The 72,089-nt window shown below is 38.9% G+C and overlaps 1 protein-coding gene and 1 pseudogene across 1 annotated transcript; both read right to left on the minus strand.

Moving 5' to 3' along the window:
* Nucleotides 1-2,074: 2,074 nt before the first annotated feature.
* On the minus strand, nucleotides 2,075-52,481 carry MMP20 (matrix metallopeptidase 20). Its single transcript, XM_060157917.1, has 10 exons — nucleotides 52,356-52,481; nucleotides 45,800-46,047; nucleotides 42,019-42,167; nucleotides 39,748-39,873; nucleotides 38,790-38,951; nucleotides 36,354-36,495; nucleotides 17,331-17,467; nucleotides 16,192-16,348; nucleotides 3,184-3,287; nucleotides 2,075-2,175 (listed from the first exon to the last, which is right to left on the minus strand). The coding sequence occupies exons 1-10, from the start codon at nucleotides 52,479-52,481 to the stop codon at nucleotides 2,075-2,077; spliced, it is 1,452 nt and encodes a 483-aa protein (XP_060013900.1).
* LOC132525367 (heterogeneous nuclear ribonucleoprotein K-like) lies at nucleotides 19,843-21,295 on the minus strand (annotated as a pseudogene).
* Nucleotides 52,482-72,089: the final 19,608 nt, after the last annotated feature.

Here is a 72,089-nt window from a genome sequence, read left to right on the forward strand (position 1 = left end):
AGCATTTATTATTTGTAGACATTTTAATGATGGCCATTCTGACCGGTGTGAGTGATACCTCATTGTGATTTTGATTTGCATTTCTCTAATAATTAACGAAGTTGAGCATTTTTCATGTTCCTTTTGGCCATCTGTATGTCTTCTTTGGAGAAATGTCTATTTATGTCTTCTGCCCATTTTTTTGATTGGGTTGTTTGTTTTTTGTTATTGAGATGTATGAGCTGTTTGTATATTTTGGAAATTAAGCCCTTGCCAGTCTCATCATTTGCAAATATTTTCTCCCAGTCTGTATGTTGTCTTTTTGTTTTGTTTATGGTTTCCTTTGGTGTGTAAAAGGTTATAAGTTTGATTAAATCCGATTTGTTTATTTTTGCTTTTACTTCTATTGCTTTGGGAAACTGACTTAAGAAAATGTTGCTATGATTTACGTCAGAGAATATTTTGCCTATGTTCTCTTCCACGAGTTTTACGGTGTCATGCCTTATATTTAAATCTTGAAGCCATTTTGAGTTTATTTTTGTGTAGGGTGTGAGGGAGTGTTCTAACTTCATTGATTTACATGTGGCTGTCCAGCTTTCCCAACACCACTTGCTGAGGAGACTGTCTTTTCTCCATTGTATATTTTTGCCTCCTTTGTCAAAGATTAATTGACTGTAGGCATGTGGGTTTATTTCTGGGCTCTCTTTTCTGTTCCATTGAACCATACATCTATTTTATGCCAATACCATGATTCCTGTAGTTTTGTAGTATTTTCTGAAGTTTGGGAGGGTTATGTCTCCAGCTTTGTTCTTTTTCCTCAGGATTGCTTTGGCAATTCTGTGTCTTATGGTTTCATATAAATTTTAGGATTATTTGTTCTAGTTCTGTGAAAAATGTCATGGGCAATTTGATAGGGATAGTGTTATATCTGTAGATTGCTTTGGGTAGTATGGCCATTTTAACAATATTAATTTTTCCAATCTAAGAACATGAGATATCTTTCTATTTCTTTGAATCATCTTTAATTTCCTTTATCAATGTTTTATAGTAGAACTACTAAAATGTAAGATTAAAAAAAATAAGAATGACAGACAGCAGTATTTTATCTGTACTAATGAGTAGGTAGGAAAAAAATGGTTTAGCTTGAAGTGAGAAAAACTAAAACAAAAGATAAACTTCCCTAAATGGAAAGCTGTTCAGAAGAGACCCACTTAGATGGGTTAAAGATAGTTTCATTGAGGGCATTTTATTTTCGGGAAGAAGGAAAAAGAGCGAATTATGAGTATTTTTTCTGGGTCTGCATACTCATGATACTATACCAAGGTTTGAGTTTTCTATAGGTACACAGAATTTGTTGCCAAAGTGTGATAGAAGCTAGTAAATGTTAACGAAAGAGAAATGAGGAACTATTCTTATACAACATTTTTATTGGCTTTTGTTAAAAGCCTTCCTGTTGCAAAGTGCCCACCTCTTACATAGTATGAATATCCATTTGAGTAGGTTTGCCCACTGTAACCTACTTCAAAGACCAGTGAGCACACATAGAGTCAAACAAACAAACAAACACAAAAACAATGAGAAACAAAACTTATACAGTATGTTGTCTGTGATATGTTTAAAATAAAGGCGGATACATTTATATTCATCATAACAAATGTTAAGGTCAAAAAAGCCACTGCTTGTAAAGAATTATTATAATTTGTATAGTAATGCTATTTCCTATTAAAAGAATTATAATACATGTCAGGGAGTCCACAAGTAGGCTTCTTCCTGGAAATAAAAACCAAACTTATCAATTTGCCTCAGTGTATTAGGTAAGAAAAAAATGACCGGTGTCTAACTGAAGCGTGCATTGTGTTGATTCTGATTTTGTGTAAAACTGACCATATAGGAATTTTCCATTTGGATTAAAATTCTGAATCCAAAACTAAGAAACAGTTCAGAAGCATAATTATTTTCAACAAATTCTAAATTTCCCTTAGAATTGAAGGCCATGGGAAGAATACGTAACCTGAGTTCTGATTTAGTCCTTAAGATCCGGTTACCAGCTGCTCTCGGTCATCTTCATTCCTTAGGAAAGACTAGACTTTTCTATTTAGCAACCAATCCAGGAACTAGATTTCAGCACACTAACCACATCTTCCTTCTCTGTATCATACTTGTACGCTTTGGGTCCTGAAAAGAAGTAAATGTAGCCTAAAAGAGACAAAGTTGAAATTATGATTACTGAAAATGACTTGCAAATTTATAAATGGGATTGTCTTGTAGTTGTAACTTTCTTGAGGTAGCACCAAATGGGGACTGAGAACGTGTCAGGTGGCAGTTAGCTAATCCTCTTCACAGCTCTCTCTGAGCCCTAGAACTTGACACCCCTAACATGTTGATCATCTCTCATCTCTCTTCTCATGACAGAGGTGGTTTTTGCTTCTACTCAGGCTGTTCCCCTCCAGGAATTCCAGCCCCCACTGTTTTCTTTCCCTAATCAAACCTCTAGCCATTCTTTAAAACCCAGCTGAAGTCCCACCATGAAATCTACAGCACCTGATGCCTGTTTTGATCTTTTCTTCCTCAGATCACCTCTTGCAATTATTGTGAAGACTACCACACAATTCAATACTAAATTATAGATTGTCTTGTTTTCTAGTAATTTCATCTGTGTTGGATAAAGGGTCATTTCCCAAAGAGAATAACCATTCCACAAGTGCAGAGACCATATCAGACTGTATTTGCATTTCTGAACAGTGTCCAGCTCTGTGCTAGGTACTCAAGAAGAATGTTTTGATCGATTCAAAAGATCCAATTAAACTTATTCAACCCAGTTCAATTCAATTCAACTTTCCCAGCTATGTGTTAAATTTCAGGAGTTGGATGATGGTGTGGGGAAAGCCCCTGGGAAGGTTGAGAGTATGTGCATTTTAAAGATGAAAAAGGTAATTTTGACTGGATGGCCTTTATGATGTAGCTGACTAATGCACTGAAGCTATACTTTTAAAACTTTCCATTTGTAAAGAGAGAACCATAATGACAGACTTTTTATTCTCTTTCTGGTGGTTAATCTTTTTAGCTAAATTTATAAGGGACTCAGGGACAAAAAAATAAGAACCAAGGACTCCCATTTGGAAATCCATCTTCTTCTATGTTACAGCAGAGACCAGATTTCTTGTTACAATTTCTACAAAGAAACTTTACAGTGGAAACACTCACCATTTAACTCCATAGCAGCATCTATTTGGCCATTAACTCCTGAAAATTCTTCTTCAGTATTCTTTGGATAGTCTTTTTCCATTTTCCTTTTTCGTTCATCATAGCTGGAAGAAATATTATTTCATAAATAATATAAACAAGAAGTATTTATCGATTGTAGAAGACACTGCGCTATCAGGCATATTTAGCCAGGGCTGATTTATGATTTACTTTAGATCTCTCTCTGTCTCTCTGTCTCTCTGTCTTTCACACACACACACACACACACACACACACACACACACACACACACACACACATTCTGCCATTTCTCTCCCAGTTTCCAGAGATTCTGGGAACACTAGTTTGGGAGTCATTTGCTGTAAACATTCTATTGTTAAAAAATTTGCCAGATATATTGTTTAGAAATAGTTATATTGTTTAGAATTATAGGATCATATTTCTATAATTAAAAAAATACTACCTTTCAATGGGAACTCTGCATATATTTTTAGTGCTTTATTTACTGTTGCAATTTCTGTCTCTCTTTTGTTCTCTATGTATGAATTTCTTGGCTTACCAAACAGTTAAAAGCCCTTCACAGAGGCTTTCATTAATGAGCTTCTTACTGTGTACCCATAGAGGAGGGATTGAACAAATAATGCACAGTGAATGAATAAATACATGTGTGAATGCTCAATAGATAAAGACAAGAAATGAGAAAATTGCCTTTTAAATTGTTTTAATTGAATTAAATTTTTTTGTTTCCTAGAAAGATTATACAACTGACCAAAGAGTAGATTAGGTTTTTTTTTCTGAATCCACAACTACCGTGCAATGATAACTCTGAAGATTGGTTAATACCTCTCTTTGTGATCTAAATTACCCCTTGTAGAAAAGACTGTGACTTGTATGGATCAGTATGACTTGTATGAGTTCAGCATGTAGGCAGGGCAGACTCTTTTCCCTTCAAGAAGTTTTCATTTAAAGTGTGAGAAAGTCCCTTCTTCATTAGCGTAGAGCTCCCAACGCGGACATTCCCAAGGTGGACACGCCATTGCTTTCCCACCCAAAGGTCAATTTCTCCTGTGTCTGGGCCACTGAGAGTTTTCTGCAGCAGCAGATCACATCCACCTTCTCCTGAAATGTGCCTTTCTTGTAACTATGACTGCACAGGCCAGGGGACAGATCTCTCATGATACTGAGCAGATCAAACGTTGGGAAAGAAGTATTCAGGCTGAAACTGACTAGTGGACTGAGGTGCTTTATGGGGTGTTGCAGATAGGAGTGGAAGCTAAATCCTAGAAGTATCAATAGGAGTCCAAACTCCCTTTCCAGGAGAGCTATTAGAATCTTCCAAGTAGGCCAAGGGGAAAACCAAGCTATATGAGTTACTGTAAGCACAAATAAACATGGAAGCCATTTACCATATTTTGTTGTCATCAGAAGTGCCAATAAAGAGTGGGGACAGGACACCTGTATGGTATTAGAAGCAGTGGTTGCAAGGTATCAGGACTGTAAAGAGGGAAAGACTGGAGAGAAAGAACAGCCAGGCATATTGCCTCTCCCATGGCTTAGACTTCTTTTGTTCTGAAATCTAGAGTCAGACACTGAAAGTACAGGTTGTTTACATATTAATCTTTGTTCACTAGGTTTTCTTCTCTCAATTCCCTGAGGCAGTTGTACTGGGAAAATGGATGCTTTGAGTGAAGGGAGTGAGGAAGATAATTCCAAAGCTTAAAATATTTGGGGAGAGGGATGCAAAAGGAAGAACAAAGAAGTGACCAAGAGACATTTGGTGTCTGTAGCTATAGAGGGAAATGTGGTGGAGGGATGCCAGAGAACATGACATTTTGAATTCTTTGCTTAATGTTGACCCCTAAGCTCAGGGAAAACGGTGAAAAGCCTTTCATGTCTTTATCCTCTTTTGTCTGCTCTGAATAGAGGATTAGCAGCTGAGCTATTATAATTAGAGCTATGCCTTACCTTTGTGTTCATTAAACATTTATGAGTGATTTTGAGAACTTAATCACCATTTATATTGTTTTATGGCAAAAGGTGTTCTCAGTTCCAAACAAGTGACTGACTAAAGAATATCTATAGGGAAACCTATTACAAATTGGGATCTGCTTGTATTATATTTAAATTGGATTGAGAAATCTGGAAAGTATGAAAGGAGAGAGTAAAGATCTTTTCTGAGACTAGAAATACTGTTTAAATAATATAGGAATAAGTTTTAAAGAGAAAATGATGACTATTAATCCAATAGAAAAATCTGAAAAAGAAATCTTTCTCTTTTTATCTGTCTGTTTAGTTTGCTAAGGTGGGTGATGGTGACATCTAAAATCTTATATTTTATATATATATATATATATATATATGTTCAGAGGATAATGGAGGTAATAATATTATATGTAAATAAAATTTCAAAAGAAATTTTAGAGACACAATGTCTGGCTGAGAATTTTAATTTTCAATTGCATTTATAAAAACGTAGGCAAAAATTTTGGCAAAACTATGAAATCATTTTTTTTTCCTCCATCCCTTCTACCACTTATGTATTTAATAGTCCCTCTCCCTTTCTGCCAACCCCCTCTCTGCCCTCTTGCCTCTTATCCTATAACTGCTTTCCAAAGAGTATTACTCTCAATAAAATCTATCTCAAAGTATCAGTCTGACACATAAGTCACCATTTTAAGATTAGCTGATAACATGTATATTTCATTTGGACCTTTTACGTAGTCACTGTGTAGATGGGCCTACATAATTAACATAGGGTTACCTACTTTTCATTTTACCAAGTAAGAACATTACCATCAACCCTCAAAATAAAAATTACCACCTATTTCCATTATCATTTCAGAAAGAAAAGAAACTTTAATACTAAAAAAGGCAGAAAGGACATAATCTCAGAATAAAAGATGGTTCTTGCCAATAATACTGACCCCGATCACACCCTCCTGTGTTTATTATATTGTGCTATTTTTATTTTTCTGTGGACTGCTGAAAACTTTGTGATGATCTAGCCCTTGGTTTTTGGACAGATATTTGAGGATTTCTGTTATAGAGCAAAGAGTGTATAGTCAGATGGTTCTGGGTTTGAGTTCTGACTCTGTTACCTGCTGGCTCTGATCAGGGGAAAGTGTTCTGAGCTCTGAACCCTGGTTTCCTTATCTGCAATACAGTAGTCATGAGGATGAGAGAAATCACACACACACAAACACACACACACACACACACACACACACACACACACACACTCACGTGCCTGGTACATGTTAACGTCAAGGTCTGGCCCAAGCTATAAGACTTTGTAGTTTATTTTGGCCCCAAGAACCAATAACTGACTGGCTAGTATGACATTTAGTGGATGTTGCGATTTGGTCTGGGATCCTAAGTCACCAAAGAGTTTAGTCTTTACCTAATTTTTTAAACACACTTCATTAAGATAACATGCAATAGTAGGCAAGGTTGAGAAGAGGAGAAAGGAGGGCTAGAGAATGTTGGAGGTAGTCCAGAGACCTCAGCAGAAAGGGGTTAGGAGGTCTACTAGTATGTTGAGGATTTGGCTGAGGGTAAAAGAAAATAAAATTATATGATAGGATGAGAATTATGGGCATGGGTATTTTAATTGACAGTAAATAAATAAATCAATGGTGAAGAGAATAAAAGGTGACTACGTATGGTTGATGGGACGGATCTCTGTATTTGGATTCAGAGGGCATAAAGTATATCCTCAGATGGACTGTTTTTAGCTGTGTGACCTTGATCTAATCACTTAATCTCTTAGATGCAATATTTTCAACTATGAAATCGAGATAGCAATACCTACTTCTCAAGACTGTTGAGAAGGCAGATGGGAAAATGAGAGAATATGAGAAAATACGCAGTGTGATTCCTAACACATAATAAACCATCAATATTTGAATACTAAGAAAATATTTATTGTAAATATACTAGAAACCTGCTAAAATCATTGCATATGTTTTCTCATTACTGACGTCTTTTTTGTGAAATCTAAATATCAACTAAAAATGATTCACCGGTAACTATGTTTATGTCCTTTAAGGGTATTTGTTTAATCATTTAATATTGATCAATGGGTATAGATATTAACTAAATCATTACTGACAGTGACACTTTACTAGTGATATTGCCATAGATATCTGATGTGGTTTTTCATATATATTATCTTACTCTCTACCTTTGTAATCTAAGAATTTGGGGACTATATTGGTAAAGTACTTGCATATTGTTTAACTGTATGCTCAGACCTTAGATTTGTTAGGAATTTCTGGTGTTTTCATTGTAATGATTTCTAACTTATGTCAGTGGCAAAACTTAACTCCATTCTGCCTTCTTTGAAGTACTGAATAGGGAGTTCAGTCTGCTAAAAGATGCTTAAAGAAAATGTGAGAAAGGATGGCAAAAAGAGGAATTTATTGATAAGTATTTATGGTATATGTTTCAGGAAGTTTCTTCAAGGAGACCTTTCTAGTGAAATCTAGTGGAATTTCTAGTGGAATCCCCTTTGAAGTTAATAATCCACTCCTAGCCAGGAATCACATGGGTTTCACGGAGGAAGGGACCTTTGTGATCTCACTAGAGAGGGCAGCCGGGAGAGTGGTCAGGAATGAAGAGAAGGGAGAAGAGTAAGAAGCTGCCATGTACCATCCTAGATAAGGGTCAGGAACCAGGTCCCCATGAGGAAAGTGATTGTGAGAAAATTCTGAAACAAAGAATTAATAACAATGTTGAAATGTATTGATGGTCTCAATTACTATCTTACTGTATGATGAAATGCAAATTTATATCTCCAGCCTGAATTCTCTGAATTCAAGACCTGTATTTCCAACTGCCTTCCAGACATATCCATTCATCGGTCTCACTAGCATTTCAAACTACATACGTACAAACTGGAATTCCTGTTTACTCTTTAATTTTGCTTTACTTCTTAATTTTATTCTTTCCCTATTGAATGGCCTTAGCTTCCTTGTAAAAAATCAACTGAGCATAAATATATGGGTTTATTTCTGGACTGTCAATTTTATTCCATTTACCTATATGTCTATTCTCATGTTAGTTTCACATTGTCATGATTACTTTTGCTTTCTAGTAAATTTTGAGATTGAGAAGTCTGAGCTCTCCAACTTTGTTCTTCTTTTTCAAAATATTTTGGCTATTCTGGGTCTTATGAGTTTCCATATAGATTTTAAGATCACTTTGTCAGTTTCCCTGCAGAAACCAGTGATATTCTGATAGCGATTGTATTGAGTCTGCAGATCAATTTTGGGAGAAACTGCCATCTTAAAAACATGAAGCCTGACCCATGAACATAAGATATCTTTCCACTTAGATCTCGTTTAATTTCTTCCAACAATGTTTTGTAGTTTTCATATTACAAGTTTTCTACTTGTTCTGTTAAAATTTATTTCTTAGTATGTTTTTCTTCTTGATGCTATTGTAAGTGGAATTGTTTTCTTAATTTTATTTTTGCATTGTTCATTGAAGTGTACAGAAATACAATAGATTTTTTCATTTTGAACACATACTCTGCAAACTTGATGAACTCATTTATTAGTTATAACAGTTTTTTTTTCTTTTGAGGATCCTTTAGGCTTTTCTATGTAAAAGATTATACGACATACAGATAAAGATAATTTTACTTTCTTTCCAATCTTTTCTATCATTAATTTTTTATAGCATTCATTCTTGCTTAATTGCCCCACTAGAACCTCCAGTAAAATGTTGAATAGAAGTGGTGAGAATGGAAATTTTTGTCTTGTTCCTGATATTAGGGGGAAAGCATCCAATCATTCACCACTGAGTATGATATCAGCTGTGGGTTTTCATAGATGCCTTGTATTAGACTGAAAAATTTCCTTCTATTCCTAGTTTGTTGAATGTTTTTATCATGCAGTGGTGTTTGATTTTGTCAAATGCTTTTTCTACATCTATTGAGATGATCATATGGTTTTTAATTTTTTTATTCTATTGGTATGGTGTATTATATTAATTGATTTTCAGATGTTAAACCAACCTTGCTTTCCTGGGAAAAAAAGTTTCCCCTTGGTAATTCTTTTTATATGTTTCTGGATTTGGTTTGCTAGTACTTTTGGAGGGTTTTTGCATCCACATTCACAATATATTGGTCTGAAGTTTTATTTTCTTGTGATGCCTTTGTTTGGTTTCCATAGAAGGGCAATGCTGGCCTCATACAATAAGTTGGGAAGTATTCCTTCCTTTTCTATTTTTTGGAGGAGTTTGTGAAAAATTGGCAATAATTCTTTAAATGTTTTGGTAGAATTCACCAGTGAAACATGTAGGCCTAGGTTTTTCTTTGTGGATAATTTTTTAAATTATGAATTAAATCTCTTCACTGGTTATAGGTGTATTCAAGCTGTCTATTTCTTCCTGACTCAGTTTCATCACTTTGTATATTTCTAGGAATTTGTCTGTTTCATCCAAATTTTCTAATTGATTGGCACATAATTGTTCATTCCTTTATAACCCATTTTATTTCTGTAAGGTTTGTAGTAATGTTCCCTCTTTCATTTCTGATTTTAGTAATTTTGGTTTTTTTTTTACTAGGTCAATTTAGTGAGCAGTTTGTCAATTTTCTTGACCTTTTCAAAGAACCAAATTTAGTTTTGCTGATTTTCTCAAATTGTTTATATATTCTCTACTTCATTCATTTTCACTGTAATCTTTATTATTTCCTTTTTTCCTCCTTATTTTAGGATTAATTTGCTGTTTTTTCCAGTGTCTTAAGTGGGAAGTTAGGTCATTGATTTGAGTTTTTTCTTCTTTTTAAACATGGGTATTTACAGCTAGAAATTTCCCTTTGAGCACTGCTTTAACTTCATCAATAAGTTCTCATATGTTGTATTTTAATTTTCATTCACCTTTACGTATTTTCTAATTTCTCTTGTGATTTCTTCTTGTCCCATTTGTTGTTGAAGAGCATGAAGTATAATTTCCACTTATTTGTAAATTTTCCAGTTTTCCTTCTGGTATTGATTTCTAGCTTTATTCCAATGTGATCAGAGAAGGTATTTTGTATGATTTTAATGGTTTTAAATTTACTGAGGCTTGTGTTTTGGTCTAACATGTCATCTGTACCGGACAATGTTCTACATGCACCTGAGCAGTATGTGTAGTCTTCTTTTGTTGAGTGAAGTGTTCCATAGATATGTTAGGTCTAGTTGGTTTATAATGCTGTTCATGTCTTCCTTTCCTAATTGCTCTTGTTGTCCAGTCGTTCTGTCCGTTACTGAAAGTGAAGTATTGAAGTCTCCAACTATGATTATTTCAGTTGTGGTTTTCTCCCTGCATTTTTGTCAGTATTTTTGCTTCATCCATTTTGGGGCCCTGCTGTTAGGTTGTCTTATATTCCTGGTAGAGTAACCCTTCTATCACTATAAATTATCTCTCTCTATTCCTAGTAATACTTTTAATTTTAAAAGTATTATTTTAATATGTTTTGTTGCCTGGTATTAGCATAGCCACCCTGGCTATCTTATGGTCATTGTTTGCATGATGTATATTTTTTCCATCCTTTTACTTTCAGTCTATTTATATCTTTGAGTACACAGTGACATCTTGTTTTTTTATCCAGTCTGACAACCTTTACAATTTGATTAGATTGTTTAATCTATTCACATTTAATATTATTGATATAATTAGATTTATATCTGCCATTTTGCTTTTATTTTCTACAGGTCTCATATCTTTTTTAGTTCCTTTTTTCTTCCTTAATGCTTTCTTTTGCTTTAGTGAAGAATTTCCAGTGTACCATTTAAATTTCTTTTATGAGGTTTTTACTTCATTTAATAAAGTTATTTCCTTAGTGGTTGCTATAGAGCATACCATATATATTTTTTAACTTAACATAATCTGCTTCAAAGGTTATATATAAATGTATATTTTATTTCTATATGTTATAAGCCCAGCCATACAATTTTATATATATATATATATATATATATATATATATATACACACACACACACAGCTTTATACAGTTAATTTTAATTAATTTAAAAATCAGTTAAGAGAACAAATACACATTTATACTATCTTTTATAATTACATAATTACACTTACTGGTACTCTTTTTTTATGTGGATTCAAAATTTCAAATAACTGTCTGGGGTTACTTGCTGAAGCCTGAAGAATTTTCTTTAGTACTTCTTGTAAGGAAGATGCTAACGACAAATTCTCTGTTTTTGTTTATCTGGGAATGTCTTTATTTTGCCTTCATTTTTGAAAGATAGCTTTGTGCAATATAGCATTCTTGGTTGAGAGTTTTTTCTTTAAGCACTCTGAAGATGCTTCCCACTACTTTCTGGCCTAACTGGTTTGACTGACTTCCAGTCTTGTCCCCCTCTAATCCAGTCACACTGCTGCCAGAGTGATATTTTAATAACACAAATCTTAATGGGTTACTTCCTTGTTTAAGACATTTAGAGATATCCCTCTTTTCTATAAATTAACACTGATCTCCCTAGAAAGGCATAGGCCCTCCATGATCTCCATCCTTGGACCAAATCTCTCATTCTAGCCCACGTTCTAATCATACTGAACTGCTTGAGGTTTTCCTCCTATACACAGGCTTTTTTATGCATCAGTGCTTTTGCTTCAACTGCTCTCTCTGCCTGGAAGCGCCCTTCCCCTCCTGTTTGGGAAACTCCTACTCAACTCTCAAGATGAAGCTCAGTCACTGCTTCCTCTAAGAACTCTTTCTTGACAATTTTGCTAGAATTGGCCATTTCCTCTTTGTTTTGCCCCACTAATCCTTGTGCAGTCTTTTACGAGGCCACCTGGATTGCTCTTAATTACTTATCTATACATTTACCCTCAACTGTAAGACTTGTTGAGGGCATTAATAACACCCAATATGAACTGAGTACTTACTATAGGACAGGCATTTCACATTTTCTCATTCATTTCCACAACTCGATGAAGTAGTTACTATTTCTGCCTCCATCTGCCTCCATAAACTAAAACAGAAAGGTAATCCAGGTTGCCAGATGACTGCTGTTAGAGTTGACATTAGCACTCTCTTACTCTTGTCTACACTCTTATAAACAGCAAACTTTGTGCCTTCTCATGTGTCAAGGTCCTAGTACAGATCCTGACATGTAATCATGCCCAGTATATGTATGTTGAATGTGGTAGTTTGGCAATACATTAAAAAAAAAAAGATTAAAAAACCAAGATTTTGAACTCCACCCATCTTTTAAATTTTTATTACTTATTATTTATTTCTCTATGGTGACTAACTATAAAATCCTTAAATAAACAGATCCAGTTCCAGTATTCTTGGGGTATCTAGGAAGGAAAGAATTTAGAAGACTGTATCCTATTTTGCATCAATCATGCCTCCATATATGTAGAAAGAGTGATTTGGGAGTGGAAAAGGGCTGGAACCTGTAGATTTGTAAGTCACTTTACACAAAATTTAGAAAACACTGACCATGTCAAAGAATGATGGAGTTGATAGCGCCTCCCCGTCCCCCCGCCCCCCCCACCCCCACCCCACCCAGTTCTCAGGAACTACTTGGTGTAATCACTGCTCTGGTATTAGTAGGCAAGGGAGAACATCTATTGGGAGAAATTAACCATAGGTAGTGGAAGTAATGTAAAGAAAAAAACTGGCTGGATCATTTAGGCCTTCTAGGAAAAGAAAAGGAAGGAATGAAAGCAAACAAATGTATGGGGAAGTAGCCCTTGTTAGTAAAGTTTAACCAGTATGTCACTTGGTAATGTAGCATGTGATGGCATCAGCATGGCAGAACCCCCTTTTGGATTTCACTTTGTAGTTCTGTGAGCTGCTCCTCTGTAAGTTACTATCAATATTACACTGACATGTGGATTCTTACTCTTACAGCCTGAATCAACCTAGCCCCAAGCCAACACTCAAACCTCAGTGGAGGAATTCTTCAGTAGTTTTCTCATGCCATTTCATTCACTAAAACGGGTCCCCAGCCCTAGGGGTTCATGGAGAATTTCCCTGACAACCTGCACATCCAGAGACTTTTCTTCCCTTGGCACATTACTTGTGTCACAGACTGAACTAGCATGAGGACCAAAGAAGAACCTGAGGAATGACTAAGGAAAATAAATCCTAACACAATGTCAATGGGTGTCAATAGTAAAATTATTCGTCTGTAACTTGAGGCTTCTGTATTTTTTGAGTGTGTCCATGTGTTTTACCTATAGAACTTCATTGCCTCCTTTGCTTTTTCCTTCCAGCCCTCTTTTTCCTATTTAGAATAGGATGTAATGGCTGAGGTGCCATTGACCACCTTGAATCCTGTGGCCACTATGAGAGTGGAAGCTACCTGTTAATACTAGAGCAAAATGCCAGAAGGAACTTGGGTCCCTAATGGCCATGGACCCACCTTACCAGCTCTAAATCTGATAAACTTCAGACATTTTACATATATGAGAAAGAAAGACCCTTATGTGTTTAAGTCACAGTTATTACTAGGTCTCTCTTACTAGCAGCTGAACATAATTTCTAACCAATATAGGCTTTACAAGACAATAAGATGTCATACTCATGCGTGAAATGTGTGGAATTCAGGGGAATTTATTAATAAAGATGATATGTTAGCTTTTCCTGAACTTTTTTTTTTTTTTGCGGTACACGGGCCTCTCACTGTTGTGGCCTCTCCCGTTGTGGAGTACAGGCTCCGGACGCACAGGCTCAGCGGCCATGGCTCACGGGCCCAGCCGCTCTGCAGCATGTGGGATCTTCCCGGACTGGGGCACGAACTTGTGTCCCCTGCATCGGCAGGTGGACTGTCAACCACTGCGCCACCAGGGAAGCCCTTTCCTGAACTTTTGAGGTTATTTGAAAATAACCTTTTCAAGGTTATTTGTCTTATTCCTTAGTATGTAAACCGGTGTCTGTGTTGGAGAGTATGAAGTAGAAGACTCCGATTGCTGAAATGACTGTCTCTGCCTTGCCAAAAGCAGAGATTTCAGTGCAATTTCAGGGCCCTTCAGTATTGAAAAAGGAAATCCCCTTTGACCAGCTCTTTGACTGGATTGCTATTTATAGGAATACTGAAGTTTAAGCAATCATTTGTTAATTATCACAACTTTTAAAGCAATTATTTGCTAATTACCATATAAGTTCCTACTGTTACTGAACAGTCACTCTTTTTGAGCACCTATTATATGTCAGGTACTGTGCTAGGTATGTACATGTATTATATCACTTAATACTCTCAATAACCTGGGGAGATTAATATCAAAAGTGCCTACTGCAGTTTCTTTTCCTTTCCAGCAAAAGGAGCTCTTTAATATTTGTATTAGTGCCCTAGGCCAACTTTTTAATGAATTTGTTTTATCTAGATTACTAAAGACTTTTCCTTAATAGACATTCACAGAGGTTCAGTTGGAAAGGTTCAAAATTATTTCCTCAGGGGGATAAGGCATCGTTAAAATCAGGGACCCTCCCCTCCCCATCCCTAAATTTATGGAGTATTATAAACCTCTCACCAGGCCCCTTGTGTTAGCCGTTAAGCCTCAGTCCTGCCTGGTTGGAGGTCCATGCTTTACTGCGGGTGCTGGTGGGTGGAAGATTAGTCCAAAGACCAGGTGATGAATGGAGAATGGAAATAGTAAGAGAGTGGATAATCCCCCCAAGGAGAATCGGGCTATGAACAGGCTTTGACAAATAACCAAATAATCATAACTCATACTCTCACACACTTGCTCATACACGCATCTCTGGATGCCATTCTCTGAAAACCTAAAATGGGAGTTGGATTTCTCAATATCTATCTTCCTGTATGTCAACACGGTGATTACAGCCACCTTACCTTAAAGAAAGACTTTGGAGAGTATGCCCAGCAGATATTAGGGACTTAATAAAGGAATAACTATTGCTATTTCATAAAGGAAGTTCTGAAAGAAAATTAGTTGGCTTAGTGGTTTAAACATTGGACTGGAAGTGACAACTCATGACAGCAAGTAATACTTTGAGCAATGCTACCAGGGCTTTCAGTGGCCCAAAAAAGTCAGCAGGGTCCACATTTTGACATTCATTTTTATGAAATAAATTTTTCTTTTCATGAAGTATATCTATGCTTCAGTTATATTACTTTCTCAGCTCTAAATTGAAGAAGATGACAAATATTTATTTATAAATTTATTTTATGCCACAGAAATGGTTATTAAAATAGATAATAGAAAATAGAATGAAAACCCTTGGACCAAAGCTGGGTCCTCTGCCAACCAGACCCTAACAGGAACCTAAAGTGTTTAGCACAGTCACCTGTTTAGAGTCTGTTTTGGTTTCTTTCTTATAGTTCAGAAAAACAAGCAATGCTAAAGTGAGAACTGTGAATAAAGAAGGAGCAGAGGCAGCGCTTGACAAAGAGCTGCACTCAGTTCTCTAACATGAGTCAATTAAAGTGGTAAGATGAGGCAGGAGAGATGAGGTGTGACCCTGTGTGCAGTGATTGGATCTGCTTACAATAACCTCCTGCAAGACGGGCATGGAAATGATATGTAATCCTCCTTGGATAAGAAGAATCTTCATGTTCTGGGTTAAAGGACTTAGCAATAAGGCCTTTGCCTTTCAGTAAAAATTTCCTTCAAGGAGCCCCATAGTCATGACCACATTCATTTTGCACAAAATCACAGACTATGCTGGAATGCATAGATACTCAAGAGGAAATCAGTTCTTCTTTCAGGCATTCCCAGTGGGTAATTATATACTGGGAGTGCTACATCCACTCTTTTAGGCCACTGGGGGTCCAATTAATGAATGATTTGAAAGCTTTGGATGATTCATGTGCTAAAGACAAAACAATGGGATTATTGAATGAATGTTTCACTTATTTGGACGGTTCAGTACCTTGAAGACAGTATCAACCATCAGTAAATGACACCCCAGTGGCTGAGAAGAGTCAATGGGCCTATAGCAAACTTGCCTTGCATTCTTTTCTGCAAAAGCATTTTTCCTTCTCACTGAATACATCTGGACAATCAAAAGGAGAAAAGCCATACCTGTAGTATTCATCTCCCACAAAGAAAAGGGTCTTCTGTGCATCCTTGAGATAGACGGCAGCATCTATTCGCTGCACGTATCTTGGGAACCCAAAGTCATAAATAGTCCGAGGAGTACCTTGCATTTGGAATCCTCTTGTTATCCAGTAGTGGGGTCCTGGAAACAGAAATTAAAATTTACAAAAACTCTGTACCATTTAGTGATGCTCTTTACTCATGAGGATTTCTATGCAGGATCACAAATAGGGCTAGTTTATCGGATATTTACCATGGCTAAAACCTAGTAGGAGATAAAAGCCTCTATTCAATTCAGTAAAAGACTTAAAACTTGCTCTGGAGGCAAAATCCCTAGTGATGCCTTAAGAAAGCAAGAATATTGATACAATTATGTTTTAAATTTAACACATTCAATTTTTTCAAGATAACTTTCATCTGTATAATCTCATTTCAGTCTCATATATGTATGAGAGACAAGGGGCAAGCAACTCACAAAAGCTGATTCTTGCTTAAATTGGCACTAACCTTCTACCCTTAGCCCTCAGCATCAAGAAAATACAAACTAAAACTGATAGTTATCACTTATTGGACAACTTCCATTGGCTAGCCATTGTCATATCTTCAAGGTTGTTATTATTATAATTATTTTGCACAGAAAGAAATGAAGACTGAGAGCAGTTAGATAACTTCCCAAAGTCACTCAAATAGTAAAGGTCTGGAGCCAGAGACATATTGTATGCGTCCACCTCCTGAAGTTGCAGGCGTCTCTCCTCTCTCAGCTGCTTGTATTGTTCTCCTGAGGGTTCCATGCTGATTTTTGTGAATTAGAAGCTCTCAGAAGAGTATACCATGTCACTCAGAGCAGAGGTCCAGGGGACAGGGACTAGGTTTCTACCTCCCTGGACACTGTCACTTATCACAGTGCCTCACTAGACGACATCTTTGGCTCTGAGAAGAGTTTGATAGTCACTGTCACTCCTGTCATGGTCACAGTACAGAAGAGGGGTTTATCATCCCCAATCTGAGGAGGAGTGACTGGAACATGTTCTGTGATAGCTAACAAATGCTGACAGTACTAGGTGTTCCAAACACACCAGGCACTGTACCCTGCCACTTCTTTCTTTGAGGGTTCTTTAGGGTACCTTTAAAGAAGTAAGCTGTGCCCCTCTCAGCCACTTCATAAGCTGCATCCACATTGGACATAAGCTGGGGAAAGGAGCTGGTGATGGTGTTGGGCCGGATCCCTGACATCAAGTGAACCTGCCGACGCCAGAAAATCCTATTGGGCAATGGAAAAGAAATCAAGATCAAGGGTTGACTTAGATCTTCAATTGAACCTGGGCTGAAATATACTGCAAACCACACTTCAGAGGCCATTTCTAAATCCCTCTTGCTCTTGCCTTGTTTTTAAGGAGAACATAATTTTTTTTAACATGTCTGGGACTGTCATAGTCTAACCAAGTTTGTTTTATTTATTTATTTTTGATTTTTTTAACATCTTTATTGGAGTATAATTGCTTTACAATGGTGTGTTAGTTTCTGCTTTATAACAAAGTGAATCAGTTATACATATACATATGTTCCCATATCTCTTCCCTCTTGCATCTCCCTCCCTCCCACCCTCCCTATCCCACACCTCTAGGTGGACACAAAGCACCGAGCTCATCTCCCTGTGCTATGCGGCTGATTCCCACTAGCTATCTATTTTACGTTTGGTAGTGTATATATGTCCATGCCACTCTCTCACTTTGTCACAGCTTACCCTTCCCCCTCCCCATATCCTTTTTTGACTTTAGTAAACAATTTCTTCTCCCTTTTCATTCTTTTAGCATCTCTGTAATCCTCTTTCCTTCATTTATTTTAGGATGTTCAAAACATGAAAGGATAGCAAGGGTTGACATCAATAATTTATACACTTAAGCTGTGCACCTTCCTATTCCAAGTATCATTTGCTACAAATTTCCCTTTCCACTTCTGATCTTTTAAAAATTAAAATCTCATAAAGATAAATACCATCCAGGTGCACTTTATGGATATTATATAAATAAGCCAAACTTTTGTGGTTGGAAGAGGCTAATTATTTCCTGTAAAAACTGCAAAAACATTAATAATTATAAATGATGTTGCCAATGTATTTATCTACTGAAAATGTTTATATCTTTGCACCTAATGGCTACTTCAGAGAAACTCTGGTACACATACATTAACTTAAGATTTATCAACTCAACCACCCATCTATCCAGTATTATTTATATAAAATTGTGGGAGTATACAAGAGGGTACTGGGCTGAAACCTTCAATGCAAATGAAGTCCACTTTGAATTTTGGAGATGAAAATCATTCTTATAAAATACAAATAGTTTACTTGACTCCACAGAAGCTAGAATCAACACATAAAATTATTTGCAGACAGGGAAATTATAATAAAGTTCTGACATTTAATTTTCCATATAGTAAGTTTAGGCACTCCTCAAATCTTATGTTGAGTTTTAGTTAATTTAACAAATATTTATGGAGCACCTATCAGCAGGCACTGAGGTAGACGTCAAGGATGAAACACTGAACAAGACTCAGGCTCTGCCCTCAAGAAGCTATAATCTAGTAGTAGAGGCAGATAAGTGATTAGACAATTATAATTCAGAGCAATTCGTGCAATGAAGAGTCAAGCTCATGTTGCTCTGAGAACATAGAATGTATTCCACAGGAGGGATGTGTCATTCCATCTAGGGGGCTGGCGAAGCCATCCAGGTGAGGCACTTTAAGCTGATGACAAAATCTAAAGGAGAGCTGTACTGAGAGAGAGAAATACTTCATGTTCCTAAGCAACATCAAGAGGCAAAAGGAAAAGCACATCATGTTTTAGAAGGCTGTAAGCTGGAGCTGCAATTCCAATGCTGACCAGTATCTCCAAGTCTGTTTCATAATCTCTTTTTTTTTTAGGTTCACTAAATTTATTTTAAAAATCATAAAACGTTTCTTACAAAAGAGTATTACATTCTGCACACTGCTCTGAATAGATGCCAGGGACATATGGACTATTGTTACTTTTCCTCCCTGTCCCCCCCCCCAATGTTACAGTGACCACAAAGCAAAGTGTTCACAATAATTACGTGGGGGGATTTTTTTTTTTTTTTCGGCACACGGGCCTCTCACTGTTGTGGCCTCTCCCGTTGCGGAGCACAGACTCCGGACGCGCAGGCTCAGCGGCCATGGCTCACGGGCCCAGCCGCTCCGCGGCATGTGGGATCTTCCCGGGCCGGGGCACGAACCCGTGTCCCCTGCATCGGCAGGCGGACTCTCAACCACTGCGCCACCAGGGAAGCCCAATGGGGGGATTTTTTTTAAAACCACCAACAATGAACAAAAATTAAAATTCACTCACTCTGCTGCTGTTTCAAAATTTCAATGTTAGTTTCTGCACACCCTCCCCCACCCCCACCCCTGTTTGTAAGGAACTAAAACATTACATCTGGTGAACAGCAAAGATTTCACTGCATCTCAAATGCAGGACACCTATGAAGCAGAGGAATGTTGGCTTTTTAAACAGAAGCAGATTAAAAAAAATGATGCAGGACTCCTTCAGTTCTTCACTAGTCTTAGATAAACTTTCCAGAATACTGCTTCACACTATAAAAAAGAAAAAAATATCTTGCATTAGAATCCTTCAGCATCTGCATACTGCTTCACACTGTCCTGCAGCAAATATTGTGCATTCTGTATCTGGTCCTGTGTTCCTATAATGGTAATAATCTGATCTTTGGACCCTTCTAAAGGCTCATCAGTTTTGATCGAAGCTCCTGACTCATGACGGATTTGTTTAATCTGCTTACCAATTTTGCCAATAATAGATCCAGCCATAGATCCAACTATATCTTTGGGAATAATTACTTGTGTAGTAATAATAGGTCCACCAAGAGCACCATATGAGTCACGACCCCCTGCATAGGAATAATCATATCCAGAGTCACCCTGTGGTTCATAAGTCATCTGCCACTCTGATGGGCTCCATGTATCTATTGCAGAGCCCCAGGTTTCATCAGCACTGAAACCAACCATGCCATCATAAGTCTCCAGGTCTTTCTCTTCTGTCATAGGCCATTAGATCTCTTCCTCTAGGTGGCGGTGGAGGAAGAGGAAGATTCCGAGCTCTGCCACCACCCCGGCCCCCTCGTCCAGGAGGAGGTCCTCGACAAGGGCTCCTATCATCATAAGCTCTTTTGGATGGAGGCATGGGACGCCCACCCTGACCAGGAGGCATTCTGTCAAAACCACCTCTTCCCCACATGGGAAATCCCATGGGACATCCGGCGGTCATTGAACATCATTGAACCATCATAATCATAGGTTTCATCGTAAAAATTGGGATCATAAGGCTGAGGATGTCCTTTGATGGGAGACTCTGATATAAGATCAAGGATGATCTTTATGCACTCTACAACCCTATCAGGTTTTCCTCCAATAAGAACAACTCTGTCAGTGGACTGAGGACAACATTCCTGGAAAAGCTTGATTGTTGTCTGAGTGTTCTCTCGAAGTTCTTTGATTTTAGCACCTTTGACCCCAATAATTTCTCCAGCCAGACTCTGGTGAATCAACAGTCTCAACTCACGGTCAAAGTCGCTTCCTTTATAGTGTTGGTAATTTAAGCATTCCACAGCATCAGATTCGAGCGGGAACTGGCTGGTTGCAGTGGGTGATGGCAACTGCAGGCCCTCTTCCAAGGTACGGATGATTTTCTTCAGAATTTCTCCAATTGTTTCAATATCAGCACTGATACTCAATATGTGCTCGGGGCCACTGCTGTCTGGGACTCAAACACTGGCATTGTAGTCTGTACAGAGAGCCTTAATATTCTTGTCTCCTTTTCCAATCACTGCCCCAGCATTCTTGCTCTGAAGCAGAATGCGTAATTCAACCATCTCATCAGTGCTTCTAGATCTTTTAAAAGCTTATTCCTCTTCCATATCTTCAGGAGGGCGTTTACCAAATTTGCCATTGGTTTCGGTGTTGGGAAAGGTTTCCTCTGGCTTTTCAGTTTCCATTTTCTTGTATTAACTAGACACACCAATCTATTATTAAATATATCCTTGCAGGGCAGAACTGAAGTGTTCTGCTGCAGTTGCCAGGCAAGGCTACCATCCCTATGCTGCCGTGCTGCCTCAGCCCTGTTTCATAATCTCGTAAATGCAAATAATAATAACTTGCCTATCTCCTGAGATCCTTATGCAGATCAATTGAGATAAAGCATATGAAAGTGCATTATAAACTGTAAAGTGCCACTTGGCTGGATATTGTCCATTTTTAAAATTATTATTTGGGCATCTACCATAGACAATACTTAGTGTGGCAGGAGGCCATTGAGGGTACACTTCCTCTCCCCAAGCTTTACACATCACAGCCTTATCTAGACCATATGTATTAACAGATGGAAAACTGAGACCCAGAAAAGCTGATGGGCCCAAATGTCAGCAGTGGTTAGGGGAAAACAGAGCCGATTAGACTCCAGCTATGTTGATTTTCATCACATGTCCTAACTAATCTACTTGCTCCTTCCCAGACTGTGACCTCCGTTTTTTCTCTGTTTATAACTTGACCCCTTACCCAATGAGACCTAGCCTTTGCTGAAGGCCAGAGGGACTGCTTTCCCCCTCTCCCTTCTCTTCACCATCACAGAAAGAGCACAGGTTTGGGTATCCAGAAGAATCAGGTAATGAAAATAGAAAAAGAGATCATGTCAACAGTCCATAATCTCATCTTTGATAAGGAGGACAAAACAATGGATTAACTGGGAACCTGATGAAGCATCCAAAAAGCAAGTGTTTTACAATTAATTCAATTTAATACATACTTCTGAAATGCTGACTCTGCTCAAGTCACTGTGCTAGATTCTCATTAAGGCACAAAGCATGGCTTTCAGGCAATTATAATAGTGGGGATGAAGAAATGAGAAAAGTGGGCAGGGGAAGCAATGCTACTGGAGTCTAGTGAAGACAAGGAGTGACATTTTCGTTTACATCCTACAATGCACAGGACAGCCCAACATGACAAAGACCAGTCTGGCTCAAAATATCAGTAAGTGCCAAAGTTAAGAAACCTTAGTTAAAACACTTAGACATATTATAATGTATACACTGTATGTATAAGGTAGTAATAAACACTACCTATATGTGATATATGTGTGTAAAGTATTACAAATTCCAAAAGAATCTGTACTCATGAAAAATTTCAGTACATTAATGAAGAAAAATTATGTCTGCTGGGTAATAAAGCAATAGAACACATATTCAGAGGATTTACAAACTTAGAGCTATAGATTACAATAATTAATAAATTAAAATTGACAAAAATGTATAGCAAGTAACCTTCTAATACAGGTGTAAATGGATTTAAAATATAAGCAAAATGAAAATCTATAAAACTGTTGTAAAGGAACAGCTAAGGGGGATGTAAAAAGGTATTCTATGCAAATGGAAATCAAAAGAAAGCTGGAGTAGCAATACTCATAAGAGAAAAAAATAGACTTTAAAATAAAGACTGTTACAAGAGACAAAGAAGACACTATGTAATGAGCAAGGGATCAACCCAAAAAGAAGATATAACAATTGTAAATATATATGAACCCAACATGGGAGCACCTCAATATATAAGGCAAATGTTAACAGACATAAAAGGAGAAATTGACGGTAACACAATAATAGTGGTGGACTTTATTGCCCCATTTATGTCAATGGACAGATCATCCAGACAGAAACCCATAATGAAACACAGGCTTTAATGACACATAATGACAGATTAACTTAATTGATATTTATAGAGCATTCTATCCAAAAGCATCAGAACACACATTCTTTTCCAGTGCACATGGAACATTCTCCAGAACACATCACATGCTGGGCCACAAAACAAGCCTCAGTAAATTTAAGAAAATTGAAATCATATCAAGCATCTTTTCCTACCACAATGCTATGAGATTAGAAATCAACTAAAAAAACACAAACACGTGGAGGCTAAACAATATGCTACTAAACAACAATGGATCACTGAAGAAATCAAAGAGGAAACCAAAAAATACCTAGAGACAAATGAAAATGAAAACATGATGATCCAAACCCTGTGAGACTCAGCAAAAGCAATTCTAAGAGGGAGGTTTATAGTGATACAAGCTTACCTCAGGAAATGAGAAAAATCTCAAATAAACAAGCTAACCTTACACCTAAAGCAACTATAGAAAGAAGAACAAACAAAGCCCAAAGTTAGTAGAAGGAAAGAAATTATTAAGATCAGAGCAGAAATAAATGAAATAGAAAGGAAGAAAACAATAGCAAAGATCAATGAAACGAAAAGCTTCTTTGAAAAGATAAACAAAATTGATAACCCTTTAGCCAGACTCATCAAGACAAGCAACTATATGCTGATAAAATGGACAAACTAGGGACTTCCCTGGTGGCGCAGTGGTTGAGAGTCTGCCTGCCAATGCAGGGGACGCGGGTTTATGCCCCAGTCCGGGAGGATCCCACATGCCATGGAACGGCTGGGCCCGTGAGCCATGGCAGCTGAGCCTGCACGTCCAGAAGCCTGTGCTCCGCAACGGGAGAGGCCACAACAGTGAGAGGCCCGAGTACCGAAAAAAAAAAAGGACAACCTAGAAGAAATGGACAAATTCTTAGAAAGGTACAATCTCCCAAGGCTGAACCAGGAAAAAATAGAGAATATGAACAGATCAATCACAAGTACTGATGTTGAATCTGATTTAAAAACTCTCAACAAATAGAAGTCCAGGATCACAGGTGAATTCAACCAAACATTTAGAGAAGAGTTAACACCTATCCTCAAACTACTCCAAATAATTGCAGAGGAAGGAACACTTCTTTTTTTAATTTTTCTATAAATATATAACTATATTTATTTTGAATATTAAATAGTTTTTAAATTAAAAGCAGTTTATTGAATCACACTATGCATCAATATACAGTAAAAATCTTACAATTTAAAAATGTACACGATTTAAACTGAAAGTTCGTTAGCTATTATATTGCCGTGAACCTCTTACAACTGTGTTAAAGCACAACAGGGAAACCTCGGAGGTGGGATGGCCCCACGCGTCCTCATTTGCGGCTGGAATGAAGCAGTGGGTACTCACAGCGGGCCGCTGTTACCGTCTATCTACGCCCGTGCCAACTTGAACTTAACCATGTTCCAGCCATTCAAATAACAGGTTGTTGGCGATTCAATACTGTCCACACATCTTTTAAGAATTAATTTACATACTAAAGAGTGTTTTACTTTTTGATAGCCAAAGCTTGGGCCAGCCCCGTTACTAAGGAACGTTGTTTTTGAGACTTACACCTGAAGTAACTGTGTACATCCATTCTTATTTTAAGGCTACTTCTCCTAAGGCTAATATTTTGAAGACCCTCGTAACTGAAGCCCGGCATCTCCAGCCTCACACTTGGTTCGCTTCTGGAATTTTCAGATGATGGGCTTAGTAGAGTAAAACCAGGAGCTGCCTCCCTTGCACCTGGGCCCTCAGGACAAACGTACAGAAAGTCATTAACCCCACGAACACCCTGTGGAAAGTGTTAATAAAAGAAGTAGGCTTTGAAAGGGGATTCAGGGCAGCAAGACATAACAAGACCTTTCTTAGATAAACCCATTTTCATAGAAACAATCGCCTGTACACTCAAAAATAGAACAGATACTCTGTTCTCCATTCAGCTGAACTCATTCTATGAGGCCACAATCACCCTGATACCAAAATGAGTAAAAGATACCACACAGAAAAGAAAATTATAGACCAATATCATTGATTAACATAGATGCAAAAATCCTCAACAAAATACTAGCAAACCGAATCCAACAATACATTCAAAGGATCATACACCATGATAAAGTGGGATTTATCCCAGGGGTGCAAGGAATTTTTGATATCTGCAAATCAGTGTGATACACCACATTAACAAATTGAAGAGTAAAAATCATATGATTGGGCTTCCCTGGTGGCGCAGTGGTTGAGAGTCCGCCTGCCGATGCAGGGGACACGGGTTCGTGCCCCGGTCAGGGAAGATCCCACGTGCCGCGGAGCGGCTGGGCCCGTGAGCCATGGCCGCTGAGCCTGCGTGTCCGGAGCCTGTGCTCCACAACGGGAAAGGCCACAGCAGTGAGAGGCCCGCATACCGCAAAAAAAAAAAAAAAAAAAAAAAAAAAATCATATGATCAACAGACGCAGAAAAAGCTTTTGATAAAATTCCACATCCATTTATGATAAAAATGCTCCAGAAAGTGGGCATAGAGGGAACCTCAACATAATAAAGGCCTTATATGACAAACCCACAGCTAATAACATCATACTCAACAGTGAAAGGCTGAAAGCATTTCCTCTAAGATCAGGAACAACACAAGGATGCCCACTCTTGCCACTTTTATTTAACATAGTTTTGGAAGACCTAGCCATGGCAATCAGAGAAGAAAAAGAAATAAAAGGAATCCAAATTGGAAAGGAAGTAAAACAGTCACTGTTTGCAGATGACATGATACTATACATAGAAAATCCTAAAGACACTACCAGAAAACTATTAGAGCTCATCAATGAATTTGGTAAAGTTGCAGGATACAAAATTAATACACAGAAATCTCTTGCATTCCTATACACTAACAACAAAACCTCAGGAAGAGCAATTAAGGAAACACTCTCATTTACCATCACATCAAAAATAATAAAATACCTAGGAATAAACCTACCTAAGGAGGCAAAGACTTGTACTCCAAAAACTGTAAGACACTGATGAAAAAAATCAAAGATGATACAGACAGATAGAAAGATATACCATGTTCTTGGATTGGAAGAATCAATATTGTCAAAATGACTATAATACCCAAGGCAATCTACAGATTCAATGCAATCCCTATCAAATTACCATGGCATTTTTTGTAGAACTAGAACAAACTAATTTTTTAAAAAATAAATTTATCTATTTATTTTTGGCTGTGTTGTGTCTTTGTTGCGGTGTGTGGGCTTCTCATTGCGGTGGCCTCTCCTGCCGCACAGCATGGACCCTAGGCACGCGGACCTCAGCAGTTGTGGCACACAGGCTTAGCTGCTCCGCGGCATGTGGGATCCCCCAGACCAGGGCTCGAACCCACGTCCCCTGCACTGGCAGGCAGACCCTCAACCACCGCGCCACCAGGGAAGCCCAGAACAAAAGAATTTTAAAATTTGTATGGAAACACAAAAGACCCAAATAGATAAAGCAATCTTGAGAAAGAAAAACAGAACTGGAGGAATCAGACTCCCTGACTTCAGACTATACTACAAAGCTACAGTAATGGTACTGTTACCAAAACAGAAATATAGATCAATGGAACAGGATAGAAAGCCCAGAAATAAACCCATGCACCTATGGTCACCTTATCTTTGATAAAGGAGGCAAGAATATACCATGGAGAAAAGACAGTCTCTTCAATAAGTGATGCTGGGAAAACTGGACAGCTACATGTAAAAGAATGAAATTAGAACATTCTCTAACATCACACACAAAAATAAAGTCAAAATGGATTAAAGACCTAAATGTAAGACTATAAAACTATAAAACTCTTAGAGAAAAACATAGGCATAAATTGCAGCAATATCTTTTTGGATACATCTCCTAGAGTAACAGAAATAAAGACAAAAATAAACATATGGGACCTAATTAAACTTAAAAGCTTTTGCACAGCAAAGAAAACCATAAACAAAATGAAAAGACAACCTACAGAATGGGAGAAAATATTTGCAATTGATGTGACCGACAAGAGATTAACCTCCAAAATATACAAGTATTTCAATATTAAAAAAACAACCCAATCAAAAAATGGGCAGAAGATCTAAATAGACATTTCTCCAAAGAAGACATATAGATGGCCAAAAGACACATGAAAAGATGCTCAACTTTGCTAATAATTAGAGAAATGTAAATCAAAACTACAATGTGGTATCACCTCACACTGGTCAGAATGGCCATCATCAACAAGTCTACAAATAATAAATGCTGGAGAAGGTTTTGAGAAAAGGAACTCTCCTACTCTGCTGGTAGGAATATAAACTGGTACAGCCACTATGGAGAATAGTATGGAGGTTCCTTAAAATACTAAAAATAGAGCTACGTGTGATCCTGCAATCCCAATCCTGGGTATATATCTGGAGAAATCCATGATTTGAAATGATACATGCACCCAGTGTTCATTGCAGCACCATTTTCAATAGGCAAGACACTGAAGCAGTGTAAATGTCCATGGACAGATGAAAGGATAAAGAAGATGTTGTATATATATACAATGGAATATTACCCAGCCATAAAATAGAATGAAATAATGCCATTTGCAGCTACATGGATGAACCCAGAGATTATCACACTAAGTAAGCCAGATGGATAAAGACAAATATCATATGATAACATTTATATGTGGAATCTAAAAAATGATACAAATGAACTTATATACAAAATAGAAAAAAACCCACAGACAGAGAAAACAAACTTATGGTTATCAAAGGGGAAAGTGAGGAGGGATAAATTAAGAGTTTTAGATTAACATATACACACTACTATATATAAAACAGATAACCAACATGGACCTACTGTATAGCACAGGGAGCTATACTCAAATTTTTGTAATAACCTATAAGAGAAAAGAATCTGAAAAAGAATAGATATACATGTGTGTATAACTGAATCACTTTGCTGTACACCTGAAACTAACACACATTGTAAATCAACTATACAGCAATTAAAAAAAAACAGCTGCAGGATGTATTGGAACTGGTAATGAAAATAAACAGATCATATCAACAGTCTGTAACCTGCTCTTTGATAAGGAGGGCAAAACAATGGAGTTTATTGATATTATAGACCTGCTGATAAATATTTAACTGCACTGTTTATCTTTGTGTAGCCAGGAGCCACTGCTGTGCCTGGCAGATAGTCAGGGCTCAATAAATATCTGTTGGCTAGATAAATGGGTGTCAGAGGGTTGTGTGGAACTCATCTAATGATCAGTTTTCATATTCTCTGAAATTTTCATTCTCTTTTACTAAAGAACAGCAATTAAATCATCAAGTTTGAGATGAAGTCACTGGTACCATTCTTGAACCTCTTTGCCAGTCCTGTGAGCTCCTCGGAGCAAGGTCATGTATGATTCATCTATGTATTCTCAGGCTTAGCAAGTGCCTGGCACATCTGGGACTTGATTCATATTTGTTGAACTTTTCTTTTTTTGTTTTACCCCACTGTTTTCACTCCCCATCTACCTAAACCGATCCCCTCAGTCTTTCATTTTCAGGAGAGACATTCACCTCTTCTTTGCTGACTGTCAAGGTAATCCAGCAGGAGCTGATGGGTGCTTTCATTTTCTACTGTCTTCACCCCTTACTCTCCTTGACTCTCTTCTTCTCTGTCACTCTGTTCCCTAGTTTCAGGGGAATAGGTGTCTTTCTTCTTTTTATCATTTTGATGCCCTCAGTTGAACTGATGCTTCTCTCCCCTGAGACTGGACACTGTAGTTCAGTGAAAGAAGAAAGGGGTGCTGGAGACCTTGTTTTATTATTGGATGTGTGACCTTGTATGGGTTACTTAATTTTTCTGGGAGTCAGTTTCTTTCTGTCAAATAAGAATGATAATAATAATAAACCTGTGCTAATATTTCAAAGGATCAATTGAGACAATGCATATTAAAGCATTTTATAAACTCTGGACTACTCTTACAATTATTTTTAAATACTTTAAAGAGACATGTTTTTACTCTACAAATTTTTTAATTATGTAAAACTTAGAGTTTATCAGTAGAGATAAGTTTCCTTCTAAATTTGTCTCGCTGATATAAAATTTTGTCACTGGAAAATTTGAAGTACAGACAGTCACATCATTGGCCAAGAAGCCATTCATTTGAGGGGAGCTCACTAACCAGGGCTGTTTATATGAGGATGTTTCAGAGGCCAAAAATCAGACATGAATCATCCATCTCACTGAACCCAAGAGAAACAGAGCTTATAAAATTAAAAACCCACATGTAGACAGTGGTTAAAATAGCCAAAGCTGTGCACAGTGTCCTTAAATTAAGTGTTTATACCCATCTGAGGAGCCTACAGAGATCCATATTTATAAGCCGTAACCTGTGAAGATGTAAAGAACCTCGTCCTTAGTCAGAAGGAGAGTGTTCAGAAGAAATGGCAGTGAATCAGCAATCTTAGTACACCTTCTGCCTCTTTGTCTGAATTTGTAGTACATAACAGAGAATCAGTCTAAGTAAATACAATGCCTGTGTTGACTTTCAGTGATGCAACCTTATAGCCAGAAAAGAAAGATCCCCAGGGAGACTGAAGGAGGAAGACTTCCTCTTTAGCTGTGCAAGCTTTCCTCAAGCCCACAGAACCCTGGGAAATGCTAGGTTCCAATGGTGCCATCTAATAGCAGAGGTTACTGATTTTATTGTCCCTCTTTCCCAAAGTGCTTTGCATTTCTTTTTCTTCATTGGCTCCTTTTCATGTCTTCAAATGTGCCCAGGTATTTCTCATCTTGAAAAAAATCCTCATTTGACCCTGCTGCCTCTTCCAGCTATTATCTTAACTCTTTGTTATTAACAAGATTCTCAAATGAATGACCTACATCTACCATTACCCTTTGCTCCACACCATTTGCCTTTTCACTCCTCGGGATCTGGGTTCATTCTTTACTATGCCACTAAAACTACATCGCTTCATCATCCTGGCCAGTCAGTCCTGTTCTTCAGTCCTCAGTCTGGTGACCTCAGCAGCATTGTCCACTATTGATCACTTATAGAAAAGATAATTCTCTTTTCCCTGGTTTATCTGGGGCTCCATTATAGGGATTCTGCCTCTGAAGTCAAGTAGACCTAGGTTAAAAATTCTAGCTGGGAAAAAGAAAAGTGTGGATTAAATGAGCAGATGTCTATAAAATGCTTAGCAGAACACACAGCACATTGTAAATGATCATAAAATGTCAGCTATTGTTATTATAATTATTAGAGTTTATTTTCAAATCTTTCAGTGCCTCCTCCATGTGGGAGATTCTATAACCTATGAAGCCTCCGACTGTGATCTCTCCCCGAGCACTGGCTTATTTCTATAAAACCCCACTAGAATTGTCATCACCTTAAATTCAACACATCTAAAATTGAGTTTTTCTTCATTTGTCCCATAAGTCTTTTGGATTTTCCTATCTATGTGGGCCATGCTGCTTCCTTTTCCATTGTTCTCACCAAATCAGTGTCCAAGTCCTGCTGGTGACTCCTTCAGGATGCCTCTTACATTCGCCCTTCTCTTCAATCCCTACTTGCATGACTCTTAACCATATGTTTCTTTCCATTCGAATCTAGTATACATAACGTCTTTCAAATGTGACAATTAGTGATTGACAGATGTTTTTAAATAAAGAATCCTATTTTGAGAATAAAACAGAATGTGGAGAAGCCTAGCAAACATTTTTGGGAAACCTGGATAGTCTAGAACCTCCTCCTTCTTTACCCTGAAGGTTGGGTAAAGATTGTGGCTCTTTACACAACCCACAGGCCAAGGGCCCAGGAGAATAGGAGCCGCCCCAAAGTGCTTTTCCTACTCACTCCAAATACATTCCAGTCAAAGAGCATTCATTCATTCAAGTCAAAATTCAGAGTTCTCGTCATAGTTCCATTACACAGTCAGAGGTTATCTGTGTGAGTGATAAGATAGACTCAGCATCATGAGTCAGCAGACCCGGGTTGCAGTGGAGGGTCTGCTGGGCTGAGAGACCTGGGCCTAGCTTTCTTATCTCCAAAATGAAGGATTAGGACATGATCAACCTTTATGCTTATTCCATATGTAAAATGCTATTATTCTTCTAAGGTCTATAGCTGATTGTGATATTCTTGATTTTATCGTTAAATTATATCATGTAAAACCGAGAATAATCAGAGAGATGCAAATATCATTTGGGTATGACTAGAGTTCCAGTCACCTTGAGGAAATCTGGGATAACTTTAATATTTTGTCATCTATTATAAAGAGAAATCTATATGAATTAAATATATACATATATTTATATATATATGAAAGTAATATATACTTATGACTTTCAACTTATTATAGCTGAAGTTTATTTCTCTTCAAACAGAACATTTGAATGTACCAATGTACATTTATACACTGCAACAATCTCACGGTGACTTTAAAAGACACTGCATTCCATCTTGCTTTGGAAACAAACTGTGTGGTTATTACATCCACAGCCTGAAATGTCTCATCAACAGGTTATTGTTGGTGATGGGGAATTCCAGGCTGGCAGGTGGGAGAGAACAGACTGGGAACTCTTTCATCATGGCCCCCAGGTTGCCATGATGGCTGTGGCTTGAAAGAATTCTTTGTTCTTTGTCCAGGCTTAGCAAGCACTTGGGGACTTTTGGTGACAGCTGGTAGGAGATCAGAGCCATAGGATTCTAGCTCTGGACAGCACCTTAGGAGGTGGTTAGGCAGGGAGGTTAGGAGCATGGGCTCTAGCAGAGGACAGTGTGGGTGTGGGTGTGAGCTTGAACCAGTTATCTTTTCTATGTCTAATAAAATAGGAATAATAATCCATACCTTACAGGGGTGTTGTAAGGAGTTGATAACAAAGAGCTTAGCATAGTAAGTGCTGGACACACTGAAGTCACTATGAATATCAGACAACACCTCATTTTAAAGAGGAGAAATAGAGGTTCAAAGTCCCAAGTTGGGTCAGTGGCAATTCCAGTGTTGAAAGGGTACCACTGCTGGCTCCTTCTAGCTCCTCCTAGACCTTTGGTATTACCTGCCTTACCGCAATAGCTCATCAGATCAGAAATGGGAGAAGATGACAAGGTGATGGCTGAGCAGATACAAGTTCGCTTTCTTTAATCCCTTCCCTAACCACTCCTTTCTAAATGTCCCTTATATCTATGCCTCCCTTTCTGTTCTGTTACCACCCTCAGTATTTACAGTCAAGATTTAGTCAAAGGATGTATTATCTTCACTTAGTCATGGCAATTTTTGAATGCTCACAGTTTGATAAACAGAAGGTTAAATAAATTTTCTTTTGCTTTTTTAAGAAAACAATTATAATTGCATGAAAGGGCATAATACCTTTGACTGCACTGTCTCCTTTGCCTCTATCACAAACGCTGATATTACCAAAAGAGTAAGCTGTGTGCTGCACTGGGGCACAAGTGCTACACGCACTTGTATGGGCAGCAGAGTCTGACAAGGTTATCCCTCAGATGAAGCTGATGTCATCTTGCAAGGTGTCCAGGATTCCTGCTCTGTGCCTTGCCTATCACTCCTGGGTCAACGTTTACTGATTCCCCTTTGGTTTACTTTTTGGTTATAAACAATAAAAATAAAGTAAATAATCAATAAGTCTTAATAAAAAAGATAATAATTAAAAATACCTCAGGTTGTTTCTAATCCCTAATCTGTTGTACATGTTTTTTGATTTCCACTCCTAAATATAGTAACTGCCTTTTACTGAGTGCTTACTGCGTGTCTGGCACATTAGTTGCCCAGTGTCACCTGATCAGTAAGAAGCATGGCCAGATTTAAACCAACTTAGCCTAAGTCTAAAGCCTGAGTTCCTGGGCTTTCCTCTCATTTGCCTTTGAAAATCCGATGCCCATTCATTATTGAAGCTGTTCCTAATTTTTAAAAATCAGAAACAATCCAGATGTTCATTAATTTGGGATTGGTTAAATAAGTTAGGACAGATCTGTATATTAGGATAATATATACATACATAAAATAAAGATGAAAATTAAAATTCATTGACATGGAAACATGAGAGATAATTGAGTGAAAAAATGTACAAATCAGCACATCCAGCACATTACAAAATCCCACTTTTGTGGACATCCCTGTCTCCCTCCCATATTTACAATAAATCTCTACCCAGAGAAAAAGCCTGGATGGACATCCAAAAACATATTTAACAATGTGATTACTCTGTGTTATGAGCTGAATGTTTGTGTCTTCCCGTAATTCATCCCAACCCCCAATGTGATGGTGTGATGGTATTTGGATGGGACCAGTGGGAGGTAATTAGGGTTTGATGAGATCATGAGGGTGGGGCTGATGGGATTAGTGCTCTTATAAAAAGAGACACCAGGACGTTTTCTCTCTGTCTAAATGTGCACATGAGCACACAGATGGCAGTGCTTTTTGAATGTCCCTCTCCCTCATCTAACCCTGAAGTGTACAAAAGCAAGGGGACTATTGATCCATCTTTAAAGCTCCAGTCACTACAACAGTTTTTAACACTCTGTATGAGCTCAACGACCACTTTTCCAATGAAGAAAAAAGAAGAAAAAATAATGTCACACATGCATATGCCTGAGCCACCTCTCCCTATTCTGATGTGGTTGAATTCAGTGCCCAGTAAGGGGAGGAGTGGAGGTGAGAGTTGGGATGTTTCTCTTGCTGTCCAAGGAGAGAAGTAATTATGCTCCCTGAGAAGCCACAGAACGAGGAAACAAGGAACAATTTAATTTAAACTCATGAGATTTCCAACACATCTTCATGTTTAACCTTGGTCATTATCTGCTTCTACTAAGGGGGCTTCCAGCTTGGCCTCGCCCACGACTTCCCTCAGCCACAGGAAGCCCAGCAACAGCCTCAGCAACATTCAAACACAAGAGTTGAAACAGGTGTCTTTTTACTAATTTGTTTTACCATTGATAGAAAATAATAAAACTATTCAAAACACTGACACTCTGTCTAGGTGCTATCACCACACTAACTATTCACAGCAAAATGACATCAAGCAGACTGTTGTCTTCTCTACTTCAAGCCAGTTAGGCCTAATAGTTACCATTGGTATTACCCAACCATACTTAGCACCCTTCACATCTGCACACGTGTATTTTTAAATTCCATGTTATTTATATGCTCTGGGTCTATTATTTGTAACTTAATGAAAGAGACACCTGAAAAATAGGCAGCTTATTTAGAGCTTTACCCTTTACTTCAACCTCACTTATTATCAGAAGCCTAGAGCTCACAGGTAGGCCTTCCCTTACAGGCTTTTACTCCAAAGCCTTAATTATCAAACTGCTAACACACTGTACACCAATGCCTGAGCCCTATTATTTACTCTTGTTGCTACTTCCCTAGCAGCTGCCTATAGTGTTCAAATTATTTTCTTCACCTGTCTAGCACAGCCTCATTTTTCAACACTAATTCTAATGAATGAAAATAATCCTCTCCTAATCGATTCTATTAAACACCTTTCAATCAGAAGCATTTTCACTAGATTTTTTACTTCCAACAAGATTACCCCAACAACTATGCCCTACGACCTAAAATGAGCAGCTCTCCCTGTAGCTGTTTCAGGTTTTATTCTAGCACTTGAACTTAACTTTGTAACACAAAACCTAAAATTTAATTCCCTTTTGCACCTGTATAAATTTTCCAACCTCTTCAGGGTTTTTCCGATTATTACTCACTGTCTGTCACCATTCATCAACATTTCAGCAAGCCAAAAAGTTAGCATCATTAATATTACATTTAATTTTGCTAGAAAACTTTATTCCAGAAACTACTTCTTATCTTCAGATAAAAACTTCCACATTGGGACTTCCCTGGTGGTGCAGTGGTTAAGACTCCGTGCTCCCAATGCAGGGGTCTGGATTCGATTCCTGGTCAGGGAATTAGATCCTGTATGCAGGCCGCAGCTAAGAGCTTGCATGCCACAACTAAGGAGCTGGCAAGCTTCAACTAAGGAACCCACCTGCCGTAACTGAGACCCGGCACAACCAAATAAATAAATATTAAAAAAAAAATTTCTACATCAATTTCAAACCAAAAATGTTTAATTTTCCTCTTTTTCCTTATTACACTAATGTTAAACTTACTTATTTTACTTTTTAAAAAAAATTTATTTATTTATGGCTGTGTTGGGTCTTCGTTTCTGTGCGAGGGCTTTCTCTAGTTGTGGCAAGTGGGGGCCACTCTTAATTGCGGTGCATGGGCCTCTCACTATCGTGGTCTCTCTTGTTGTGGAGTATAGGCTCCAGACACGCAGACTCAGTAATTGTGGCTCACGGGCCCAGTTGCTCCGTGGCATGTGGGATCTTCCCAGGCCAGGGCTCGAAGCCGTGTCTCCTGCATTAGCAGGCAGATTCTCAACCACTGCGCCACCAGGGAAGCCCCATACTTATTTTACTTTTGATGAATAATCTCCATAACAATAAAAATACTAAAAAATAAAGATCAACCACCTACCACCACTAATCATAGCTGTATCTGATACTATAGCTACTCCTATAGCTCCTATAGTATCTTCGCTAAAAACCCAGGATCTCTAGTGTCGTAAATTACTCAATCTCCTATGCTATTAAAGTTAAATACCAATGCTATCTCATCATTCTTTACAACTCACAGAACTACTGAAACTTCTATTAGTAAGCCCAAAAGAAACATTCCTAAAACAACAGTAATAGAAACTCAAACTTCAGGGTATTCTTGAGTAACTAAAGCTGTAACTAAACACCCAACAATATTCCCTCCTTCTCTGTGCTTTCTGACAGCTGATAGTTGAAAAGTCAGGAGGTCTTGAAAAAGAAGGGTTTAGGAAGAATACTAACTTTAGAACCATCCACCCATCTGTCTATCCACCTGACTATCCATCCATCCATCCATGAATCCATCCATTCTTGCAACAACCTCTCTGTCCATCTTTCCATCTATCCAACCCCCATTAACAAATATTTATTGAGAATATACTATGTGCTCTCGCTAGGGATACAGTGGTGAACAAAACAGACATCAGATAAATCTGGGCTGGTGTCATAACTCAGCCACTTAATACAACTGTGTTACTTTGTGAAGTTACATGTTCTCCTGAGCTTCTGTCTTCATCTGTAAATTTGGGATTCTAACTCTGCTTCACAGTGAAAAAGGTTAGAAGAAACACTGTGCTCATACCAAAAACAGTACAGTGGCAAGAGCACAGTAGGTGCTCTTTGGGTTTTGGCAGTTCCATATCTCCCCAAAGACTCCTGCCTCCCATCCAGATGCCACACAGGACAGCACTTCTGCATGATTGCCACCATGGCAGCAACAAGGTCCTCTAGAGTGACGTGTGTCTGGATACGGAGCTGAGTTCTGATAAGAGTTGGTGGCATGTCTTAATGCTTACCGGTCCCTGAAGAACAGGAGCTCCTTTCCCAGCATTGTCACAGCATCAAAGGCTGAGCTGGAGTCACAGAGGTCGGGGATAGAAGGATTATGAGGGGGGCTGTGGGGCACAGCGGGCTTCCCTGGGAATGTCTTCCGAGGTCCTAGGATTCAAAGCAACTTGGTCAAAATGGTACCAGGAATGTAGAGTCTGTGCACTTCTGCTCCAGGGACCTGCTTTCACTGTATATGACAAGGTAATAAAGAGCATGGCTGTCGATGACAGGCAGACCTGTGTTTGAATCCCGGCTTCATTAGTTGCTGACTTGTGTGATACAGGTGAACCTCTCTAAGCCTCCGTTTCCTCATAGTAAAATGGGGCAATAATGGTACCTACCTCAGAAGGTTTTTGTGAGAATTAAATAATGCCTAAAAAGCACTTAGTGGAGTGCTGGGCATATAATAAAAGTTCCAAAAATGGTAACTATTATTTCATTACTATGCATAATTTCTTTGATAGCTACGGGTGTTTCAAATTAGGAATCTATTTTGAAAATTGCCTCTGATTTTTTTTCTTTTTGATAATTAAGTACTCTTGTTCTCAATAAGATTATAACTTTCTTGTGTGTTTTCTTATTGTTTTCAAACAACTTCTGGGTGTCCTTCCCTGTGCACAAGCCTTTTCTTAGGCACCCAGAAGAGACTGAGCAAATTCTTGGGGCACTGAAGTACCTTGGAAGTGTTTGCCGTTTAAAGTTATCTTCTGGTGGACCCTCTTGGAATGTAGGACCCGCCCTTTAGGAGAGGTGCTGGTGAGTTTTCGTCCCCCATTCTGTTCCTGAGGACTGTCTGCCAGCTACAGAAGAGTGAGCTGGGGCTGCCTGAGCCACTGCCCCTCGCAGGTCTCTGTGCTTGATGGAGTCTTGTTGTGACCAGAGCTGAGGATCAGGGAAGGAGTGAAGCACAGGGAAGGGTCCACTAAAAGTGAGAGATGGGTGAGATCAGGGTGGAGAAGGGTCAGCAATGGGGCGAAGATCTGAGCTGGGGTGCAGCTTTGGGAAAAGATCAGAAACTGGAAATTGGTCAGATCAGAAGTGTGCTGCCAGGCACTCTACCAAAGATCAGGGTGCTCAGGTGGTCAGGGGTGGCTGATGTGTGTGCTTCTTGGCAATATAAAACCATGTTTCTGCATTTTGTTCACCTGTGTAAAAATGGCCATGTCAAAATATATGCTGCACCTCCTGGCCGAGTAAGAGTGGCCATCAGATGGTGGTGACTCTCTAGTGCACAAGGACCCATAAAGGGCAGGCATGGATTTGGAGTGGGTTCTTCTTGGTGGCCACAGGAAGTGTTTCACATTGGAGTCCTAGGGCCAAATGTGTTATATGGAGAGATTCACAGTATTTTTTCTTCCTGTCAATCAAGGCTGGAGCAGGACTGCCATATACCCCTCTCTGAAGGGATACAGCTGGCCGAACACTTTTGGGGATGAAATTTGTCTTTTATGCCTCAGGTAAAATCTGACTGCTCATTTCTGTGTGCCCATTTCTGACTGCCCAAATCTGTGTGCCCATTTCTAAGCAGCAGATGGGCTGGCTGGCATGCAGGAAACATGGGCGAGCTGGGCTCTACAGACCCTTTTCTAGGCTGAGAGGAAAAGGAGGGACTCCTATAACTAAAGCCTGAATAACCAGGCTCTGAGGCTTAAGGAAAAGCCAGTTTCCTAGATTCTTCAGCTTTTATCCATCAAACACAAAAAAATGTCAAGGTCTAATGATGTTTCAAGATTTCATCTCATGGATTAACAGATTTTTCTTTCTGTTAAGCAAAATTGGATATAGAGCTCCTAATAATCCTTTATTACCTTTGAAAGAATGTTAACGCTTGAGATCATTTTGAATATTTTGGGATAGTTACTGTCTTTGAGCCTCAGCTTTCTCAACTATCGAATAAGGAAAACATTTCACACCCCACAGGCTGGTCCTGAGGATGGTAGGGAGATGACTCATATGAGCATGATTTACAAACTGAAGATTGCCTATATGACTGAATGGTACAGTTATTACCATCATCATTGCTATTTTTAGGAAGATAAGGTCACTTATCTGCAAATGGATAAGTGTGATATATATGAACTATAAAAAATATCCATCCTCTCCCAATGTCTGACTCCTGATCGACACTCAAAATACACACAAATGATTGTATTTTCTATGGCCATCAAGGGACCAATATGCTCGGAGGAAAGATGTAAAATTTAATTGTACATCTTACAAAAGAAAGCAATACTCATATCTGGTAAATAAGCTCTTCATAAGAGGGCATAGCTGGGGCTGTAGTTTCTAGCTTAATCTTCACTTATGTAGGTAACTTCTGACAAAGTATACTTTCTTTAAGTTGGAGACCAAATGCCTGTCACTTTCAGGGTTTGTGGTCAAAAAAAGTGTAGTGATTGTACCGTACAGTGCCTGGATCCCTTTCACATCATCCTTGGGAAGGTGGAATCCATAGGGATGCTGATACTTATAAGTTGGGTACATCAGTGCTGATGGGTCTGTGGAATGGGCCAGGCCCAGTGCGTGGCCAAATTCATGAGCAGCAACGGTGAATAAATTGAAACCTAGACAATATGAGAGAGAAAAAGACAGCATCAGCACAAGGTTTTATTTTCAACATTTCCTGTCTTCACAGGAGAATTTATGCCCAAATCACAATTTATTCATTTTCTTTTCATAACTGGGTTATTCAAAGATTGGTAGGTTGTCCTGGCACTTAACTTTGCTGACTTTAGTCCAGTTCTCCCCACCTTGGCTAGGAAGGGCTTGGGGGTGGGAGAAGATGGAAATGTAAATCAGTTCATTTTGTTCATTGTCAATGGTGCTCAGTAGATTGATAAAGAAGGGCCTGAGATCTAACAGTGGCAATAATACCTAGATTTAGGCCACAGATGCCTTACTAGTTCCCTGCCTACTCCCTTTTATCCACACAAGTTTCACACTGAAGATTTCCACATGACATGCATGATGTTCTAGAACTTTTATACCCATCCCCATCGTACTTCTCAGGAAAGTACTGACTCCCCTCAGGTCATTTCTGAATATAGCCTATTTCCAAGTACAAGTAAGAATCAAAAAATATTATGTAGTTGAAGAAAAATTGAGCTGTGTGTTGAGTAGGGTATTGCTGCTTCTTGAGATTATACACTATGAGCCAGAGATCAGAAAAGTCTACAGCACATTTGAGGGTGGATCTTTTTCCCTTACGGTGTTCCCTTTTGGATTTTTGGCTTACTTGTTTTTCCTAGCCAGCCCCCCTAGTTAAAGGGTGGCTTGGGACGTTGAACCTCAAGGTTTCATGATGGAGGCCCAGAAGAAGGTACAATATTTTCCAGGTTATGGTGAATTGTGCATATATACCATTCATTCCCATAGTCCACTTCTCAGCATTGTCGAAATGTGTATCTCCTCCCAGGCCTTCTCCAGGTGCAAATGCATGGGCTAGAGTCCCCCGAGGCCCATCGAATGGATAGGAATCCCCGTGATCTAAACAAGTGGGGAGAAACACCAACAGGATTTAGTCTTTCTAGCAATTTTTGAAGGGTACCTAATATCACAGTGAACAGAAAACTTTTTTAATAGCATTGACACTTCTCATACAAATAGATTTACTTTTCAATATTCATTTTTTTTATAAGAAGAAGCTCACATGCCAATGAGTAACCTATCCATTAAAAAAATAAAAGGGTTATTTTGTATTTTAAAGATAGTAAGCATTAAAAATAAAAAATGTTCTTTTGATATTGTATTTGTTGCAATGTCTATTAATTGGCACAGGGCATACTATAGACTATGGCCATGCCACAGATTACAAAAGGAGAAAGAGCGGATGGTCATTCAATCGCAACCTCGTCCACTGACTGGAATGTGAACACGTTGGCAGAGTGCTTTCAATGTATGATTTGGGGTTAGGTGGGGAGGGATAAATTAGGAGTTTGGGATTAAATATACACACTACTATATATAAAATATAACCAACAAGGACCTACTGTATAGCACAGGGAACTATACTCAATATTTTGTAATAACCTATAAGGGAAAAGAATCTGAAAAAGAATGTGTATATATATATATATATATATATATACACACACACACATATATATAACTGAATCACTTTGTTGTACACCTAAAACTAACACAACATTGTAAATCAACTATACTTCAATAAAAAATAAAATTAATAAGAAAAACAAAAAAACAAACAAAAATATGATTTGACTAAGACAATTACAGTAAATTGAACAAGTGTGTGCTTTCTGTTTCTAGAGCACAATATAATTTAAGGAAGCATCAAAAAAAGAAAAAGAAAATTTCTCTGTAATTTTGATATACTTTCATGCATAAAACTCATGAAAGCAGTAAAGGTGTTTATAAAATTACAACTTTCAAAGCTTAATATGCTTTTGTATTATTATCTACATTTAATTAAAAGTTCATTACAAATATAATAGAAAAGGAGGAAGAATAAAACGAGAGATATTATAGAAACTACATTTCACAGTTTTTCAGGATTTTCATGAGGATACCTTGTTTTATTAAAAACCAACAAAACAAATTCTGGTGTGCCATTTCCCAGGTTTCAGTGCAATGTTGTTTAATCAGATTACATGCCCTGAAGGCCTGGTTAAATGGCAGCACAGTCCTAGTTAACTCTGTTTTAGGGAACAGAGCACAAGCTTGGAAGATCAAGAGACAGCCAGAGGTTAACTCCATCACCTCCAGAGCTGCCCTGAGCCCACTGCCCTGCTAGTTCACTGGGGGGTGGCCTTGGTCCTCTGGGAGAACAGGATCTGCCATGGACCAGGCCACACCCAGGGCCACCTCTCAAGGGGTCACACTCAGATCTTACTTGATCTTCTCTCTCTCAGCTTCTAAGCATGTATTTCCCCAGTGACATCAGATTAAAATTAAGATAAGGACTTGAAATAGGACACTTAGAAATGTTATCTGTGAAGGGGAAGAGGCAGTGATACTCACCTTGACTCTGAGGAAACTGAGAGGGGAAAGGAATTACATGGCCTTTCCATCATCTACTACTAGACATGCTTCTCTGAAAAGGGCTCCACTCCTCGCTGCAGGGAGTTGGGGGATGGAGAAGTGGGCAGGTTGGAGGCAGGCCTGGCATCTCCAAAAGATGGTATGCAAGTGTGGACAAGACGGCAATGCCAGTCACTCTCCTAAACATTGCTGCACGGGAAAGCTGTCAGGGCTCCTGTGAAATTAATCCTCAGTGAGGATTCAAGGTGGGACATCCTTGGCTAATATGGGAGGGGGTATATGGCGATGGGTATCATCATGGGAATAGAATGAGGTCAGATGACCTTCTATCCAATGGGAAAGTTAAATCTGACAGCATTTTTCCCTGATGGTGCAATACCATTATGAAAGCTGATTATGCTGAGTCCATTCTACAGCTCAGTCTAATGATGACAAGAAAAGCTGAGAACTCCTCTGGTTTTATATTCTGGCCAGACGAAGATTGTGACTTTGCCATGACCTTGTCCTCTGCCCTTCACAACTGTGTGAAGGAGGATTGTGCTGATCACATGGATTAAATACTGTAGAAGGAAAAGAGTTGAAACATTTCTCCTCTGATTAGTAGACAAAATCTAAGAAGCACCACAGTACCTCCAGTTTCAAAAGATATCATAATATCTGCTTCTCCTGAGTTTATTCTGACAAAGCTCAGAGGGACGGCGCTACTCCAGGCCTGCAGGGCCATCTCCACTGCTTTGTCCACTTCTGCAGAAGTCATGGAAGGTGTGTATTTGGATATTCTGTGAAAACAGAAGGAACATGTTTTGCTTTCAGTAAGTGCTCCTAAGTGAAGAAAGCAAGAATTACATCAAGGTTGTATTAAAAATAAAAATATTGAACATAAATCTACAACTTAGATTTTTTTCTCCAAAATAATAATTCTTATTTTGCTTTCATATTTGTTAAATTACTGAAACATGTTAAACAGTAAGAAAAATGAAGGGGAGAAATGAAAGAGTTGAGATAATCTCGTGCTGAAACAGTTTGGCTTTCATTGTTATTATATATCACTAACTTTAAAGAATAATACCTTGTGTAACTTTAAGAGTAGCCGGAAGTCCATTTTCCCTAAAGTGGTTTTAACTGAGAAGGGACCTCTTTCCCCAAAAGGTACTGAAAATTTTCAATTGTAAAAAATAAAAACACAGAGTTTTGAGGGTTTTCAAATTCTTGTTCAGAGACCATCAGGATTTTCCCAGGGCCATGGGGGAATGTTTTTTCTTAAAATAATATGTATCTTAAAGGGGAAGTGCTAGCTCCTCACAATGATGCTCACTTGAACTGAAAAAGGCTTGAGTCTTTCATCAAATCCTGGCCTGGCAATGACATCAGAAGGCAGAAAAGTACAGAGCATTTTGGACAAACAGTGGGCAGAGACAGTTGGTGTTTTTCTAGGACATACCATGCTGGAGGCCAGGGGCTGGGGGCTCTTGGCAGCATGTAAAAGAAGGGCAGGAGAAAGGAACTGCCATCCAGAACCTTGGGCTCAGATGGAATCATGGGTGCAGAGTTAGAAGTGAATTCTGTGAGAGTCAATCTTGAGAGCAGACACCTAGCCAACTTTCTCTTTCTGCAGCTCCTAGTCCAGGCCCTTGCACATAGTAGGCACTTAGCAAGCACTTGCTAAGTTGATGAACTAATGAATAAAAGCTAGTGTTTTTTAGGGCCTACTCAGTAGTTCTCAAAGTTTAGGACTTGTGATAACTACTTAGGAAACTTGTTAAACACACATGTATGATCCAGAAATCTGCATTTAACAAGTATTCTAGGTTATTCTGATGCAGGTGGTGCATTCTCAGCCAGAAACCAACAGTGGTTATCCTGGGGGTCCAAAAGGAAGGGACCATGTCCCACAGAGAGGATGGGAAATAGCTAAACCTCAGTAATGGGAAATAGCTAAACCTCAGTAATGGAGAGAGAAGGATCAAGGAGATCTCTAACTCCAGGGACTGGGGGAGGGAGGTAGAGTGTCTGGGGGGAAACCAGAAGAACCCTTGAAGAGACCATTTAGTGTTTTCAGAATATGCCATGCCCACTGCATAATATGAAACTGTGATTTATCATGGCTCTGTGTAGTTGGTATCTCGAAATTCGCTCACATTATAGACAAGCTATCCATTCCCACAGAGCTGCCTGTGTGTTGGGCTGGAGAAGACAGAGCTGGAGAAGGGACGACACCAGAAAGGAAGAGCACATGGACAGAGGTCCTGACCCAGGGTCTGGAGACCGACACAGCAGCAGTGATGACAGCTAATGTTCTGTGAATACACACTACGTGCTGGACGTTGTTCTAGGCACTTTTAAATGTGGTACGCACTCTAACGCTCACAGTAACCTTCACAGATTATAGTAACACTCTACGTTTTATGACTAGTCAGGACTTGAGCCCAGTTCTTTACGACTCCAAAGCCTACGCACACAAGCACTATGCTATATTTTGTCTTTTGCAGTCCTTTGGGCTATGTTAAAAGGAGTTATTCTGAGATCCAGTAGCTATACAGAGAGAATACTAAGATAGTCTCTAGTTCCTTTTTGGGTGGGGTGGGGGAGAAGGAGAGTTGTTTGGTAGCAACTGGATGGGCAGTGTGGAGGGTGCTTTTGGGACTGCCCCAAATATTATCACAAGAATATTATACTTCTTTAAGTCCCAAATTAGCTTGATCTCTCCCCTTGTCTTTGCTGTGCATAATCACTGACTAAAATTCTATGATACAGTTTATTTTAAGAAATGACAGAAAAAACTTCATGAGTTTATATAAAATATTTCTGTCTTGCCCTTAATCATCTCATAATCTTTTGGGTGTTTAATTCTTTATAGGGTGTTTCTTCCCCAAATGCTTTGATTTTTGTGGAATTCTTATGCTGGAGCAGAGGCTAATAATTGTGTTCAGCACCACCTTAATGGACTCTTAGGCTCATAGCAACTGACAAGTGGCCTAGAGGAATCATCTGATCTCTCTTTGGGTTTGAGCCCCCATTTGATCACAGGGAATCACTGGTGTGCTGCTACAGTTTAACAACCAGTTCTATGACCAAAACTCCTCATCTGTAGGGTTTGCTGATTTCCATACTGTAAGTACCCTCACTATGGCTAATTTCAACAACCAACTTGCCATGAGTGAACGTAAAGTTGGGAGCAGATGAGTAGCAGCACATCATTTCCATCATACAGATAAGAGATGTAAATGACCTCGTGAATATAGATAATAGTAAAATGTAGTATAATAATTAGGAAGCACCATGGACGGTCCAATGGAGGAGGGTGGACCAACCTGGGAAGGAGGCCTGTACTGGCCCCACAAATGGATGCAGGCTGAGGGGCTGGAATTCTGGCCCGAAAACCCAGAGTACAGTGAGGGTATAGATTCTGGTTGGGTGAATGAGTCCTCTTGGATCATGCGGAAACCTTGTTCCGCCTGGGACAGGAGGAATCCAGAGGATGGCCAGGTGTGGGCCAGGCTCAACTGTGGAGGTGGAGGAGGGTAAGGTGGGAGATGGGAGAGCCTGGGGCTAGGGGCTGACTGGCTCCCGCTTTGCCTACAAGTCAGGCTCAGATGTCACTGGCCAGTCCCTGTGTGACTTGGTAGCTCCCTCCATGTGCTGCCACAGTTCTCTGCTTAGACCTGTAGTTTCACACTTCTCACCCGGAGCTGCGACTGTTTGTATGCGTGTCTCCCCCAAAGAAGAGGAAAGGTGATCTACTCACCTTTACATCTCCAAAATTGAATGTCTATGGTAGACATTTAATAAATTGTCAATAAATTATTATTGGAATTAATAAAAAATTAATTTATCAGTAGGTGAGTTTATTTACTTCTGATTTAAAAGATTGTTTTAAGAAAACTGGTTGGTACCATCAGGTTATTAATCCTAGACTAGTTTATTTTTCTTTAGAGAAAAATGTGTTGTCTCTGATAAAATTGTAATGCCTAAAACGGCCAGCCATTATGATACTCTTGAGATCATATTTTCTAGTGAATTCTCCACTGTCATTTTCTAAAGATTAGACCTAAAAAGTTCTTATGCTCTCTTATGATCGTGATGAGTCATGATTTTTTTTTTTTTTTTTTTTTGCGGTACGCGGGCCTCTCACCGTTGTGGCCTCTCCCGCCGCGGAGCAACAGGCTCCGGACGCGCAGGCTCAGCGGCCACGGCCCACGGGCGCAGCCGCTCCGCGGCATGCGGGATCCTCCCGGACCGGGGCACAAACCCGCGTCCCCTGCATTGGCAGGCGGACTCTCAACCACTGCGCCACCAGGGAAGCCCGAGTCATGATTTTTATACAGATCACAAGGAAGATATTTTTAAATGAAAAGAAAGAAGGAGAGAAAGGCTCTTTCTCTCCGAATTTGGAAAGACTCGATCTCATTACCTGTATGTCAAAGTATTTTTTTTCCATTTGGGTTCACCTGGGAAGAGGCGATAGTTTGCCACATCAGGAACTCCACAGCGAGGCCTCTTGATCACATCCATGGTGGCCCGGTCTAACTTCCCGGTGACTCGGAGGCCGAAGAAAGCCTGCAGCTCCTTAATGTTTTTAACCATGGAATTGCCTCCTCTTGCAATCATCTCACCAATCTGGTGCCCTCCTTTCTTTGTGTAATATTTGTCAAGGTATGCCTGAAATGGAGAGGCAGGCTGACATCCACAGCACAATCCCTGGACAACACTTATGCTCAGGTAAGACAGGGAAGGTATTCTTGATATGCTAAAGATAGTGTGCAGAGCATATTCCCACTTTTGAAAAAATTAGATATATTTGCGTAGATGAAGCTTAGACAGATATATGCCAAGTTATTAACAACAATTGTCTTTGGGCGGTGGGATTTTAGATTTTTTTATGTGCGTGCCTTTTATACTTTTTCTACAATGAATAGTTGTTTGAAGAGAAGAAAATAATGGAAGGAGAATAATGTGAACATTTTCCCCACGGACCATTTATTTGTCATTGAGGTTTTTACCAATTTGTAAAACAAAGACTCTCCTATTTTTCTAGTAAGCAGTTATTTGTGTCGTATTTTCATTATACATTATGCAAGATCAGTATGTTCTTAACTCTCTGCGGCTTTATATTGCAGCCTCTCATCTTATACAAAGGCAGCAGGTCAATCTGTTTCCCAGCTGAGACTTTTAATTAATTCAGGTGTGTTCAATACATGGGGTGCAAATTGTTTCCAAGGGGCATGTTTCCTAGGACTGGCTCTTTGCCCCTTGAAGCAAATGAAATTAGCCATAAATTATAAGGCTTTTATTTGCGCTTAAAGGCTTAAAACCCTAATGTACCACTTAAAACACTCTGTATGACTTCTTGGGTGAAGTGAGTGAGACAGGGTCGTGAAAATGCAGGGTCAGAGCCTGCTGTTGGCCCAGGAATTTCACCCACCCAACTTATTTCAGGAAAACAAAAAGCAGCTAAATCTTTATATCTATATTTTATTAAATATAAAATTTGATATTTGTATATTATTATAAGATACTTATTTGTTGTATATAAATAATATTATTTATATATTTTTGAAAAATATTTAATGGCATGGAGTAATGAAGTCAATATAATGGCAATATACTGAGAAAGGTAGAAGTAAAATATTTATACATAATTTCATAAATAAAATCGTATAATGTAAATAGATTATATTCATGTTTATTATATCTGTATATTAATATAATAATGTTAACATCTATATTAACACTTAAAATTAAGACATTAATCAAGACATTGATAATTAACATATATATAATTTATAATGAACATAAGTAACATAAATAATGGAAGGAAATAAGTCTGAATATTAATCTTGTTTATCTCTGGGTTTTAAAATTATGGGTGACAATTTATTCTTTATCCTTTCCTATATCCCAAAGTTTTCTGCTATGAACATGAACTGTAATTGTTAAGGAAAAAAAGAAAAGGAGTAAGACTCGCTCACTTGTTTGGACAAGGTGTTCTGTGTCCTTACTGTGGGGTCAACCAATCCTTACTCCTTGCCCTGCTTATGAGAGGAGCTCACTTCCCTGGTGGTCGTTCTTTGTAAAAATCTTACTGAGATGAGAACCCAAGAGGAGGAAAAGGGCGATGGAGCCCTGAAACAAAGCCCTGCTCTTTGTTTCAGGGCAGGTGCCCTGAAACAAAGGTGTAACTATTTGCTTTCATTTCCATGCCTGGTTAGGCCATTTTAAATCAACATTTTATGTTCCTGATCTTTTTGGCAGGATGACGTTGATTCTCTGAGCCATTCTGTTTGCTCAAGCTGATGCTGTGATAACACGATGCTCATGGTAAGTCTGAATTACTCTCTTCAGAGGTGAGCTCTGTGCGGAAAGCCAGATGCTCCATATTTTCTGAGGCCGTTTTGATTTCAAATATTTTATTCCCTTGTTAGGTTATGTGTTACACTTACACTCTAAATTCTAATTTTGGTTTTATGAAATATGGTCATATAAGAAGATGCTTCTGATATATTAAGTGAAAAGAGGTTTACAACTATTATTATAGTACAAGCCACCTTTGTAAACAGAAGTCTGTGCATATTATATATATATAATATATAGTCCTAAACTAGGACTAGGATGAGGAAGTGGGTGGGGGTTTGCCAAATACTCAATGATCAAGAAAAATAATGTTTAATGAAATATTTTTGGAAAAAATAAAAATTAATGCATAAAATCTATGATGGACAAAATATCAACATTTTAAATAAAGACAGGGTCCAAGCTTGTGTCACTCCTTCATGTTAGTCCCAGCACTGAGTCATAGAAAGGGTTTTGAAAAATGTAGACTAAGGGATTAACAGTGGTTATATTTTAGTGATGGAATTGAGAATAATTCATTTTTAGTTATATATGTTTTATATATATTTTTTTCAAAATATGCTTAAGATGCTAGACCTGCAACTCAAAAGGTTTAAGGCAAGTCATAGTAAATAGGATTAAAACTATATTTAATGAAGTAAAGATAAAATCAAAAACTATTTCTACTTAAAGAGACCACAAGAATTGGTTACTGCAGTGACACAGGTGAGTTGCTCCCTACTGGGTGCTCCCACGGAATGTGGTTCTTAGACTAGTGAACACCTGCCACCTTGTACCATAGTCTACCAGCTTCTCATCACTCTCACCTCTGGTTTCTCAGGCTGGGGATCATGACGCCTTCACAGATATGGCCCTGGCCTGACCCAGTTCTAGGTGCAGAGTAGATGTTCAGTTACCATTTGAACTATTTTTCTTTAGGTAAAATATAGAAAATATGCTTCTTTGAAGAATTATCAAGCTCTCTGAAGTACAGAGAGCCCAAATTATTCTGTATACTTTCTTTCCAAAGTTATTGATGAGGTTTTAGCATACTTTTCAGAGTCAAAATATTCAGTTAGGCACAAAGATGCCCACTTAGAACTGTGTTTGTGTTCTATTCTAACACTTGTGTGCTGTTGGCTCAACACCTAATTGTGGGCCTGGGTCAAAGATTTCAGGACTCACCAGAATTATCCTACGTGCCCCCCCACCCTCCGTACTCCCCCGCTGTTGAAACCACAGGAGTCTAGGGTTGGCAATATGGTGGTCCCCTCTCCGTGTCTCCAACAATATTTGACAGATAAGAATAGCAGAGGCCTCGAGGGCAGTCCCAGAAGCTAGTGGCCCAGGTCCCCCTCCCAACCCTTCTTTCAGTGCCCTTTCCTAGTGTCCTTCCTGAGAGTGAAGAGCTTAAAGTTCAGATTTTAGTGTGCTTCAGGACAAGGTGAAGTTCAAGATATGGTTCTTCAATATTTCTTTCTGTTTTGGCTAAGCCACAGGAATGGAACTGTGGGAACTTTTTGTTGTGTGACAAATCCTAGGTTCTAAAAATCTTGGGCAATTCCTTTTGGTGTCAGGTTTCTCGTCTATAACATGGGGCTGGTGTCTATCTTACCCATACCAGTATGAGGATCCAATGAGATCCTTAGTGTGAAAATACTTTGAAATGCATCAAAAGACTTTAAAATGTATATACCTTTTTACTCATTAATTACACTTCTGGAAATCTATCCTGAAAAAAATAATCCTTTAGGTTAGGCTGATGTACAAAAATGTTCATAGAAACATTATTCATATGGAAATATTCCATGTATCCAACAAAGGAAATGGCTAAATAAATTATAACTCACTTATATTCTGAAATATTTGTAACTTTATAACATGATCTTTATGAACATAGTATAAAATCAAAATTTTATTGTGTTATAATAATAAGAAAGGTAAGAACCAAATTTTGAGTATAATGACAATTAAAAAATATCTTTATGCACAGAAAGTAAAATGGTAGTAAAAGTACCTGAATTTAACAGTTTGTATTTGGAAGGTTTTTTGTTTATTTTCTTTAATTATAAGCTCATAATAATGTGATTATAAAAGCTTATATTATTTTAAGAACAATTTAACAGCCTGTATTAAATGTTGTATTGATATTATTATTTAAAAAAAAAAACAAAAAGTAGAATAAAACTCTGGATTATGAGATTAAGTATGTCATCATTTTCCAAGCCTTTATGATAATTAGCCAATCAGAATTTAAAAGATACAAGTGGGCAATAAATCAACTAAAAACCTGTTTATCTTTTCAAGCATAGATTATCGTGTTCATGGGTTTAGGAAGAAGCGAATAGTATTTGGAAACGTTTCCTGCCTCAAGTTTCCAGGCACAGGAAACCATTTGTTATCTCTTAGTGAACGATCTAGAAAGAAGAGAGTAGTGTAGAAGGGGCTTAACCTGACCTGGACCCCCAGGCCCCAGGTGTATGCTGGCCTGGCCTGACTCTGGGACTCAGCCAGTATCTTCTTGCCATGCTAGCCCGATGCTCCAATCCAAGCTCTTTCAGTCCCCGGCTGCTGCACTCGCTCTTTTCTCTGCCTGGACTGCTCTGTCTCCAGATCTTCACACGACTGTGAAGTTCAGGTTCACGTAGCTCTTTATCTCAAATACCACTTCCTCAGAGAATCCTTCCTGGACTACTCAAGTGAAAATGCCCCCCAGGGTCCCAGTAACTCACTATCATCCTAATTTATTTTTTAATATCACTTGGGGACTTATTGATTGACTTGTTTGTCTCCTCCCAGCATCTTCCCACTCCTCCATCATCCCCATGCCAGCACCATAAGAACAGGGACTTGACTTGTTTTGTTCACTGATGTTTGTCCAGTGCTTAGAACAGGTCCTGGCACATAGCATACAGTAAACTTTCAATAAATAATTGCTGAATGAATGAACTTAAGCTATTTTAATGAAATAAGTCTATTTTCATGTCATTTCATTTGTTGTATTGTAAGGCTGCCTAAGTTGTTAAATATTTCTATAAACTATAAGATGGGACAGTAATTCTTTCTAGTCACTGGGATCCACTTGAGAGGTTTGCCCTGATCATTCCAGCTTGCTGCCATGGCCTCAGCATGACCCTCCTTCTGGAGGTCCCAAAGCCTCTAGTTTCTGAATCAGGGTGGCATGAGGCTGGGTGATGGAAGATTACATTTGGGGAGAAGGGATTCAAAGCTTGGTGCCACCAGCAAAATACAATTTGAAATAGACCCCCAGTATTGTGAGATATGTTATTTGGAATTTAGTTCGTCTGAAAGTGGGCTCAAGTCAAAGGAGGTTCAATTCAACAGGTCTGTGCTCGAGATCCACTGTGCTGTTTACATGCAGGGCTGATGTTCAAAATGTTTAACGACTGGTCTGGCAGGGGGATGGACCAATTAGAATGGAAGAGTGGTGTAAACAGTCAGTAGGGACACGCCGGTGTGTACAGGTGACAATCAACTCTGCAATGTGTACCCAGGTGTAGCCTGGCAGGTAGGAAAGCAACCTTGAGGCAGGGTTGGCAATCACAGATGTGCTATCATTTTGCCAGACACTTGAAACAAAGGCCCTGGTGCAAAAACATCTCACTTACACACCTTTCATGAATGTTGGAAATTCCTTCATTGAAGACTTTTTCTTAAGGTTAAAGTTCGCCACTTCCCTTTAAATGTTAAAAACAAAACACTTGGAAGCAAATATACATTGAATCACTTTGAGTCACACTTAGTCTTTGAAGGAATTCTGATATGTATTATTTTATCAGATCCTCTCAGACAGGAGAGATTTTAAAGGAGGGGAAGGTACAGAAATTGTAAGTAAATAAGGTACTTGGTGAATATGCTTTAGAGAGGAGAGACCCTCACATGAGAAGCAGGTAGCCACCCAGCAAAATCTTGGTTCACTTCAAATTTTTTTTTTTTTTTTTTTTTTTTTTGTGGTACATGGGCCTCTCACTGTTGTGGCCTCTCCTGTTGCGGATGCGCAGGCTCAGTGGCCGTAGCTCACGGGCCTAGCCGCTCCGCGGCATGTGGGATCTTCCTGGACTGGGGTACGAACCCGTGTCCCCTGCATTGGCAGGAGGACTCTCAACCACTGCGCCACCAGGGAAGCCCGGTTTACTTCAAATTTTGATCAAGTTTGCCCTGAGTACAAGAGCCATTTTTCTAAAAAGCGAACACAGGAAATCTTTCTGTTGCGACTGTTAGGAATCTTAGCACTAAGTTTCCGACCCACCTCTACTGTGCAAATCTTACACTTTGATTTTTATTTTTCTGCCCTTATTTTTCCTCCTACGTTGCTCCTCAAATACTTCTTTTGTCTTTTTTTGTAATGCATGTATTTTTGCTAGCCGCCTAAAATTCTGTGTGCAGCAAGATACCTGGATAGACATTCATTCATTTATTTATGCAATCATGCAACACAGGCACTCAGTGTGTACCAGACACCAGCCTTAGCTGTACAGGGGATCATATCCATTAGACTTTAGTGGACTTAGAAGATGATTTCAAAGCCATAACAGATTTTCCTTATTTTCTCATTATCCCCTTTAGGTTTTCTGGGGCAGGAGGGGGAAGAGGGAATTGTGCAAAGATTCACAAACCTGTGCGAGGCGGTAGCTGTTCCTTGAGGTCCTGGGAGTGGCTGCAAATAGGGAGGGGGCTGCAGTGGAAAACTTCAGAGCCGTGACGAGGAGGACAGCAAGGCCAGATGCAGGGAGCACCTTCATCTCCTCCTGGTGGCTTGGTAATTATAGTAGCCTGGGGGATGGCAGACAGTGCACGTTTGCACTTCGACCTTGAGCTGCTTTTATAGAGTCAAACAGGTCTGGGCCCTCAGAGCAAGGATGATTCATGTCTCAAAAGGTAATTATACAGCTCCTTTCTCCGCTGATGACGGGGTAACACAGCAGTACACAGGAGTCAGGGAACCTTCACTCTTTGCAATTTACCAAGTGGCAAAACGAGAAAAATAGTCACTTTTAATGCAGTTTTCAGCTACTTACATGAATTGGAGTAAACATGATTAATTTGAACCCACATCAACTGAAACATTTGATGAGTCTCAGTTTGGGGCTTTTCCATTCTGCTGGCAGAGAAGGTAAATGAGTAGAATATACTTTAACTTGACTTCTACCTCTGGGCTCCCCACACATCTACCCCATTCACCTTCTTCTGTATCCACTTGGACATTTCTCAGAAACAAATGCTGTTTATAATGATGGTTCTGGGACACGTAAGATCCTGAATCATCAAGGAAGCATTACATTATACCATGCTGACTTAGGGTGGAAAGTGCACTGGTAATTGTTAGAAAGCTTTTGAATAAGTTAACATAAGAGAGATGTTCTTCATTAACCGAAACCATCAATTCCCCATTCTCTGTGCACTCTGGTTAACTGGAGTCATACTCTTGTTCCTGGCTCTGATTTGGATGGATCCTGATTTAGAGATAGCATGGAGAAGTGGTGTTGTATGGTGGAAAAAGTACTTTGGCATCAGACAAACTGAGATTAAATTTTGTTTAAGATACTTCCTAGCTGGATGACTTTGGGCAAGTTATGTAACCTCTCTGAACATCATTTTTTTTTTTAATCTGCAAAAGACTGACAGTAATACTGTGTGTAAGCCCCTCATTTTACAGAGGTAGCATAGCATGTGACATGGTGTCTGTGGGTGTCACTTGCATCCAGTAGACCTGGGTTCAAGTCTTAATTCTGACACTTGTCCATATGACTGAGCAGGTTACTTAATCTCTTTCAGCTGTGGTAATTTTGCCTGAAAAATAGGGAAAAAGGTACCTACTTTGAAGAATTATCATAAAGGAGTAAATCAGGTCATAACAAAGCCCTCAGCAGAGTGCTCAGTAGACGTCAGCTCTTACAGAATAATGTTCAATTTATCTTTTTACTTTATTACCAGGCACCAGGTAGGCTTTTTTTTTAAGTGAATTACTTGTTCTTAAATTATTTCACTCTGGAGTTTTTTTTTTAATTTTTGAAATTTAATTAATTAATTAATTAATTTATGGCTGCGTTGGGTCTTCGTTGCTATGCATGGGCTTTCTCTAGTTGCGGCGATCAGGGGCTACTCTTCGTCGTGGTGTGCAGGCTTCTCATTGCAGCGGCTTCTCATTGCAGGGTATGGGCTCTAGGTATGCGGGCTTCAGTAGATGTGGCATGCGGGCTCAGTAGTTATGCCTCGCGGGCTCTAGAGCGCAGGCTCAGTAGTTGTGGCGCACGGGCTTAAGTGCTCTGTGGCATGTGGGATCCTCCGTGGCATGTGGGATCTTCCCGGACCGGGGCTCGAACCCATGTCCCCTGCATTGGCAAGCAGATTCTTAACCACTGCACCACCAGGGAAGTCCCACCAGGTAGGCTTTTAATTAATGTTTTTTGAATGGATGAGTGGATGACTCAATGATTCTCAAAGTGTAGTTCCTGGACTAGCAGCATTACTATTACCAGGGAACCTGTTGGAAATACAAATTCTCAGGCCCCACCCAGACTTACTGCATCAGAAACTGTGGGAATGGGGCCCAGCAGATGCATTTAAACAAGCCTTCCAGGTCATTCTGATGCATGCTAAAGTTGGAAAACCACTGGAGTAGATGAGCAAACAGGATTATGAAGTATGGGATGAAACGAAAATATATACAAAGTGCCAAGAACATCCTGGTCACAGAAAGTATTCAGTATTGCCCTTGCCATCTACAGCAGTGTGTCTTAGTGGTGACATACCTGGTATTTAAAGTCATTTGTGAAGTCTGTTGCAAATAATTTAATACTATTATTTGTTAAATGATAAAAATACATAAATGTCTTACTTTCGCACTTAGGCTAGATTCAAAGTTATTACTATAGTGATCTCTCTCTCTCTTGCTCTGTTTGCATGCTGACACATTTTCCTGCATGAAGAGAAAACAGTGGGGTTATGGCCATGTATGGTGTCTAGTGAATAACCTCAGGTACTCAACGAGAGTTTGTCACACATGTGAACATCATCTCTGTTATATGCTGTGAGGCACACAAAACATGATCCTCAGAAGAAAAAAGAAAGAAAACCACAGATCTAGTAGACTAATTCAACTAACTGAATTGTAAGTTCCTTGGAGAATGAATGATATAAAAGCCACGTAAGTTTGTTTTATAAATGAATGAATGAATGTACAAACATATATTCATTGTCTCTTTTTGGTCTAAGTAAAGGAAAATACTATGGCAACAATCTTTCAAAATTTGCATTTATATGTTCTCCTGTCCTCTGCAGTGCTACTACTACACTTTCACAGCAGCTGCCACAATTGAAAAACAAAGAATGAGTCCTTGAAATTTCCCTCTATTTGATCATCTCATTCCCCCAATTTCTCCCCAAACCACTGTTGCAATTCATCGTGATGGCCCCAATGCAGGCAGGGAGTGAAGGAACGATAGCAAGAAATTCTCGGACCTATAGAGAGAAAATACTCTCACCTCCAGAACTCCAAAGAATTTGCTAAGTCCCATTTTTGGAAGTAGACTGAAGTAAATAACTGCTTATAAGGTATGATCTAGATATTTCCAGAAGATTCCAGTATCCACTCTTCAATTGCGTGAATGCAATGAATCCCAATATTCCCAAGTATGACACTTCGATTGTTAAGCGCAAAAACTGAAGAGGAGTAGCAATTTATGTTCTTATAAGTCATTTACACATTAATGTGAGTAGGTATTACCTCAAGGCCAGTGCTAGGCAACACCTTTGACCCTTCTAAAGTGACAAACTCAAGCTGGTAATTTCTTACTAGGTGTTTTTTTGTCCTGACTTTCTCTCTTCACAGGGGAGCAAAAGTTTCCTTTCTTTCTATCATTCTTGTGTCAAATCTAAACTAAATCCAAATCATTCTAACCTAAAAAGATCATATCAAAGCAAGTCAATGACTAAAAGGGAATAGAATGAGAGCCCGTATCACAGAGAAATGTGGAAAGCATAGTATCTGTAGAAAAATCAGATTATAAAAATAATACACATGAAACAGGAGGCTGGTAGCCTCTGGGCAGGGTTGATGTTTTGGGGTCCTGCAGACTTTGTAGAACTTTACACAGAACTAAAGTTTCCATGTACCACTAATGTAAGAGGATAAGCGTTTTAAATTACAGAATCAAGTTTACTGCAAAGAACTGCTTTTCTCTAGACCCTAGCTGAATTTGATTCCATAGGGGTTTTAGTAAATCCTCAACATTGAAGTTGCTGAGATGGTGCCTGCTGTGCATGTTATGCACTGATGAATAATTGTTGAATAAATTACTGATTGCCCAGTTGACTTATTAAAGGGCTCTGTATTTAGACAGACCTAGAATTAAATATTGACTTGGTCACTTTCTAGATATATTACTAGTCAGTGTTATTATGTTTCAAGCTATGAAAACCAGTTTTGAATAATTTAAGAGAAATCATTTTTTTTTAAAGGATATCAGGTAGCTTAGAGAACTGCCAGGAAGCCTGGAGCATCAGGCTGGAAGAACCAGCAGGACTAAGGGCAGAAGAAACCAGAGCCAAGGAATTATCAGTTGTGGGACCCTTGCCTCTTACTACTGGACAATGTTCCAGCTGGACAGTCAAGGCTACTGCTGCTCTTGTTTCTATGTCTTTTTCTCACTCCCTCAGCATTCAGAGTCTTTAATGAGAAATTCTATTGGTTGGGCCTGGGTCATGTGCCCTCACCCTGATGTCCAGAGGCAAGAAGCAGGCCTCCATACTAAGAGGCAGGACAGCTTCCATAGAGACCACCAATTATATATAAATAAATAAATAAATAAATATGAGATGGGAATATCCCCCAGAGAGAAAATTGGTGCTGGGCAACCAAAGAACAAATCAAAACCAAACCCAGAAAATGTCTACCACAATCTGTGAAACCTCCTAAACTACTCCTGCATTGTCAAACGGTGTGGGGGCGAGGTGGGGATAATACCTATGTCAAGGGATGTTGAGAGGATTAAATGGATGCTTAGTGTTCCGTCCAGTTCATAAATAGGAGACTACAGAATTGCTTTTTGCCATGATTTTCAAAAATTCCACAGAAATATTGTGAAGGATTAATAAAAAATGAATATATGACATTTTCTTACTTCTAAGATACCATTGGCTATTGAATTGACCATTGATTAAAATAACAGTTGTGGGGAAAAAAATAAAGCATTACATCATTAAATGTATACACTGACATGCTATATATTGTTCAAGTGTGTTTTGTCTGTCTTTCACTTCTAGAATGTAAGCTCCATAAGGATAAGGACTCTATCTTTTGTCTGCAGCAATATCCCTAGTGCATAAAACAGTGCCTGGTACAAAATAGGTTTTCAATAAACAGCTGTTGAATAAATGAATGTATGAATGAGTAACTGATTGAATGATTAAAGTTAGGAATAAGAAAAATAAGATTGCCCTTAGGGAGAGAAATTTTTCCTTAATCCATGTAATGAATCAAACAAAGGTGTGTAGCATTACCTTAAGGTATTGAAATTTTTATTAAACCCTTATTATATGCCAGACATTGAGCCAAGCACCTTACGTACATTTTCCACACAACTATAGAACACCTCATTTTACAAATGAAGAAACTTGGGCTTAGGTAAGGTGAATAATTAGTTGAACTGCATGTAGATATTAAGTGGTAGCTCCATGATTTTAACCCAAATCTGTCAGAGCTCAAAAATCTGTGTTCTTGACAGTTACAGGAATACATACATTGATGCATGTGCCATGCAGTGTCCTAGGGAACACTGGGCTCAGAGTTGGCTGGAGGTGGACCACTTGGCTGACCCCGTGGCCAGGCAGCTTCCTAGCACTCCCACGAGTCTTGCCTACACTGAAGGGGGACCAGCCAACCTGCCCAAGCTCCCTGACTGATGCTATTTCTCATTGCAAATGATTAAACTCTTTCTCTGGTTTCTACATCTCAATCTCTAGTGAGTTCAGCTCTCATAAATGATTACATTTCTTGACTTGCAAGGAGTTCAGCCCCAGGCTGGATGAATGCCTTCCAGTGAGGCAGGCTACTAGCAATCAGCGACCAGCTGGGCTTCCAGCCCACAGCCAGCCATATCACAGTCTTTCTTGCAGACTTCCCCAGTAAATATACTCCACTTTGAATGCCTGATTTGTAAAAATATTTTCTTTAACCCATAAATCATATCATACTCCATTTTGTAATGATACATATATTTTTAGTTTAGAAGGTCTTTCTTCAGACTATAATACAAAGCTATAGTAATCAAGACAGTAATGTACTGGCACAAAAACAGAAATATAGATCAATGGAACAGGATAGAAAGCCCACAGATAAACCCATGCACATATGATCACCTTATCTTCGATAAAGGAGGCAAGAATATACAGTGGAGAAATGACAGCCTCTTCAATAAGTGGTGCTGGGAAAACTATATGGGAAAAGCTACATGTAAAAGAATGAAATTAGAACACTCCCTAACACCATACACAAAAATAAACTCCAAATGGATTAAAGACCTAAATGTAAGGCCAGACACTATCAAACCCTTAGAGGAAAACATAGGCAGAACACTCTATGACATACATCACAACAAGATCCTTTTTGACCCACCTCCTAGAGAAATGAAAATAAAAATGAAAATAAACAAATGGGACCTAATGAAACTTCAAAGCTTTTGCACAGCAAAGGAAACCATAAACAAGACCAAAAGACAGCCCTCAGAATGGGAGAAAATATTTACAAATGAAGCAACTGGCAAAAGATTAATCTTCAAAATATACAAGCAGCTCATACAGCTCAATATCACAAAAACAAACAACCCAGTACAAAAATGGGCAGAAGACCTAAACAGACATTTCTCCATAGAAGATATACAGATTGCCAACAGACACATGAAAGGATGCTCAACATCACTAATCATTAGAGAAATGCAAATCAAAACTGCAATGAGGTATCACCTCACACGGGTCAGAATGGCCATCATCAAAAAATCTACAAACAGGTGGTGCAGCGGTTAAGAATCCGCCTGCCAGTGTAGGGGACACGGCTTCGATCCCTGGTCCGGGAGGATCCCACATGCCACGGAGCAGCTGAGCCCGTGCGCCACAACTGCTGAGCCTGTACTCTGGAGCCCGCGAGCCACAACTGCTGAAGCCCACATGCCTAGAGCCTGTGCTCTGCAACGAGAAGCCACCGCAATGAGAAGCCTGCATACCACAACGAAGAGTAGCCCCCACTCTCTGCAACTAGAGAAAGCCCACACAGCAACGAAGACCCAATGCAGCCAAAAATAAATAAATTAAAAATAAATAAATTAAAAAACATCTACAAACAATAAATGTTGGAGAGGGTGTGGAGAAAAGGGAACCCTCTTGCACTGTTGGTGGGAATGTAAATTGAAAGAGCCACTATGGAGAACAGTATGGAGATTCCTTAAAAAACTCAAAATAGAACTACCCTACGACCCAGCAATCCCACTACTGGGCATATACCCTGAGAAAACCATAATTCAAAAAGAGTCATGTACCACAATGTTCATTGCAGCACTATTTACAATAGCCAGGACATGGAAGCAACCTAAGTGTCCATTGACAGATGAATGCATAAAGAAGATGTGGCACATATATACAATGGGATATTAGCCATAAAAAGAAATGAAATTGAGTTATTTGTAGTGAGGTAGATGGATCTAGAGACTGTCATACAGAGTGAAGTAAGTCAGAAAAACAATTACCATATGCTAACACATATATATGGAATCTAAAAAAAAAAAAGAAAAAATGTTCTGCAGAACCTAGGGGCAGGACAGGAATAAAGACACAGACGTAGAGAATGGACTTGAGACATGGGGAAGGGGAAGGGTAAGCTGGGATGAAGTGAGAGAGTGGTATGGTCATATATACACTACCAAATGTACAATAGATAGCTAGTGGGAAGCAGCTGCATAGCACAGGGAGATCAGCTCGGTGCTTTGTGACCACCTAGAGAGGTGGGATAGGGAGAGTGGGAAGGAGATGCAAGAGGGAGGGGATATGGGGATATATGTATATGTATAGCTGATTCACGTTGTTATACAGCAGAAACTAACACACCAATGTAAAGCAATTATACTCCAATAAAGATGTTAATAAAAAATCTATTATGGAAGAATGGTTATCTAAATAATAGGTTTTTAATTTGATGAACATGTATTTATTTTGGCCCTCTGGCATTTATCTTAGCAATGTTTTGTAAGTTTTAGTGCAGAGTTATTTTATAAGTTTTGTTGAACTTATCCCTAAACACTTTTGCTTTACTTTCTGGTACTTTTAAGTTTACTTGTATAGTTCTTCCTTGATTTTTAAATGTTGACTATATTCTCCAAATTTGCTAAATGCAGTTATTAGCTTTAACATTTTTGTAGATTAGTTAGAATAATCTATGTGAATTATTAGGCTATCTGATACCAGAGATCTAACTTTTGTTTCTAATTTTTGTGCCTTCTAATACCTTTCTTATTACCCCGACTTTTACATTAAATCAGACAGTTACATTGAAAAAAAAAAGAATAGAGAATAATATTAACTGATATTCTGAATTTCTAGGTAAAAACATATTTTAGAATCAGGTGGAATAAAAATAGAAGAAAGAAAAAGTGTATTTGAAACCAAAGACTATCTTCAGAACACCATACAGAAAATGATCAAATGATCTGGCATCACTTGTGAGAATGAGAAGCTCAAAGAGGACCTGCCAGCCCCTTCCAGAAGCAGAATCCAACTTGTTTATCTTCACCAAGAACAGGAAAAGAAAGAAGGAGAGGAGAGGAGAGAAAGAAAAAGGGAAGATTTTATATATATATGAATACCTACATTCATTCACATATTCAATAAATATTTATTGAGCATCAATCATTTTTTAGGCACTGGAAGTACAGAGATATGAGACATTGTTTTTACACTTTAGGAGCTTAAAGTTTTCTCTTGTAATAAGATTGAGAACTTGGAGTAAGATATTAGAAATGGCCTGAATCTTTGTGACCAAAAAATGTGCCTTTACATTGCAAATTGGTAGAATCCTTCTAAAAGGCACTATATACCAAGAACCATAAAAGGGTTCATATTTTTTGGACATATTGCATATTCCTAAGAATTTTCAGTGAGAAATCAATTTAAAAGAATAAAAGCAAAAGTGTTTATTTTATTCTTAGTTATAAGAGCAAAAATTTGGAAACAATCTAAATGTCTAAAAATAGGGAAGTGGTTACGTAAGTGATGACAATTCAATGTTATATAATTTAGTCATTAGAAAGGAAATAGCAGTGCATAAAATATTAAAAGAACAATTTTAACCAAAAAAGGAAAACACAAAATTGGGCACATTTGTTTCTGTCTGCTAAAGAAAAGTATAAAGGCAAAAAAGAAAACCTGGGGAAACGACAACAATAGTGTTAAGGTGGTAAGGCCTTATACCTAACCATATCTGTAAATCTTCCTCTAATGATACCATACATTTTTTTAAAAACAGTGAAAATTTCAGATATAGAGAACAAACTAGTGGTTATCAGAGGGGAGAGAGAAAGGGGGAGGGGAAGGATAGGGGTAGGGGACTAAGAGGTACAAACTATTAGGTATAAAATAAGCTACAAGGATATATTGTATAACACAGGGAATGTAGCCAATATTTTATAATAACTATAAACTTACAAATTGTGAATCACTATATTGTACACCTATACTTATATGATAATGTACATCAACTATGCTTAAAAATAGTATGACATTTGCGCCACAAAAAAACCAGTGAAACTTTGAGAGACTATATCCATGTACCCTTTAAGTTTGTATTTGAGAAAATCAGTATGATGAACTCAATGGCATATTTTACTTATTCATTTGCCCACTCTTCATTTATTTACTCAGTCGAAAACTCTTGCATTTAGTCTATATGCTGGTACGAGGCTTAGTGCTGAGATACAAAAGGTAAATAAAAACCTGTTCCTATCTACCATGGTCTCAGAGTCCCCAGGGAGAGACTCAGATGTAAACTCAAAGTGTCCTTGCAGTGTAATTAGTGGAGTAACAGAGGTATTTCGGAGTCTAGATGAGGGCAGAAGAGGGCCAGCCTGTTTCTTCCTGGGCTGTCGAGAGTGGGAGTGGGATGGAGGAAAGGAGGGGTCAGGGTAGGCTTTCCGTACAGAGGAGCTTTAGCTGAGTTCACCAGCAAGATGGGTGAGGTCAGAAGGAGGACTGAGCAAGGGAAGTGGGGAGGGGAGAATTCCAAGCTGAGGGATTATGGGGTGAGGAGATATTGAAAGGCATCTATTCCTAGGAAATTGAAGGTATTTCTATGCACAAGTCTATTTGGCGGCAGAACCAGGAGATGGGGCAGAAAAGGGAGGCAGAGAGCTGTCTGTTGGAGGACACCTCTCACTCACAGTTCCGATGACTGAATCGGCAAGGCAGAGGCCAGGAATCATTTGCTGGGTGAGCCATGGGCAATGGTGAAAGCCAGGAGAACAAGTCCTACCCCAAGCTGAGGTCCAAGAGCAAGAATGAAATGAGGTTCCAGGGCACAGAGCTGGAACATGTTGGCAAAACAAAGAAGGCAGAAGGTGAGCCGAATGCCCAGAGCAAGTCTGGAGCAGCCACAGTAGCAGCAAGGGCTTTTGAGGGCTTGCTGGGTTTATTTAAAGGGCACGGAGAGGAGTGGACTGGGCAACGTCATGGAGCCTTGTGTGCCAGGCTAAGGCATCTACACATTAAGGGTTTGTGATGGGAAACCACTAGAGCGTTTCTTTCCCAGGAATGACATGACTGGGTTTGCATTTACAGAAAGACTGCTCTGAAAGGAGCAAGCACACAGTGTAGACTGGAGGGGGTCACCGAGGGGTGAGTTGTAGGAGGCTGGGGTCAGAGGGCTAACAGTTATGTTTTTCTTAGATCACGTACCATGAGAGACAAACATGTCAATATAGTTAGCATTTTGTTTATTCTTGTAAAATCCCAGGCCTGTAATGCAATGATCACTAACGTGAGCTTCTGAGGTTGGATAGTAAATGTGTTTACAGCAGTCTCTGTAAGGGGTGGGATGTCAAAAGTCCCATTAGAACACATTCCACTTGCCCAATCATTTTAATGAGTCAATTCTCTAAATTATAACCCTATTTCAGTATAGGAATCAGCAATTTCTGGAAATTGATAGCTTGCCCAGTAGTTTCTTTTGAAATCTCCATTTGTTTCCTCTAGAGTTTTGTCTTCACGTAAAATAAATTCAATCACTTTGAAGGATCTACCACAGCCCCACCACTTCCTCCTCTTCTATTTTCTTTTATATATGTTCGAAAATGTTTTTTGAGTGTCCTCTATGTGTTCCAGGCACTGTTCTGGGTTCAGGGAATGCAGAGGTGAGAAGGCGGCATTTGAGCAGAGATTTAAATGTAAGGAGAAAGTGGGTCTCATCAGTATTTAGGGGGAAGAATATTCCAGGCAGAGGGAACAGCAGCTACCAAAGCCTTTAGGTGGTACAGAGTCTGGTGTGTCTGGGGAAGAGCCAGGAGCGAGCAGGAGGCCAGAGCAGAGTGAGCGAGGGGAGCATGGTGGAGGGGTCAGAGCGGCAGCAGGGTGAATCTTGGCTGGTCTTGGATTCCTGCACCAGACTCCCCATGTGATGGGAGGCGCTGGGAGTGAGGAGATTGAGCATATGCACCACAGTGCATCCAACGTGTCTAAAAGGAAAACTGGCTGCTGTGGACATGTGTGAGTGTGAGCAGGGAGACCAGCTGGGCTGCTTGGTGTCCAGGCAAGAGGTGACGGTGGTTAGACTGGGGTTCTCAAAATATGGCCCCTGGACCAGCAGCATCAGCATCATTTGGGGATTTGTAAATTCCTGGTCCCCATCAAGACCTACTGAATCAGAAACTCTGGGGATGGAGGCCCAGCAACCTATGTTTTAACAAGCCTTCCAGGAGATTCTGATATATGCTTATGTTCCAGGGCTGCTGGTGGGAAGAACTTATCAGATCTAGGTTATAGAGAGAGAGAGAGAACTTCTGAGGCTTGCTGATAGCCTGTATGTATCATGGATGAATCAAGAATGAATCTCATGTCTGAGCAAATAGTGAGGGAATGTAGTAAAGCATGGTGATTTTGAACATAAGTTTGAGGCAGTATGTCTGGATTTAAGTCCTAACTCCATCACTAAGTATGTGTGACTTTGGGCAATTAATGTCTCCTGCAAAAGCAGACTCTGAAACGATTTAGGTGCAGTGATCCCCAGAAGTGCTAGGAGGGGCTTCTTGTGTCATTTCCCTGGGGAGGGAAGAAAGCTAATAAAGGGTACATGAATGAGAAGCCTACCACTGTGGGCATTTGGGGTTCAGCCCCACTGGGGACCTTATGTGGAGCGTACTTCAGAACTGTCCCAGGAAGGGGGGTGGGCAGCTGGGCTATTTATCTAGTAATTACTGTCTTCATTGGTTGAGGTTGCTCTTGGGACATTCCTTTTCAGAAGCCTCTAGACTATCCCACATGGGCCAGGTATGTGCCTGTGACTAGAAAATGCCTTCAGAAAGAGGTAGGAATTGACTGTAGGTAACCTCTGATGTAGGCTAAAGGACTCTGAGAGGGTCACTGACACAGCCTGCAGCACAAATTTCTCTGTGCCTCACTTTTCTCATCTGGAAAATAGGAAAGACGGTAATAATACATCCCTTCCAGAAATGTTGTGAGGATTAAATGTTGGGGCATTTAAAGCTATTGGAACTGTGTCAGACACATACTAAGCACTCAGTGAATATCAATTATTATTTTTTACAAGATAAGAAAGACGACAGGAGGTGTGAATTTGTGAGCAAGGGAAGTCACGAGTTCTGTGTCTGATCGGTTACATATGATTTCAGGAAGGCAGTGGGTTGTAAAGCTGGAGTTAGGAGAAAGGTTGAGACTGGAGATAAAAATTTGGGAGGCATTAAGTAAAGGTGATGGTGAAGCTACAAGACTAGATGAGATTACCTACGGAGAGAGTAGATGGAGAAGAGAAATAGCGCAGCCTTGAGGATCCTTTAACCTTGAACATGGCATCCACTTGCCTCTTTCTCTAGCTGTTGAACTGGCTTTTGCTCTTCTCTCCCCAACCCCCCCCCACCATTAAAAAATAACCTGTTGTCTTCCTTCTTTTCTTTCTTCTTCCGTCCTCCTCTGACCTGTTTCCCTCTCTCTTTCTCCCCGCTTCCCTTCCTTCCTTCCTTCTTTCCTTCCTTCCTTCCTTCCTTCCTCACTCCCTCCCTCCTTCCCTCTCTCCCTCCCTCCCTTTCTTATCAAAAAGCCATTAAATTAGGCCAAATGGGGTTGGTAACTTGGAGAAGGCAAGCTTAAGCAGGGGTCAGGGTGTGTGTATGTGAGGCAGGATCAAGAGATTGACTACACCTCGAGGACTAAGATAACAGGAGCCAAGTTTCTCACCATTAGAAAAGAGAAGTACAGACAGGAGGGAAGCTACAATGAATGAAGCCTGAGCAAATGGGAATGATGGTATTGGTGTAAACTCATAAGACACAGAAATAAATATGGAGCCAAATGTGCAAGCATGTGTGTACGTGTATACATATATGTATTTCCTATCAGTGTCCACTGAGAGAGCCTAGGAACAGGGATACACCAGCTACAACATGCATACTTTGCAGCCAGATTTTGTTTTCCAAATGCTACCTCGACTAAAAAGCACCAGGACTTTTCAGAAAGGGCAGATTCTAGAGCTGGGGGAGGAAAATGAAAAGATGAACCCAGAACATCGTGTGGTGCCAGGTAGCAAGGAAGTTCTCAAATAATGATGGAGGCCTGTCAAAAGAACACAGCTAGCTTGTTGGGCCCCTCTGGCCTAATCTGGGATGCTGTTTAGCATCAAGATACATAATGATAGTAATAGGTTACAGTCCATTAAATAAAATAGGAACCTATGATAGACTATGAACTAAACAAACTAATAATGAAGAGAAGAGAAATCTCTTCCTTCCAGTAGAAAGCCAACTAACAAATAATCGTGGAAAAAAAATTGACTTTAGGAAAATAGCCATTTGGAAACCATCTTAGTGATAATTGATTCAGGCAAGAAACATCAAGGGTTGCTAAAACTCGTGGGTGAAATGGAGGGAAGAAGGGGATTTTTACATGGTTACAAAGTATCATCTCACAAAATGTGTATTACTCAGGAAAAAAATTACCATCACCTGTAATGGGATTAAACGGACACTATATCTCACCCAATAGTTTCTGTGATAGTGTGGCCAAAAACACAAATACAAATTGAAGAACATTCTATAAAATAACTGCCTATAATTTCAAAAATGTCAAGGTCATGAAAGTATGAATAGAACATATTGTCTGCCATATCAGTAAACAAAGGATGCGGCAGCCATCAACCCACCACATTACAGCCACTCCAAAAGTGAGAGTTTTTGTAGATTTTGTAGATTTTTAAGGAACTTCCATACAGTTCTCCATAGTGACTGTATCAATTTACATTCCCAAGAGCAGTGCAAGAGTGCTCCCTTTTTTCCACACTCTCTCCAGCATTTATTTTTTCTAGATTTTTTGATGATGGCCATTCTGACCGGTGTGAGATGATATCTCATTGTAGCTTTGATTTGCATTTCTCTAATGATTAATGATGTTGAGCATTCTTTCATGTTTGTTGGCAGTCTGTATATCTTCTTTGGAGAAATGTCTATTTAGTTCTTCTGCCCATTTTTGGATTGAGTTGTTTGTTTTTTTGTTATTGGGCTGCATGAGCTGCTTGTAAATTTTGGAGATTAATCCTTTGTCAGTTGCTTCATTTGCAAATATTTGCTCCCATTCTGAGGGTTGTCTTTTGATCTTGTTCATGGTTTCCTTTGCTGTGCAAAAGCTTTTTAAGTTTCATTAGACCCCATTTGTTTATTTTTGTTTTTATTTCCATGTCTCTAGGAGATAGTTCAAAAGGGATCTTGCTGTGATTTATGTCATAGAATGTTCTGCCTATGTTTTCCTCTGAGAATTTGACAGTTTCTGGCCTTACATTTAGGTCTTTAATCCATTTTGAGCTTATTTTTTTGTATGGTGTTAGGGAGTGATCTAATCTCATACTTTTACATGTACCTGTCCAGTTTTCCCAGCACCACTTATTGAAGAGGCTGTTCTTTCTCCACTGTACATTCCTGCCTCCTTTATCAAAGATAAGGTGACCATATGTGCATGGGTTTATCTCTGGGCTTTCTATCCTGTTCCATTGATCTATCTTTCTGTTTTTGTGCCAGTACCATACTGTCTTGATTACTGTAGCTTTGTAGTATAGTCTGAAGTCAGGGAGCCTGATTCCTCCAGCTCCGTTTTTCGCACTCAAGATTGCTTTGGCTATTCGGGGTCTTTTGTGTTTCCATACAAATTGTGAAATTTTTTGTTCTAGTTCTGTGAAAATTGCCAGTGGTAGTTTGATAGGGATTGCATTGAATCTGTAGATTGCTTTGGGTAGTAGAGTCATTTTCACAATGTTGATTCTTGCAATCCAAGAACATGGTATATCTCTCCATCTATTTGTATCATTTTAATTTCTTTCATCAGTGTCTTATAATTTTCTGCATACAGGTCTTTTGTCTCCTTAGGTAGGTTTATTCCTAGATATTTTATTCTTTTTGTTGCAATGGTAAATGGGAGTGTTTTCTTGACTTCACTTTCAGATTTTTCATCATTAGTATATAGGGTTGCCGGAGATTTCTGTGCATTAATTTTGTATCCTGCTACTTTACCAAATTCATTGATTAGCTCTAGTAGTTTTCTGCTAGCAGCTTTAGGATTCTATATGTAGAGTATCATGTCATCTGCAAACAGTGACAGTTTCATTTCTTCTTTTCCGATTTGGATTCCTTTTATTTCCTTTTCTTCTCTGATTGCTGTGGCTAAAACTTCCAGAACTATATTGAATAAGAATGGTGAGAGTGGGCAACCTTGTCTTGTTCCTGATCTTAGTGGAAATGCTTTCACTTTTTCAGCATTGAGGACAATGTTGGTTGTGGGTTTGTCATATATGGACTTTATTATGTTGAGGTAAGTTCCCTCTATGCCTACTGCCTGCAGGGTTTTTATCATAAGTGGGTGTTGAATATTGTCAAAAGATTTCTCTGCAACTATTGAGATGATCATATCGTTATTCTCCTTCAATTCGTTAATATGGTGTATCACGTTGATTGATTTGTGTACATTGAGGAATCCTTGCATTCCTGGAATAAACCCCACTTGATCATGGTGTATGATCCTTTTAATGTGCTCTTGGATTCTGTTTGCTAGTGTTTTGTTGAGGATTTTTGCATCTATGTTCATCAGTGATATTGGCCTGTAGTTTTCTTTCTTTGTGACATCTCTGTCTGGTTTTGGTATCAGGGTGATGGTGGCCTCGTAGAATGAGTTTGTGAGTGTTCCTCCCTCTGCTATATTTTGGAAGAGTTTGAGAAGGATAGGTGTTAACTCTTCTCTAAATGTTTGATAGAATTCGCCTGTGAAGCCATCTGGTCCTGGGCTTTTGTTTGTTGGAAGATTTTTAATCATAGTTTCAATTTCAGTGCTTGTGATTGGTCTGTTCATATTTTCTATTTCTTTCTGGTTCAGTCTCGGCATGTTGTGCATTTCTAAGAATTTGTCCATTTCTCCCAGGTTGTTCATTTTATTGGCATAGAGTTGCTTGGCATAGAGAGTAGTAATCTCTCATGATCCTTTGTTTTTCTGCAGTGTCAGTTGTTACTTCTCCTTTTTCATTTCTAATTTTATTGATTTGAGTCTTCTCCCTTTGTTTCTTGATGAGTCTGGCTAATGGTTTATCAGTTTTGTTTATCTTCTCAAAGAACTGGCTTTTAGTTTTATTGATCTTTGCTATCGTTTCCTTCATTTCTTTTTCATTTATTTCTGATCTGATTTTTATGATTTCTTTTCTTCTGCCTACTTTGGGGTTTATTTTTTCTTCTTTCTCTAATTGCTTGAGGTGCAAGGTTAGGTTGTTTATTCGAGATATTTCCTGTTTCTTAAGGTAGGATTGTGTTGCTATAAACTTCCCTCTTAGAACTGCTTTTGCTGCATCCCATAGGTTTTGGGTCATCGTGTCTCCATTGTCATTTGTTTCTAGGTATTTTTTTATTTCCTCTTTGATTTCTTCAGGGATCACTTTGTTATTAAGTAGTGTATTGTTTAGCCTCCATGTGTTTGTATTTTTTACAGATCTTTTCCTGTAATTGATATCTAGTCTCATAGTGTTGTTGTCGGAAAAGATACTTGATACAATTTCAATTTTCTTAAATTTACCAAGACTTGATTTGTGACCCAAGATATGATCGATCCTGGAGAATGTTCCATGAACACTTGAGAAAAATGTGTATTCTGTTGTTTTTGGATGGAATATCCTATAAATATCAATTAAGTCCATCTTGTTTAATGCATCATTTAAAGCTTGTCTTTCCTTATTTATTTTCATTTTGGATGATCTGTCCATTGATGAAAGTGGGGTGTTAAAGTCCCCTACTATGAATGTGTTACTGTCGATTTCCCCTTTTATGGCTGTTAGTATTTGCCTTATGTATTGTGGTGCTCCTATGTTGGGTGCATAAATAATTACAATTGTTATAACTTCTTCTTGGATCGATCCCTTGATCATTATGTAGTGTCCTTCTTTGTCTTCTCTAATAGTCCTTATTTTAAAGTATATTTTGTCTGATATGAGAATTGCTACTCCAGCTTTCTTTTGGTTTCCATTTGCATGGAATATCTTTTTCCATCCCCTTACTTTCAGTCTGTATGTGTCTCTAGGTCTGAAGTGGGTCTCTTGTAGACAGCATATATATGGGTCTTGTTTTTTGTATCCATTCAGCCAAACTGTGTATTTTGGTGGGAACATTTAGTCCATTTCCATTTAAGGTAATTATCGATATCTATGTTCCTATTCCCATTTTCTTAATTGTTTTGGGTTCGTTATTGTAGGTCTTTTCCTTCTCTTGTGTTTCTTGCCTAGAGAAGTTCCTTTAGCATTTGTTGTAAAGCTGGTTTGGTGGTGCTGAACTCTCTCAGCTTTTGCTTGTCTGTAAAGATTTTAATTTCTCCATCAAATCTGAATGAGATCCTTTCTGGGTAGAGTAATCTTGGTTGCAGGTTTTTCTCCTTCATCACTTTAAATATGTCCTGCCAGTCCCTTCTGGCTTGTAGAGTTTGTGCTGAAAGATCAGCTGTTAACCTTATGGGGATTCCTTTGTGTGTTATTTGTTGTTTTTCCCTTGCTGCTTTTAATATGTTTTCTTTGTATTTAATTTTTGACAGTTTGATTAATATGTGTCTTGTCATGTTTCTCCTTGGATTTATCCTGTGTGGGACTCTCTGTTCTTCCTGGACTTGATTAACTATTTCCTTTCCCATATTAGGGAAGTTTTCAGCTATAATCACTTCAAATATTTTCTCAGTCCCTTTCTTCTTCTCTTCTTCTTCTGGAACCCCTATAATTCGAATGTTGGTGCATTTAATGTTGTCCCAGAAGTCTCTGAGACTGTCCTCAGTCTTTTCATTCTTTTTTCTGCTCTGAAGCAGTTATTTCCACTATTTTATCTTCCAGGTCACTTATCCATTCTTCTGCGTCAGTTATTCTGCTATTGATCCCATCTAGAGTATTTTTAATTTCATTTATTGTGTTGTTCATCATTCCCTGTTTCATCTTTATTTCTTCTAGGTCCTTGTTAAATGTTTCTTGCATTTTGTCTCTTCTATTTCCAAGATTTTGGATCATCTTTACTATCATTATTCTGAATTCTTTTTCAGGTAGACTGCCTATTTCCTCTTCATTTGTTAGGTCTGGTGGGTTTTTATCTTGCTCCTTCATCTGCTGTGTTTTTCTGTCTTCTCATTTTGCTTATCTTACTGTGTTTGGGGTCTCCTTTTTGCAGGCTGCAGGTTCGTAGTTCCCATTGTTTTTGGTGACTGTCTCCAGTGGCTAAGGTTGGTTCAGTGGGTTGTGTAGGCTTCCTGGTTGAGGGGACTAGTGCCTGTGTTCTGGTGGATGAGGCTGGATCTTGTCTTTCTGGTGGGCAGGTCCACGTCTGGTGGTGTGTTTTGGGTGTCTCTGGACTTAGTATAATTTTAGGTAGCTTCTCTGCTAATGGGTGGTGTTGTGTTCCTGTCTTTCTAGTTGTTTGGCATAGGGCGTCCAGCACTGTAGCTTGCTGATCGTTGAGTGAAGCTGGGTGTTGGTGTTGAGATGGAGATCTCTGGGAGATTTTCACCATTTGATATTATGTGGAGCTGGGAGGTCTCTTGTGGTCCAGTGTCCTGAAGTTGGCTCTCCCACCTCAGAGGCACAGCACTGACTCCTGGCTGCAGCACCAAGAGCCTTTCATCCACACGGCTCAGAGTAAAAGTGAGAAAAAGTAGAAAGAAAGAATTAGTAGAAGTAGTAAGAAAGAAAGAAAGAAAGAAAGGAGGGAGGGAGGGAGGAAGGAAGGAAAGAAGGAGGGAAGGAAGGAAAGAAAGAAGTAAAGAAAGAAGATAAAGTAAAATAAAATAAAGTTAGATAAAATAAAATAAAGTTATTAAAACAAAAAATAATTATTAAGAGAAAGAAAAAGGACAGATAGAACCCTAGGACAAATGGTGGAAGCAAAACTATACAGACAAAATCTCACACAGAAGCATACACATACACACTCACAAAGAGGAAAAGGGGAAAAAATCATAAATCTTGCTCTCAAAGTCCACCTCCTCAATTTGGGATGATTCGTTGTCTAAAGGAGGGAAGGAAGGAAGGAAGGAAAGAAAGAAAGGAAGAAAGAAAGAAAGAAAGAAAGAAAGAAAGAAAGAAAGAAAGAAAGAAAGAAAGAAAGAAAGAAAGAAAGAAAGAAAGAAAGAAGATAAAGTAAAATAAAATAAAGTACGATAAATAAAGTTATTAAAATAAAAAATAATTATTAAGAAAGAAAAACGGACAAATAGAATCCTTGGACAAATGGTGGAAGCAAAGGTATATAGACAAAATCTCACACAGAAGCATACACATACACACTCACAAAAAGAGGAAAAGGGGAAATAATCATAAATCTTGCTCTCAAAGTCCACCTCCTCAATTTGGGATCATTCCTTGTCTATTCAGGTATTCCACAGGTGCAGGGTACATCAAGTTGATTGTGGAGCTTTAATCCACTGCTTCTGAGGCTGCTGGGAGGGATTTCCCTTTCTCTTCTTTGTTCTCACAGCTCCCGGGGCTCAGCTTTGATTTGGCCCCGCCTCTGCGTGTAGGTCGTTGGAGGGCATCTGTTCTTCGCTCAGACAGGACAGGGTTAAAGGAGCAGCTACTTCAGGGACTCTGGCTCACT

This window comes from Lagenorhynchus albirostris, chromosome 9, assembly GCF_949774975.1.
Source record: "Lagenorhynchus albirostris chromosome 9, mLagAlb1.1, whole genome shotgun sequence".
Taxonomy (NCBI): Eukaryota; Metazoa; Chordata; class Mammalia; order Artiodactyla; family Delphinidae; genus Lagenorhynchus; species Lagenorhynchus albirostris.

What these genes read in the sequence shown, in the direction of transcription:
- MMP20 (XM_060157917.1), bottom strand. Translation starts at nt 52,481, where the DNA reads ATGAAGGTGCTCCCTGCATCTGGCCTTGCTGTCCTCCTCGTCACGGCT. An exon ending in ACAGCTACCGCCTCGCACAG is followed by an intron (nt 46,048 to 52,355) that starts GTTTGTGAATCT and finishes TCTCCATTTCAG; the next exon opens with GCATACCTTGACAAATATTA. An exon ending in CACAGCTTACTTCTTTAAAG is followed by an intron (nt 16,349 to 17,330) that starts GTACCCTAAAGA and finishes TTCTGTTTCCAG; the next exon opens with GACCCCACTACTGGATAACA.